This window comes from Bufo gargarizans, chromosome 4, assembly GCF_014858855.1.
Source record: "Bufo gargarizans isolate SCDJY-AF-19 chromosome 4, ASM1485885v1, whole genome shotgun sequence".
NCBI classification, from domain to species: Eukaryota; Metazoa; Chordata; class Amphibia; order Anura; family Bufonidae; genus Bufo; species Bufo gargarizans.
The window spans coordinates 473,180,917-473,253,005 of NC_058083.1; the positions used below are offsets into that span (position 1 = coordinate 473,180,917).

The 72,089-nt window shown below is 41.6% G+C and overlaps 1 protein-coding gene across 1 annotated transcript; it reads left to right on the forward strand.

Annotated features, from left to right (window-relative positions):
* Window positions 1–2,712: 2,712 nt before the first annotated feature.
* Window positions 2,713–32,757, forward strand: LOC122935499. Its single transcript, XM_044291262.1, has 6 exons — window positions 2,713–2,770; window positions 3,441–3,600; window positions 3,703–4,324; window positions 28,066–28,133; window positions 32,228–32,314; window positions 32,610–32,757. Exons 1-6 carry the CDS (start codon window positions 2,713–2,715, stop codon window positions 32,755–32,757), a joined length of 1,143 nt encoding a protein of 380 aa, XP_044147197.1.
* Window positions 32,758–72,089: the final 39,332 nt, after the last annotated feature.

The following is a 72,089-nucleotide window of genomic DNA, read 5'->3' on the forward strand; positions in this document are numbered from 1 at the left end:
TCTGATATCAAGGAGAGTTTTGCTTCCGCTCCCATCTTGGTGCAACCTGATGTTTCTTTACCCTTCATAGTTGAGGTTGATGCTTCTGAGGTGGGTGTGGGGGCGGTCTTGTCTCAGGGTTCCTCTCCTGCCAATTGGCGACCGTGTGCCTTTTTCTCAAGAAAACTCTCCTCCGCAGAGAGAAATTACGATGTGGGAGATAGGGAATTGTTGGCCATCAAGTTGGCTTTTGAGGAATGGCGCCATTGGCTAGAGGGAGCCAGACACCCTATTACCGTATTTACTGACCATAAAAATCTGGCCTACTTGGAGTCAGCCAAGCGTCTGAACCGGAGACAGGCCAGATGGTCTTTGTTCTTTTCTAGGTTTAATTTTGTTGTCACGTTCCGCCCTGGAGTTAAGAATGTGAAGGCAGATGCCCTGTCACGTTGTTTTCCGGGAGGCGGGAATTTTGAAGACCCGGGTCCCATTTTGGCTGAAGGTGTGGTGGTCTCTGCTCTTTTTCCTGAATTGGAGGCAGAGGTGCAGGCAGCCCAGTCAGAGGCTCCTGATCTTTGTCCTCCTGGGAGGTTGTTTGTGCCTCTCGCTTTAAGACACAAGATTTTTAAAGAACACCACGATACGGTCCTTGCTGGGCACCCGGGGGTAAGAGCCACACTGGATCTCATCGCTCGGAGATTCTGGTGGCCTGCGCTTCGTAAGTCGGTTGAGGGTTTTGTGGCAGCCTGCGAGACTTGCGCTCGTGCCAAAGTCCCTCATTCACGGCCATCAGGTCCTCTCCTTCCCTTACCCATTCCTTCCCGTCCTTGGACACATCTGTCCATGGACTTCATAACGGACCTTCATAACGGACCTTCATAACGGGAAGACCGTGATTCTGGTGGTGGTGGACCGTTTTAGCAAAATGGTTCATTTCATCCCTTTTCCTGGTTTGCCCAATGCTAAGACGCTGGCGCAGGCATTTATTGATCACATCGTCAAATTGCACGGTATTCCTTCAGACATAGTCTCTGATAGGGGCACGCAGTTTGTTTCCAGATTCTGGAAGGCTTTCTGTTCTCGCTTGGGGGTTCGGTTGTCATTCTCTTCTGCTTTCCACCCGCAGTCGAATGGCCAGACAGAGCGCGTCAATCAGAATCTGGAGACATATCTGCGCTGTTTTGTGGCGGAGAATCAAGAGGATTGGTGTTCTTTTTTGTCCCTTGCTGAGTTTGCTTTAAATAACCGTCGTCAGGAGTCCTCTGATAAGTCACCATTTTTTGGTGCATATGGGTTTCATCCGCAGTTTGGGACTTTCTCGGGAGAGGGGTCTTCTGGTTTACCTGATGAGGACAGATTCTCCTCCTCTTTGTCATCTATTTGGCAAAAGAGTCAGGATAATCTAAAGAGCATGAGTGAGAGATATAAGCGTGTGGCAGATAAGAGACGTGTGCTTGGTCCGGACCTGAATGTTGGTGATCTGGTGTGGTTGTCTACCAAGAATATCAAATTGAAGGTTCCCTCCTGGAAATTGGGTCTGAGGTTTATTGGGCCTTACAAAATCCTGTCTGTCATCAATCCTGTTGCATACCGTCTTGATCTTCCTCAGACTTGGAAGATCCATAATGTTTTTCATAAGTCCTTATTGAAACCATATGTTCAACCCATTGTACCCTCGCCTTTGCCTCCTCCTCCGATTATGGTTGATGGGAATCTTGAATTTCAGGTCTCTAGGATTGTGGATTCTCGTCTTGTCCGCGCTTCTCTTCAGTACCTTGTTCATTGGGAGGGGTATGGTCCTGAGGAGAGGATGTGGGTCCCAGTGACGGACATTAAGGCCTCTCGTCTCATCAGGGCTTTCCATAGGTCCCATCCTGAGAAGGTGGCTTCTGAGTGTCCGGAGTCCACTCGTAGAGGGAGGGGTACTGTCACAACCAGACAGCTGAGAAGCTCTGACAGAGGCCTTTCAGAACCTCCTCCTTGAGTTTCTGTGTTGTGGTATTCAGTTCCTCCTCTCGTTAGCCTCTCTCAGCTGTCATGTGTTGGACTAATTGCTTCCCTTTAAATTCCTCCCCAGAATGCTTTTCTGGGCGGCTTATACTTCTTCCTGGAGTGTGTGCATGCTGACTTTGTTCTCCTGTCTGCTACAAAGCTAAGTGTTGTACCTTTATCTGTTATTTTCTGTTTGCTGGATCCCAGGTGACCCTGACTCCCTCCGTATCTTGTGTAGGGAGCCGGTGGTCGTGTCCCCTCACTATTGTAGGGTGCTCAGGGCTTTATAGTCAAGGTTCGTGGATATGCAAACCTCCACCATTAGGATCTTTGCATAGGCTGAGCAGCCAGGGAAAGTGCCAGGTCTTCTGCAGGGGTCTCCCTTGGTTCCTTAGCTTTTGGATCCAGCGAGTCATTTATACATGTTGCTTTGCCTTGTTTCCTGTACACCGTCCGTGACACTTTATTACTACAACTACACAATGCACCACAGAACAAAAAGATGGCAAAGTCTTTATTATAATTAATTAAGCTTGTATAGCTTGCAATTGCCATGGCACCTCCCCCTCCGGTAATATGAAATAGGCCGCAAACTTGTCCCTTATGGTGGCTCCATGTGTGGTACCACGGGCGCCGGTGCAATTTGTACTCGTCATGGAATGCACCAATGAAACCGCAAAATTGAATCCATCCCTTTTTCGTACAAAATTGTGAAGGCAACAAACTTCCTTAACCGCAGAGATGGCGTTCTTCAATTTCAGGTTGATTGGAGAGTGCAGAAAGCGCCATTTGTTTGACAGTATGCCAAATGCACACTCCACCACCCTGCGAGCTCTGGTTAGTCTCTAATTAAAGACCCTTTTCTCAAGGCACAGTCCTCGGCTTGAGTAGGGCCTCATAAGATGCTCACCCAGAGCAAATGCCTCGTCACCTACAAATACGAAAGGCATAGCCGGATCAGCGGTGCCAGGCAGCTTGGTGTGGGGAACAGAGCATTGGTATTCAACATTCGTCCAAAATCTGAATGAGCGAATACTGCAGAGTCTGAGCTGCTTCCATATGATCCAACATCTATGTATCTGAAGCAGTAGTTGGCATCAGATACGTAAAAAAGGACAATGGAAAAGTATTTCTTATAATTAAAAAATCTACTGCCACTCGTCTTGGGTTTTATCACACGGATATGCTTTCTGTCTAGCGCCCCCCACACAATTAGGAAAATTGCATGTTTGGTAAAATTTGTGAGCAATTTTCTGCCACTCATCCTTGTTCGGTTTGGACATCACAACCGCATGAAGGATATCCCATATGGCACTGCATGTTTCCCGGATGATGTCGCTTGCTGACGATTTACCAATCATGAAGGCAGAGTGCAGACTGACCAATGACTGTCCAGTTGCTAAATACCTAAGATATGGAAAAGGAAAGATAAATTACATTAGTTGATGTTTATATCTTTTTTTCAACAGTCAATACCCTGAAATCAAAATGGAAGAGCCTCAAGGATGCCTTCATTCGGCACCGACGCAAGGAGCGGGAGTACAGAAGCGGAGCTGCTGCAATGGCCCCATCAAGTTACAGTCACTCTGAGCAATTGGCTTTTCTAGTGCCCTGCACAGAAATGCGTAGGTAGGTTAATTCAATATGAATGTTTGTGAGGGTTATGTGTGACAGTACATTCATTTATAATCATATATTGCACATACTTTTATATACTTTACTTTTTTACAGCACTGACCGTAGCTGGAAGGCTACAGAGAAGCAAGATGAGGAGGCCACCAGGGAAAGTGACGCTTGCATCTCTACTGGGCCCGCAAGTACACCACCACCAAATCCCACCACACCATCATCAACCCCCACACCTACTGCTCCACCTGCCCAGGAACCGACCAGTGGTAGGGCCAATCCCAGATCACGCAGAAAGAGGCCGGAACGAGAAAAGGACCGGCTTATTGATTGCCTGGATGCCATGGCCCATCCGGCCCCCAGGCTTTCGTGCAAGGCCCTTTTCCTCCTCAGCTTGGAGGACAAAATGAAAAGGGTGCCTAGGAGTCGACAGACTGAAGTACGGGACGCAATCACACGCTGTATTGACTCCTTCATTCCACCTGATGGTACCACACATCAGACTACTGCGCCTCTACATGCACCACCCATGCACATACACACGCCTCAAACATACCCACAAACACCCATGCAACACCATCACGACACATGGCAGCCACGAACACATTCGTCCTATGGTTATCCCTCCACCAACCTGGGGCACAGCACCACCACACAAACGCAGATTGGTGCCCGCTCACGTGGAATGAGGGAGGAGATGCAGGAGGACTTAGCGTTCTCACAACTTGTGAGTTATTAGATCTGTCACTCTAGGCACCTTTTTCATTTTGGCCTCCAGGGTGTTTAACCACGTTGAGGAGGCAAAATGCCGTGCACCTTGTCTTTGTTTTTATAGAAATATTGCACTTGTTTCTTTGCAACGTTTGCACTTTTAATTGCACTTTTAATTATTATTATACTTTTATTAATATTTTATTAATATTTTATTAATATTTAACTCTCAAGCGTTGGTGTCTTTTTGGTTATATTTTGGGGGGTCGTTTATTTGAACTAGGTATGGTTGTGCTACACATATTTCGGACAGTCACACATGCCATACCCCCTGCACAAACACACATAGGTCACAACCTGCAGCAGCACAGGATTATTTGTGCAGTGATTTGTCTACTTACTGCAACGTTATGAGCAGCCTTTCCACTGGTGCTATGCTGTCCCTCATGAATGTCTCCTGCCGTTTCAAATGGATGGACATCAATCCCAGGAGCTCATCAAAGCTGTTGTAAAAAAAAATTGTGAGGGTTAACTATACTGACAAAAATAACTAATGTAGCATGCTACCATTATAGACTCCACAACAATAAGTTTTGTATATGTACTAACCTGTTTATGGACATCCGTATGTAGGAAAAAAAATTTCCTCATGTGCACGAAGGCTTTCGTACATCACCCAGAACTGTCCTCTTGCTGTCGGTTCGCAATCACTGGATGGACCCCGAACTGTTGCCTGTTCAGTCTCCTTCTCCTCAAACGCATAATAAGCACTGCTGATACTATTGCTGCTGTTTGCCGTCTTTTGCGGAGATCCATGGTTATTACAGACTGTTCCACACTCTACTCACACAGGAAAACACACAGGAAATAGCTCCGCAGGAAGTCTCTTTCATTGGACACCTCAAGTGTAGACATGGCAGTTTTTCATTGGATACCTCTGTTGTCAATCATAAAAACGCGCGTTTCCAATACAAAAACGCCTCAAAAACACCCAATAAAAACGCTTGTAAAAAGCGCATACGGAATACGCTCAGGTGTGAACCCAGCCTAAGGGCCTGCGAGCTTCTATTGGCTGATAAGGGACATGTGACCGTGTGTATGGCAGTTGGGATATGAAGAGAAAGACTTGCAGGCTTGTATTGGCTAATTCAGGTAATTTTTGGGGAATTTCTCAGGAATGGTACATCCTAGAGAGCTGTGACCCCCACAAGATTTCTTTCCAGGTATCAAGGGATGTGTATACCAAGTTTCGTTAAAATCGATGGTTGCATTTTTTTAGTGATCGCGGAACATATACACATACATACATATGTACGTCCTTCTTTATATATATAGATGTGACAAAGGCTCAATTAAGTTGAGCTGAAACGTTGCAGAAGCATAGGTGAATTAAGACATTTACATTTTTTCACTTTATTTTGGAGTTCTGCCTCTTTTTCCTTTTTGTAATAAGTAATTAATATATAAAATAAATTTATGTAATACGATATATTGTATGAATGCTTAGGAAGCTTCAGTACCATAATGTCAGGGAATTGTTATTTATGCAGTTGCCTGGTACTGTTTAGCTTACTGAAAACTAGATGTAATCGAATCATTCAAAATTCCATTTAGGTTCAATTCCAGTAAAAATCTATTCTACCCGCTCCAGTTGGCCTGACAATTTGTGCATGACGCTCTGATGTGTCAGAGAACATATTTTTTTCATGTTGTCTGTCACCATTTTTTAAAATGATTTTTTTAAATTCTTTTTAACCCCCTCTCTGCCCCAAAATTTACCAAATTGAATCACCAGAAATATGGATTTGGGTGCAACTGTTACAAAACTTTGATTTGTTTAGAATCAATTCGCTCATCTCTTTTGAAGACTAGTGTTGAGCGAACTTCTGTTTTCAAGTTCGGCGTACAAGGTTTGTGTTATCTAAGAATTCCATTATGGATTCCACTACCACAGACCATAACTTATGGTAATGAAATCCGTAACAGAATTCTTGGACAACCCGAACCTTGTACGCCGAACTTGAAAGTACAAGTTCGCTCATCCCTATTGAAGACAAAAAATCCTCGTATGGGCGAAGGGTCGGTGCTGCCGGTATCTTCTCAGTCCTTGTTGGTGGAGTTGCCAGGTCTCCAAAGGAGTGATAAGAAGTGCAATAGGATGCTGTGTACTGAGATCGTACACAATGTGATACCTCTTGGCGCAAGACCACAACCGTGATAGGGTGACTCTTTTTTTAAATGTTTTTTTTTTATTGGATGACAACGCGTTTCGGAGTAAAAATACTCCTTTTTCAAGTCTTTGCAACCGGGCGAAGGCAAGTAGCATGGCCAGTCAAAATAACTTAGGTCTGGGCTGCTGTGTGTGGCATGGCCAAAGACTTGAAAAAGGAGTATTTTTACTCCGAAACGCGTTGTCATCCAATAAAAAACGTTTACAAAAAGAGTCATCCTATCACAGTCATTGTCTTGCGCCAAGAGGTATCACATTGTGTACAATCTCAGTACACAGCATCCTATCAAAACTACAAAGCCGGCATATCATTTGCCTGTGTTGCCAGAACATACATCTAATGTTATTTGTGAGTTTTTATCCCTCTGTCATTGTTACTATGTCATTGTTTTATTATCATTACTAACCTGTTTACTATAAGTCTCCGTTTCTTTTTTACATTCTTTTACTTAGTTGTGAACTCTCAGCACCCTGGGATATATTCTCAGTGTAGTCTTAAGCTATTTAATCAATGTCACAATCTCATTTTTTTCTCCTCCTAGCGATGTTGCTGCAATCTCAGCCGTTCCACCTTCAGCATCCTCCTCTTGTTTCCTTATCTGTAATTACTCTTCATATTTCATCTGTCATTTCTGAGACAGTCAGATGCAACCTGAGACTGTATCATTAAAAGTAAGTCAATTTTCTAACCAATTATAGTTAGCAGTCTATCATGTCGTTGCGCTAACAAATCAGGGAAATAACGTGCATTTGCCTTGCTGTAAATATTTTTGCTAAATCCCAATGGAAAAAAATGTGTTATGACAGTACATAAAAAAAAATGTATAGGTTCACAAAAAAACATAATTTCTTCCTGTTGCTTACGTAGCACCATCATATTCTGCATCTCTGTCCTCAGTGGGGCTCACATTGTGATTTCCCTTTTAGATACAAATACACAGAAACATTTCATAATCCAGGTTTAAGGCTTCATCCACTTTTATGCTGGATACTCCGTTCTGATAAAAAATCTAGAAAAAAAGTAGTGCAACATTGATAACGGAAAGGGAACCCAACAGACCCCGACTGACACAGTGCGTTTCGTTTATGTGCTGAATTGCTTTTATGAGTTACAAGAACCTAACACCATAAAATAACGCCCTTCCTTGCTACCGAATTGCAAAAAAAGGGGAGGGAAATTTATTATACTTGCTATGCCAGATTTTTGCCACATCAAATTTTTTGTGCACACCTTTTTACATCACGTGTGGCGCTTTTCAGAAAATTGTGTGTTAAATGGCCGGAGCTTAAATTTGACTTTCTGGCCCAAAAAGGCACAAAAATGCTCCCAATTTATTTAATACTTGGTTGTGCTGAAACCTTCAAAACTGGAGTATGCGCTTATAGAATGGTGTCCCAGATGGGGGAAACCTGACTGTCAGACTGTGTAGGGATACAATTGTCAATTTATTCATACATTTCTAGGAGAACAGATGTATAGCACAATGGAAATTAGGTTGAAATTATATTATTTATTTAAATTATTATATATAAATTGGGAGGGAAGATTCATCGTCAGGTAAGCCTATTTTTCCTGCCAGAGCTTTGGGGCACAGGCATAGTCAACTGTCCGGAATTTGAAGGGACTGTCCCTGATTTTCAGAAACAGTCACAGCAAATTTCAGTTGTCCCTGGCCGAAAACGTGCAGGATTAATGATATGTGGATGTTTCAGGGCAGAAGTTGGGGCTTTCCCATGGGGTGGGGTTTTGGGTGCCCCAATTTTGCCAACCTAAATGTTGGTAAGTATGCACAGGCAGATATGGCGTGATAGGAGTGATTGGAGTGTCTGGAGTTTTAGTGCCAAAGACATAAGGGGCAGTAGAAGAAGCTTCCAAAGTAACACCAGAGACTGGAGTAAGAGAGCCGGGTACTCACCCTCCACCAGATGGAGAATTGTGCAATTAGGTAGTACCAGTAAAGGGTGTGGGTGCCAGGAGTCAGACAATTGTGCCAATCTGATATTGATGACCTATCCTGAGGATAGACAATTTTATATAACTGCACAACTCCTTTACCCTTTAAGAGCAGACAATGTCCCCTCCCCCATTATTTCTTTCTTACTTTTGCAACCTTCATTTTCTGGACGTCACAGGGTTTACAATAATTTACCCAAACAGAGAGGCCAGAGCTCCAACTCCTCTGCTACCCTTTACACAGCCAAAAAGTAGTCCTAAAATGTATGCCGGCCTACCACCATTAGTGGTGCTTAAGAACTGACCGAAGACGGGTTTATTAAGTTTAATGGGAGTGGTATAAATTTATCTTCAATAAACCCGGAATTACATAATTTAAAGGGCTTGTCTAATGCTTAGATATTGATGATCTATCCTCAGGATCGGTCATCAATATCAGATTGATGGGGGTCCAACACACCACACCCTTTCCAATCAGCTGTTTGAAGAGACCGTGGTGCTTGTGCGAGCGCTGTGTCCTCTTCACTGTTAACTTGTTCACCATCTACATTGTAGCAGCGGGACTCTGTAATTACACCTTCCTCTCCCATTCAATTGAACTGGAGAGGAAGGTATAATTACATTGCGCCGCTGCTATGATCTATTTTGTAAATATGTGATCTGCACTCCAATGTGCCGGTCTGGGTGCTCGTGTGAGAAGAGAATTTTGAGCGTAGGAATATCCACGGCACTCCAGTCAAGAGTCAAGATATGCAATTCTTTTTAATCACCAAAGAAGTGTTAACATCACTTATTATTCCATACAGTATTATTTATATCCAGGAATAGAACAAAAATATTAGCCACATTGTATTCCCCGGACGTTTCGGTCTGAATTAGACCTTTATCAGCGGGATCTGTGAACAACATATCATATCTCAGATTGTAACCTGGAATATAATGTACGGAAGAATGATGTATATGAGAAAAAAATTATAAGTGGAGGTCCAGAAGAAAAGTATGAAAAGAAGTGGGTGGGAAAGTAGAGTAAATAGTGTTCTCAGGTGCATATAATGAGGGGCACCTCGATTAACATGAATGGCAATGAAGTAGTTAATAGTTGAAATATGCTTTAGTGATGCAAGGAAAACATTTAACGTGGTTAAATATTGCAAGAAGATTTCCTCATTGGCAGGAGGGTATACTCTATCCTAGATGTATGTTCATTGGTCTAGAGGTTGGTTTAAATGGCCGCAGGTACGTGGCATCGGTGGGTGATGTCACGGTTAGTGACGTCACCGTGCTGAGGTGAAGAGGGCATGTGCTTGCGCATAGAATCAAGAGCGTCCTATGCAATGTTCGGTCGGAGGCGTGCGCATGGCAAGCAGGGAGGAGCAGTACATATGACAGAGAACTGGCAGTGTGGGCAAAGCAGGAACGGGATGTGTGTGTGTGTATATGTATGTGGGACAGAGAGATGCGTGATCAAGGTAGACATGCTGAAGAAGAGGAATTAGCGTGGGAAAGGAATGAACCAAAATAATAGAGGAAACATGAGATAATGCAGTGAGTCGGAGTGATAATGTAGTGAAGGAGGCATAATAAAAGATGGAAAAAAATAAAAATACATAAAATAAAATAAACCATGTATAGTAGGACAAGGTGATCTTACAACAGTGTAAGGAAAATAATAAAGTAATAATTCTAATCATGGTATATGAAGGAATATCAGACAAGAAGAAAATGATCAATCAAATGAAAAAATTACGATCAACAAAGTGAAAAACATCAAATGAAAAACATGAAAAAAATTGAAGAAAATACCAATACATGAAAAGCATGCAAATAAAAAATCATGAACCAAATATTAATTAGCTGCTAGTAAATAATACAATGAAATAGAATGTTAGTAACTGAAAACTGCAATCATGGAGGTGAGAGGGGATTAAGGGAGAGGGGAGTTGGTTGGTTTAAGGGAAAGGAGGTGGGGGAAGATGGGGGGGGGGGGGGAATTCTCACCCATGGTCACCTAATCCCAATCAGAGTGTCTAGAATAAAGACAAAATAGTCATTATTATTATATAAATAAGAAGTTACATTCCCTATTTTGTCCTCTAGGTGATAGTGTCCAATCTATGGATCCAAAAGGACTCTCGTTTGAACTGACCGACCCCCCCTCTCCCTTAACCCCCCTCACCTCAATGATTGCAGTTTCCCTTACTAACATCCTACTTCATTGTATTATTTACTCCCAGCTAATTAATATTTGGTTCATGATTTTTTTATTTGCATGCTTTTCATGTATTGATATTTTCTTCAAATTTTTTTCACGTTTTTCATTTGATGTTTTTTCATTTGATTGATTATTTTATTCTTGTCTGACTACTCCTTCATATACCATAATTGGAATTATTACTTTATTATTTTTCCTTATACTGTTGTAAGATCACCTTGTCCTACTATACATGGTTTATTTTATTTTATGCATTTTTATTTTTTTGCATCTTTTATTATGCCTCCATCACTACATTATCACTCCTACTCACTGCATTATCTCATGTTTCCTTTATTATTTTGGTTCATTCCTTTCCCACGCTAATTCCCCTTCTTCAGCATGTCTACGTACATTGGGCATTTCTCTGTCCCACATACATATACACACACACACACATCCCGTTCCTGCTTTGCCCACACTGCCAGTTCTCTTTCATACTCCACCTCCCTACTTGCCATGCACATGCCTCTGACCCACACTGCATAGGTCGCTCTTGACTCTATGCGCAAGCTCATGCCCTCTTCACCTCAGCGCGGTGATGTCACTAACCGTGACGTCACCCACCGATGCCACGTACCTGCGGCCATTTAAACCACCCCCTAGACCAATGAACATACATCCAGGATAGCGTATACCCTCCTGTCACCAACGAGGTAATCTTCTTGCAATATTTATCAACGTTAAATGTTTTTCTTGCATCACTAAAGCATATTTCAATTATTAACTACTTCATTGCCATTCATGTTAATCGATGTGCCCCCCATTATATGCACCTGAGAACACCATCCACTCTACTTTCCCACGCACTTCTTTTCATACTTCTCTTCCTGACCTCCACCTATAATTTTTTCTCATATACGTAATTCTTCTGTACATTATGTACCAGGTTATAATCTGAGATATGATATGTTGTTGACAGATCCCGCTAATAAAGGTCTAATTCAGACCGAAACGTCCGGGAATACAATGTGGCTAATATTTTTGTTCTATTCCTGGATATAAATAATACTGTATGGAATAATAAGTGATGTTAACACTTCTTTGATGATTAAAAAGATTTGCTTTTATCTTTACTGGTGTGCCGTGGATGCCACTATGATCTAGACGGCATGTAGGTTAAAAATGAAGAGGAAGCACTATGGCCTCTTCAAATGGCTGGTTGGCAGGGGTTGCCTGGTGTCAGACCCGCCAATCTGATATTGATTACCTATACTGAGTGTAGGCAATCAATATCTAAGCATTGCACAGCCCCTTTAATGCTATGGCTGGAAGCAGGTGGTTTGGAGCTGTATATTAACAAAATGGAGCTTCAAGTCATCTTCAGGATAGGTCATCATTACCTGATTGTGGGGTCCGGCTGCCGGCATCCTCACCAATCAGCTGAAGGGTCAGCAGCACTTGGACAAGTGCTGTGTCCTCTTTACAATATACTAGGCACAGTGCTATACATTGTATAGTGACTGTACTTCGTCTTGTATTTACGTTTTATCCACCTGAATGGGACTGAGCTGCACAAAGACCATGTGACTGATGGACGGGATGAGGCTGCCACATACTCGACTGAGGGGGGTGCCCACCAATCTGAAATTGATGACCTATGTGGAGGAAAAGTCATCTATATTTAACTTTTGGAAAACTTTTCTAATTCGGACAAAATTTAGACCTGTTTAGATTGTAAAATTTAAAACTTATACAAATGTATTAGATACAATTTGTAGATAGTTTGTTCGGTTATTGTGCACAGTTAATTGTAATGTGTTGATATCTGCAGTTTCCCACACGGATACAACTAACCCTATTGAAATATCACAGACATTCAATGACAGTCAGCTTTGCTACATCTGTATATGTAATAATCTTGAAAAGAAAATAAATAAATGACCTCAATGAGAATTGGAAATGAATGCGCTGAGGACGTTGTCCAAGTACATAAACATTTTCAACAGTTATTTTTCTTTACTCCTAGGGGTTATGTGGGTCCCACCGATCATTCATCAATCCTTCCTCTGCAGTAGTACAGTTTTATGTTATTTTGTGGTTTCCAGGTTCAGGCTGATGTTACAAAATGTTCCTCATTATTCCTAAACGAAACCATTTCTGAAAAGTGTGTGGCTTTTGGCTTTTCTTTGACCTTCAGAAAACTGATAACCAAAATCCTCCTTTCAAAATCTTACTTTGGGTTCTCCTGTCCTCACATTTCTTTCTAATCATTGTAAGGTAATTTATGCAGTGCTATATCTCTCTATAGTCTTGATGCTTGGCCCATGTGAAGAATAGTAGCAGGTTTCTGCACAGCCACGGCTTGTAAGCAAATCTCTGTTTGAGCCACTTTGTCTGTCTCGTGCGTATAAATCTGAGTCAAAGTCTATAAATCAGAGAAGTCTGTGGACTACGTACCTTTCCCTTATTTCTGACCGTTGCAGGTTTTCCACTTAGTTGAGTTTTGCTGTTTTATAGCTAAAGCTGATGAGAAAACCTTTGATTATATTGTTTCAGCCAACCACTTACAATGTGGAAGATTTAATGGATGAAATGCAATTTATACATATCTCAGAAAAGAGATATGCAGAGAGCAATCTTTAAAACAACCCGTATTTGTACATGATATTATCTTTACTGTGGCCAAGGATGGTCTTTATAGCGCTGTTAATATGTATTCTTTCCAATGAGGCCGGATTAAGAAACCATTTCAATCTCACACATGCTCTCTTACTGGGAGTAGTGCCGCTTACATGCATATACTTCATCGGGTGTGTTTTTATTGTGACGCACCTCACAAATGATGTATATTCATCCATGCACCACCACTCACGGTAATGGTATATGCATGTGAAAGATGGTCTTGCAAGACCGGGGGCCACTTTAATCTGGCCTCGTCACAATGCTACAAAGACAGTTCCTTGGCCACAGTAAATAATAATAAAAATAATAACATTTATTTATATAGTGCCACCATATTCCCCAGCACTTTACAAATTCATAGAGTTCACTTCTATACATGTACGACGGAAGTTGCCACTTTAAATTAGGTGCCATAGCTGCCAGGTTTCTGCTGTTTCATACAGCAGACAGCTGGGTCAATTGTCTATGATCATCGATAATGCCGATCGCAGACATTTGACCCCTCAGGTGTCATGGTCAAATGTGATCGGGAAAGCTTTTACTTGGTAAGGATAGGCCAGAGCCTGCTGGAGGCTCCATTGCCTATCACAATTTTATTACAATATAGGCCTTTAGCTGCAGACATACTCTGGTATATACTGAATATACTAAATAGAAATAGTAATCTAGTGATTGCTTGTTATAGTTACAAAAATAGTTGATATATCAAATAATTCAGATCATCCCCCTTTCCCCAAAATTAAAATTAAAATAAACAACCCTAAATTTTTTTATATTATAGCCATAATATACAAATATTTCTTTCATAAGGTGAACGTGTAATGAGAAAAAAAAAATTGTCGATTTGTCCATTTTACGTTGCTTTACCTCCCAAAGAAATTAAGAAGTCATGCATATGCCAAAATGGTATCAATAAAAACTACAGATTGACCAGCAAAAAATGAGTCCCACACAGCTCTGTAGACATAACTATAAAATAAGTTATGGGGTCAGAATATAATGATAAAGTTTTTTTTGTTTTTTTTTTGTATTAAAGCACTGACACAGAGATAAAAGAGTTAAGACTCTGATAAGGCTACTTTCACACTTGCGGCAGTGTGATCCGGCGGGCAGTTCCGTCGTCGGAACTGGCCGCCGGATCCGCCGATCTGCCGCTGACTGAAAGCATTTGTGAGACGGATCCGGATGCGGATCCGTCTCACAAATGCATTGCAAGGACGGATCCGTCTCTCCGCTTGTCATGCGGACAGACGGATCCGTCTTGTACATTTTTTCACATTTTTACCGATCTGCGCATGCCGGAACGACGGATCCGGAATTCCGGTATTCTGAATGCCGGATCCGGTGCTAATACATTCCTATGGGAAAAAATGCCGGATCCGGCGTTCAGGCATGTCTTCAGTTTTTTTTCGCCGGAGAGAAAACCGTAGCATGCTGCGGTTTTCTCTTTTGCCTGATCAGTCAAAACGACTGAACTGAAGACATCCTGATGCAAACTGAACAGATTGCTCTCCATTCAGAATGCATGGGGATAAAACTGATCAGTTATTTTCCGGTATAGAGCCCCTGTGACGGAACTCTATGCCGGAAAAGAAAAACGCAAGTGTGAAAGTACCCTAAGGCAGGGAACAAAAATGCAAAAAAGAAAAATCTTCTGGGCCTCAAGGGGCTAAATATATCAAGAAATGGAGCCCTCCATAACCTTAGGTTGTGCATGGAGAAAAAGAAATGGAGCCAAACTGAGCAACGTACCCTCATCTGCCATTGTCTTCAAGGATATTGAAGTTGACTCAATGATATCTACGCTATTGGGTTTGAATCCTTTTATGCTTTTCTGTATCTTATGAATATACTTCAATTTACTGGAAGTGGATGGAGCATTTATGAATAAACATCGATAGGAAGTGAAGACAGAAAATGAGGAGGTATGTGTACCCAATCAGAGACAACTTATAGATATTTTTATAAATGATATCACTCATGGAAGCTAATCTTCATTGTTATAGAAAAACTTGACTTTGGCCAAAACCCATTTTAAGTGAATTTTAAATGTCTGAAAAATGTGAAATGACACTATTACTACCAGTGAGCTGGCACAGATTTCTGGACGAAATGACATTCCTGACGGGAAGTAAGGACATACATTATCTCTAAAATTATGTCGCTGCAAGTAAAATTAGATGAATATGCTGCTGAAATACATACATGGTTTTAAAAATATTTTGTAGAGTTAGAATTATATCAATTAAAAATACTAGATAATTTTCTCCTGTACCCCAAGAAATAAAAACTTTCCCCTCTATAATTAATTTAATTTTAACAAGTATTTCTACATTGATGTTATCAGCATTGGTATGTACAGTAGTAGTGGAAATTAACTTAAAAATAAGGGCCTTAAGGCTACTTTCACACTAGCGTTCGGCTGTCCGCTCGTGAGCTCCGTTTGAAGGAGCTCACGAGCGGACCCGAACGCTTCCGTCCAGCCCTGATGCAGTCTGAATGGATGCGGATCCGCTCAGACTGCATCAGTCTGGCGGCGTTCAGCCTCCGCTCCGCTCGCCTCCGCACGGACAGGCGGACAGCTGAACGCTGCTTGCAGCGTTCGGGTGTCCGCCTGGCCGTGCGGAGGCATGCGAATCCGTCCAGACTTACAATGTAAGTCAATGGGGACGGATCCGTTTGAAGATGCCACAATATGGCTCAATCTTCAAGCGGATCCATCCCCCATTGACTTTACATTGAAAGTCTGGACGGATCCGTCCAAGGCTATTTTCACACCTAGCTTTTATATGCCAATATAATGCAGACGGATCCGTTCTGAACGGAGCCTCCGTCTGCATTATTATGATCGGATCCATTCAGAACGGATCCGATCGAACGCTAGTGTGAAAGTAGCCTAAAAGGGTTCTCCCTGATTGATTTAAAATGGCCTCCTGCAACCTGTCCTAGAATGTGAACAGGACTGGTTCCCTACACTTGCAGAGCTGCCTAGCAGGGTGAGGGGACGAGCCTCACTACACATCCTCTAGCACTTTTATATACTACACATTGGTGAGTTTCCCTGTCAGGCTGCTCAGCCATGATGGCATATCATAGGCAGGATCACATCATTGTCATCTAACTGTAGAGCAGTGTAGTGAGGCCCGCATCCACAGGCAGCTCTGCAAATGGAGACTAGTGATGGCCTTGTGGTTCGCCCGGCGGTTGGTTTGCGTGTTCGCGATCTGCCAAACATGCGAACATATGGCGATGTCCACGTGCGCCATATTCTTATGCATTACGCCGAACTTTGACCCATGACACATCCATCAGGTGGGACAGGACAGCCAATTGAGACATTTCAGCACATAGGCAACCCCTAACCCTATAAGAGATCCCGATCTGGCAGTGATTTTACATTGTGTTTTGCCAGTGTAGGGAGAGGTTGCATTTTGGAGCAGGGGCAGGCTGTTAGAAACTTAGGGACACCTAACGCTAGCTAATAGGGCCACAAAAGTCCTTTTAAGGACTGGTAACGTTGTGCTATCGATAGGTGTGATACACAGAGGGGTGTAATATACTTATAATATACTTTCTAACATATAAAGTATATTATAGTGCATTTGTATGCTTCCAGAAAATACTGATTAAGGGTTGCAATCTATCAGCTTCCACAAAATAGTGATAAAATACAGATTGCGGGTTTTGATATACCTGCTTCAACTAACAACTGATTGAGGCCTGCCATAAATCAGCTTCCACAAAATAATCAGAGGTTTTCCATATACCTGGGTCCACAAAATGACTGCTTGAGGGTGATATACCTGCTTCAACTAACAACTGATTGAGGCCTGCCATAAATCAGCTTCCACAAAATAGTGATATAGATTTTCCATATACCTGCGTCCACAAAATTACTGCTTGAGGGTGATATACCAGCTTCAACTAACAACTGATTGAGGCCTGCCATAAATCAGCTTCCACAAAATAATTATAGAAGTTTTCCATATACCTGCGTCCACAAAATACAGATTGCGGATTTTGATATACCTGCTTCAACTAACAACTAATTGAGGCCTGCCATATATCAGCTTCCACAAAATAGTAATAGAGGTTTTCCATATACCTGCATCCACAAAATTACTGCTTGAGGGTGATATACCAGCTTCAACTAACAACTGATTGAGGCCTACCATAAATCAGCTTCCACAAAATAGTGATAGATGTTTTCCATATACCTTCATCCACAAAATTACTGCTTGAGGGTGATATACCAGCTTCAACTAACAACTGATTGAGGCATGCCATATATCAGCTTCCAAAAAATAGTGATAGAGGTTTTCCATATACCTGCGTCCACAAAATACAGATTGCGGGTTTTGATATACCTGCTTCAACTAACAACTGATTGAGGCCTGCCATATATTAGCTTCCACAAAATATAGATAGAGGATTTCCATATACCTGCGTCCACAAAATTACTGCTTGAGGGTGATATACCAGCTTCAACTAACAACTGATTGAGGCCTGCCATATCAGCTTCCACAAAATAGTAATAGAGGTTTTACATATACCTACATCCACAAAATTACTGCTTGAGGGTGATATACCAGCTTCAACTAACAACTGATTGAGGCCTGCCATATCAGCTTCCACAAAATAGTAATAGAGGTTTTCCATATACTTGCGTCCACAAAATACAGATTGCGGGTTTTGATATACCTTCTTCAACTAACAACTGATTGAGGCCTGCCATATATTAGCTTCCACAAAATAGAGATAGAGGAATTCCATATACCTGCGTCCACAAAATTACTACTTGAGGGTGATATTCCAGCTTCAACTAACAACTGATTAAGGCCTGCCATAAATCAGCTTCCACAAAATAGTAATAGAGGTTTTCCATATACCTGCGTCCACAAAATACAGATTGCGGGTTTTGATATACCTTCTTCAACTAACAACTGATTGAGGCCTGCCATATATTAGCTTCCACAAAATAGAGATAGAGGAATTCCATATACCTGCGTCCACAAAATTACTACTTGAGGGTGATATTCCAGCTTCAACTAACAACTGATTAAGGCCTGCCATAAATCAGCTTCCACAAAATAGTAATAGAGGTTTTCCATATACCTGCGTCCACAAAATACAGATTGCGGGTTTTGATATACCTTCTTCAACTAACAACTGATTGAGGCCTGCCATATATTAGCTTCCACAAAATAGAGATAGAGGAATTCCATATACCTGCGTCCACAAAATTACTACTTGAGGGTGATATTCCAGCTTCAACTAACAACTGATCGAGGCCTGCCATAAATCAGCTTCTATAAAATAGTGATGGAGGTTTTTCATATACCTGCGTCCACAAAATTGCTGCCTGAGGGTGATATACCAGCTTCAACTAACAACTGATTAAGGCCTGCCATATATCAGCTTCCACAAAATAGTGATAGAGGTTTTCCATATACCTGCGTCCACAAAATACAGATTGTGGGTTTTGATATACCTGCTTCAACTAACAACTAATTGAGGCCTGCCATATATCAACGTCCACAAAATAGTGATGGAGGTTTTCCATATACCTGCGTCCACAAAATTACTGCTTGACGGTGATATACCAGTTTCAACTAACAACTTTTTGAGGCCTGCCATATATCAGCTTCCACAAATATTGGTCTTCTCTAGGGTCTTTGGCATAAGGTAATTTTAAAAATGACAGGCAAAGATAGAGGAAGGCCAATTCGCAGGGGTGGTAGGGGTCAGGCAGATGCACCAGGCCGGAGCATAAGTGGGAATTTGGAGAAGGTGCGTGCTATTATGTCAAAGGTCAGAGTTGGTTGAGTGGCTCACTCAGCCTTCCACTTATGCACCCTCCTCATTCTCTGTATCTGCACCCTCCTCGCTCTTTGCTGTGTGCACCCCCAAAGACACCACCACCATAGCCCCTCCACTCGACTCCTAGGAATTATTTTCTCATCGATTCCCATATCTTACCGATGTGCAGCCATTCTTGGCATCGGATGAGGAAGAGTAGGTAGCAACGGCCGCCACCCAGCGGTCTGACGACAGTACCCAGATCAGCCCAAGGAGGGTGGTCCCTGCTGTTGCTGCCTACGCCGAGATCTCTAATTTCAGTGGTGGTGAAGGTGACGATGATGACGTGTCAATGGACATCACGTGGGTGCCCACAAGAGAGGAAGAGGAGGGGAGTAGTTATGGACGAACATCTGCCGGGAAGTTTTGCGAACACGATCAAATGTTTGCGTCAGGTCCCATTCATTTTAATGGCAGGAGAACCTGAAAAACCTTCAGCTCATATTTGCAGCCAAGAAATAATTACTAGAAGTGCACAAATAGTCCCACAACATGGACAGTGACATACCAGATGTATTATTCGAATTTGAGATCTCCATTCATAATTGTTTTCAATGCAAAATATCGGCAATATAATTTTCGCGTAGGCGCATGCGCAAATGCACTATACAGTACCCAAATGCACTATAAAGAAAGTATATTGATTTATAACACCGCGCTCCAATCAGTATTTTGGGGGGGGGGGGGGGTGACTGGTATATCACACCAGTAGAAATTATTTGTTTCAATAACGCTTGTCCCTCTATATACCTGCAGTATCGCAGCAGAACCGCACACAAATGCGCACAATACAAATGCACTATAATATACATTCTAACATAGAAAGTATATTATAACATTGTACAAGGAAGGCAATTCATTAGACTATACATAAAGATAAAATGTAACCTTTAATAATGTTACTATGAGGGTCCATTGGCACACTGCAATAAAAGGTCTCTGGAAGGAAATATTTCTCCCAGAAGGGCATCCCTGAACTATATAGCCGCATTCAGCGGCCAGTTAATATATCTCTGGCACACAGTGTCGGTGCCAAGATACATTTGACCACAGACACGTGGTCTAGCAAACTTGGGCAGGGAAGGTACATAACTTTTACTGCCCATTGGGTGAACCTTCTGAAGGCCATCAAGGATGGAACCCATGGCACCCGTGTGGATTTGGTGTTACCGCCACGGATTGCATGCAGCCCGGCCTCTTGTTCTTCTACTCCATCCTCCGTCTCCTCTACTGCCTCTTCCGCTGCTCCCCCCCAGCTCCCCAGAACCTATTCGATGTGCCAGGTGAGATGTTGCCATGCTGTGCTGCGGCTCTTGTGCATGTTAAGCCATAGGAAGCAGAGACAGCTGTCTGTAATGATTAAGTAGAGATCCGTCCGTCAGCTCCTGCTCCATCATTCCTCTCCCTGTTTGCACTCCACACTGCTGGTGTGGGCAGAGGGCGGGCCGGCTGGCAGCTCAGTGTATAATCCTGCTGCTGGGGAATGAGGTAAGTATGTGATTTTTTTTTGTTTGTTTTTTAACTGCCTGTGAAGGGGGCACAACTGGGCATATTACTGTGAGGGGACAATTACTGTGAGGGGGCATATAGCTGGGCATAACTACTCTAAGGGGGCATAATCCTTGGCATATTACTGTGAGGGGGCACATCTGAGCATAACTACTGTGAGGGCGCACATATCTGGCATAACTACTGTGAGGGGGCACATATCTGGGCATTGCTACTGTGAGGGGGCACATATCTGGGCATAATCTGTGAAGTGGGCACAATGCTGGCATAACTACTCTGTGGTGGCATAAAGGGGGAATAATTACTATGTGGGGGCATTTACGAGACTAGGTGGGATTAGGTGTATAGTTATGTTTTGGGCAGAGTTAGAGGTGTGGCCTAGTGCTCAAAAAAATCTGCCGCGGCACGCTTAGTGTTAGGCTACTTTCACACTCGTGTTTTGGCTTTCTGTTTGTGAGATCCGTCATGGGCTCTCACAAGCGGTCCAAAACAGATCAGTTTTGCGCTAATGCATTTTGAATGGAAAAGACCTGCTCAGAATGCATCAGTTTGCCTCCGATCAATCTCCATTCCGCTTTGGAGGAGGACACCAAAACGCTGCTTGCAGCCTGGCGAAACTGAGCCAAACGAATAGATAACAGATCTGTCCCCCATTGACTTTCAATGGTGTTCAAGACAGATCCGTCATGGTTATAGAAGACATAATACAAACGAATCTGTTCATGACGGATGCATCTGGTTGCATTATGGTAACGGAAGCGTTTTTGCAGATCCATGACGGATCCGCAAAAAAACTAGTGTGTAAAAGTAGCCTTAGGCACATAGTATCCCTCTTCCTTCTATTCTAAAGTTGGGAGGTATGCTAAAGCACTGATGAAATGACACCTAAGGTGCTGTTGTTGCTATGGTATCAGTTGGCCAGGGATGTCATGTTATCACTCCTCTGAAGATGCTTGCTGTGATGCATGCTGGGATTTTTACTTTCACTTTGTGTCACAACCAGACAGCTGAGAAGCTCTGACAGAGGCTTTTCAGAACCTCCTCCTTGACTTCCTTTGTTGTGGTATTCAGTTGCTCATCTCGTTAGCCTCTCTCAGCTGTCATGTGTTAGACTAATTGCTTCCCTTTAAATTCCTCCCCAGAATGCTTTTCTGGGCGGCTTATACTTCTTCCTGGAGTGTGTGTGCATGCTGGTCTTGTTCTCCTGTCTGCTACAAAAGCTAAGTGTTGAACATTTATCTGTTATTTTCTGTTTGCTGGATCCCAGGTGACCCTGACTCCCTCCGTATCTTGTGTAGGGAGCCGGTGGTCGTGTCCCCTCACTATTGTAGGGTGCTCAGGGGTTATATAGTCAAGGTACGTGGATATGCAAACCTCCACCATTCGGATCTTTGCATAGGCTGAGCAGCCAGGGAAAGTGCCAGGTCTTCTGCAGGGGTCTCCCCTTTGTTCCTTAGTTTTTGGATCCAGCGAGTCATTTATGCATGTTGCTTTGCCTTGTTTCCTGTACACCGTCTGTGACACTTTGCAGCTGCTCTGCCCACACAGCCCCTTATTAATGGGAGCATGCTATGCTAAATGCAGTAGAATAATGATATATATATACAGTAGATCTGTCATGATACAAATTCCTCTTGGCTTTAGTTATTGTCTGGAAGATGAAGAAGTTGCAATGCTGAATTAATTCCCAGGGGGCGCTACTCCATCTGAGACAAGTCAGCAGGAGTCTGAAGAGGAGTCAGAGGAGGATGGTGTCTGGGGGGAGAAGGAGGAGGAGGGGCAAAAAGAGCAGGCTTTAAACTTTTTGGGAATCCCTGGTGTTGTCCGTGGCTGGGGGGAGGAGACCGAGGATGACATTCTCCTGGGCGATGAGCAGGAGCCAGGGCTCTCCACCGCTTCCAATTTAATGCAAATGGGAGCCTTAGTGCTCCAGTGTTTGAAGAGGGACCCCCGTATAAAATGCAGCATTTCCAGGCCTTGCTGTGAGAGATGCTGCATTCTGCTGTTGTGGGCACTGGCAGAGGAATTTCCACCCACAGCGAAACAGGTGCGGGTACCAATCCGACTGCACCTCCAAAAAGATAGCGGTTTGAAGATGTGTTGGTCACTTTAGATATGAGATCATTCTTGCAGCCAACCCATCGAGAGCCTCAGGGAACGCCTAGACCGACAGGTGTCCGACCACAGGTGTCCGACTACATTGGGTTAACGGCTCATGTGGACGCTCTGAGAAGCAAGGAACCCCTTGACTACTGGGTGTGCAGGCTTGACCTTTGGCCAGAGCTGGCACAATTTGCCATGGAACTCTTGACTTGCCCCTCGTCGAGTGTCCTGTCCGAAAGGACATTCAGCACAGCCGTGGGGGATCGTGACCGATAAGCGCTCACGACAGTGTGGACTACCTCACATTTTTAAAAATGAATGAGGCATGGATCTCGGAAGAATTCAACACCTGTGATGACTATGTGTAATTCAATTTCCTCATGCCAGCCCACACATATCCGCCAACACCCAGAACAAAGATTGTTCCTTGCCTCATGTATATACAGCGGCATAAAAGACCTTTTATGTCAGGTGAATCCCTAATTTTTGGGGTCTGTACTGGCCGACAGTTACATATTTATCGTGTGACCGCCTAATGTACCTCCAGCCACAGAATCCAAAGTTCTTTGCTGTCCGGTGAATGCCTATTGCCTAATTTTTGGGGTCTGTACTGGCTGACAGTTACATTTTTATCCTGTGACTGCCTAATGTACCTCAAGCCACAGAATCCAAAGTTCTTTGCTGTCAGGTGAATGCTTATTACCTAATTTTTTGGGACCTGTACTGACCGACAGTTACATTTTTTATCTCTAGCCACATAATCACACCCTTGTCTCACTCCTCTTTCTCTCATTATGGTGGCGTATGAACCGCATTCATCATAAAGACCTTCTAATGTTACAGGGTCATGTGACTGTGCCCATCACCCCATACTGTGCCCCCTTATACCCTGCATTGTGCCCTCTTACCACACCCTGTGCAGTACTCCTAGTCATTCCCTGTACTGTGCTCTCTTATACCCTTTTATCCGGTCACGGTATGGCAGTGTTATCCGGTCACTGTTGTTATTATTCGGGGGTAGGGCTAATATCTTTATATTTTATAGATTCTAGTGTATTATGTGCCCTGTATTTCCCAGTAGAAAATGATCCTTGGGAAACACAGTCCTCATCCCTGACCACCAGGACCAGGTAGCGCTCTGTCAGTACATGGCGGCCTCCCCCCTCCACCACACTGCTCCGCTGTGTACTGGTGCTTATTCTGACATTAGGGCTGTGTTCACATCCTATTTTTTCCATCCATTTAATGCATACCAAAAATGTATGCGTTAACAGATGCCTCAGACTGATGCCGTACAGTGGCGTCCGTTCACCATACAGTTCCATGGTAGAGATTTTTTTTTACATGAACGTATGCATTTTTTTAATGGACTCTGCAGGATACAAAAATGCAGAGTGCTGCAAATGTACACATCAAACCGATAGGAAATAAAAGTTTTCTAGGCTCCAGCAGGGCACATTTTTGAGAGTTTCTCTTTAAGACGCATAAAAATGGCCCCTGATTAAAATACATATGTTTTGTGGGAATTTTTGCCAATCATCCCCCTCTGATATATCACTGTCCATGTTGTGGGACTATTTCTGTACTTCTAGTAAGTGTTTGCTGGCTGCAAATAGGACCTGAAGGTTTTTCAGGTTCGCCTGCCATTAAAGTGAACGAGGCCCGCCGCGAACGCGCCATTCGCGAACACTTGTTCGTCCCTGCCGATGTTCGTCCATCACAAATGGGGACAACCAGTCCTGCTCATATTCTAGGACAGGTTGCTGGCAGGCATTTTAAATCATTCCCTGAGAACCCCTTTAAATGTTATTGCTCATGATTTTCTTCATTCAGAGCCTAGGCAGGAACCATTATGCAGTTGAAGTCATGTGTGCTTAGCTCCCTTCATCAATAAACACCTTTCCATATACCCTATTATGGAATTCCGTTCAGGATGCTCATCTCTTGGTTAGAGTGAACTTAAATGAGCACGGTGTAATGATTCATTTCCCCTGTGGTGGCGCTGTAGGGAAATATAAAATGTACTAACAGATTTCCCGAGGATTACAGCTTTTTGGTAGGGTTCCAAGCAGGGACCCTTCCAACAAGTAGGGGCTGTCCAAAGCACGCTACAACACTTTAAGAGGTTTTTTAGTTAATGTTTTGACTTCAGACCTTGATCTGAGACCATGACAGTGCTCCCATCATGCAGGGTTAGATTTCATGTAATACAGTCCCATTCAAGTGAATAGGGTTCAGTTATATTACCAGCACATTTAGGGAATCGTTTAACTTTGGGTGAGGGGTTGTTAACCCCCCCTCTTGGGCAGACCTGCAAAAGGAAGCACACTTAGCTGCTTCCCGGTGCTGGCTCCCCATTTCTTCTCCCCTTGGCCTAGTATGCTCTGCTGTTCTCTCAGGATGTAAACTTCTGTTTTGACGCTGCTGCAGCCAATCGCTGACTGCTACCCTTGCGTCACTTGACCATTTGTCGTGGTGCAGCAATTGGTGAAAATGGAAGCTTACATCCCGGGAGCACAGTGGACCTTCCTAGGCTGGGGAGAGAAGGAGTGGGGAGCCAGCGCCGTACTTCCCTTTGGGGTTACCAAAACCCCCCCAAAGATGGCAGCACCGTACAGTGTGAGTCATTTTTGGAGATTTTTTTGTTAAATGAAAATGTTTCAAATCTTTCTATTATTAAAATCTACTGCTTTTGAAAACTTCTGAAAATTTCTACAACAACCAGTGTATTTTTCCGTTATATTCTTTGGCAAGGTCGGGTAATAATTTGGCAGCTTCAGCGTGTCTTTCAAGCATCGGGTTTTAAATGAAACCTTGCATGCGCTGGCCCTTAGTGATAGGTAACGAAAACCATACCATGGCCCTTATCCACAGCGCACTGCCATCCTGTACAGCCGCCGCACATCAGACTGTCAATTCCAACACGTCATGTCCTTTCTACTCATGGAGTTGCACAAGGATTTTGTTCTTTCCTCCTTTTTCTGATTTCTGACGTGCCTCAGTATGGTAATATTGCAAATAATTGGTTGAGAAAAGAACTGTTCTCCACATTTAAACAACAGCCGGGTTACAGCTTGAAAACGATCAAGATATAGAAGCAAATCTTAATGTGAAACAGGAAAAAAAAAAATAATCCCCTTCGCTGTAGCTGCCCCGTCATATGTCAGGACATGTGGCAGGTTGACTGCTCATTAATTCTATTTATATCAGTATGATAATACACCCCACTGAGTACACATGTGTTAAAATATTCATAGATTATAGCTGGAGATGGCAGATATAGATTTAGTGGCAGCAGAATGCTATTGTCATAATACAAAGTAAACACAATCTTTTTTCTTTATTACAGTTATTATATGCTTATTGTGCCGCATATATATGCTGAATCATATTTTATAGACAGCCTACAGGAGTGTACGGCTGGGTATAATAAAACTGTACGAGTGCGAATGTATGCCGTACGGTTATTTTAAAGAGAATTACCAAAAAGTATATTGGAAAGGTGCTTGTGTTTTAGAAAGCCTAGATCAGATAACACATCAGTCATTAAATAGATCCCAATTCATTTCACTTCATTTTAAAGGGACACTAACCTTAAATGACAGTACTGCTTAGGAAAAGTTATATCGATATCTCATGGGTTTCAAGATTTCTTTGTGTAGTCAGCAAAGTGCGTTTAGCTGTGTCATTACGGAGAGATTGGTTGTAATGGAAGCACATTTTAAGAGCTTCACTGCTTTTTGGGTTACATGGAGTGCCATCTTCTCTGTCAGTCTTCTGCTCACTGCACTCAACTAAGCTAGAAAAAGGCCAAGGAATTACTTGAAGAGGTTATCCATCCTTAAAGGGCATCTGTCAGCAGACTTGTACCTATGACACTGGCTGACCTGTTACATGTGCACTTGGCAGCTGAAGGCATCTGTGTTGGTCCCATGTTCATATGTGCCCACATTACTAAGAAAAATGATGTTTTAATATATGCAAATTAGCTTCTAGTATCAACTGGAGCGTTTCCATTACACCTAGAGGCTCTGCTCTCTCTGCAACTGCTGCATCATCACTTTGATTGATAGGACCAGGAGTGATGACGTGTACACTACCTGGCCCTGTAAAAAGTGGAGCGAGCGTGACAGAGCGCAAAGAGAGCAGAGCCTCTAGGTGTAACGGCAACGCCCCCGTTGCTCCTAGAGACTAATTTGCATATTATAAAACTTATTTTTCTCAGTAATGCAGGCACATATGAACATGGGACCAACACAGATGCCTTCAGCTGCCAGGTGCACGTGTAATAGGTCGGCCAGTGTCATAGGTGCAAATCTGCTTTAAGATAGTCCGATTAGATTGGCCTGTCTTAAAGGTAGGCCAATCATTGTTTAAAATAGTCCATATAGTGTTTGTACTGCAGAACTCCAAACTTTTAGTAGTGGACATCCATTTTAAAAGTACAGTATGGATAATTCCTTTAAACCACTTTTTTTGTTCTGTGGTTTATTCAATTAATATTTTTAAAATTGGTAGTTGTGTCCACCTTTGCAGCTATTTTTTTTTTATATGGCCCATTTTCTACTGTCAGTAGGTTAAGAAGAGGGGACATATTTCACACAGTAACAAATGATTGTAGAATCAGACTACACAAGGTTTGTTTGTAGTCTGTAACCATGGAAGCTGACATGCTTTTTTTTTCTGTAGCCTTTTTTTTAATATTTTTGCTTTATTTTCTTAACATAAAATGCATTGGAGCAATGAAAATATTGATTATAAATGTATAATCATGGTTACACAGTTTTAGACGTCACCTCGCTCTCCCTCTTAGTGATGTCATCACGCATATTGCAGGTCCTTTGGCAGGTCCTGTTCAGTGGAGATAGAGGAAGCTGCTGCAGTGTGATCAAGTGGATAAGGTGAGTTTTTTTTTTTCTTAAGCCCTAAATGGCTATATTGTTTTGCATTCTGTCCTAAGATTTCTATTATTTTCCGATATAACCACGTTATAACAGAAGAAATTAAACTGAAATTCAGGTCCCCATTGACTTCAATGGGGTTCGGGTCAAGTTCGGGTCCCGAACTTCCACAGGTTCACGCATGCCTAATCTCTACAGAGTAACCACGGAGACACATAGATCTGCATAGAACCTGATCTATGTTTATTTGTTTTTTATTCTATTTTTTAAATTAACTTAGACTTTTTCATATGATTGCTTATTTAATTTTTTTTTTTTTTATTAGATGCATTGGAGCACTGGGAACATTGATTCCAAATATGTGGTCATGATTACACAATGGCATTGTACACAGTGAGTGAACCTATACCACACAAATTCTATCTAAAGTCCAGGACCCAATTCAAAATCCACCACTTAATCCACTGCAAAAGCTGCCACAGTTTCTGTAGTTGGTGTTCACTTTGGATCCTGCGGGCTCGCTTGTGGCTTAGGCTCCAATGAATAGAGCTAAACCACGACTGGACACCTGCTTTGGCTATAAGTAGTGGCTGTCCACACACCCTGCCAAGAAAGTACATGTCTCTTCTCGGCTTTAAACCACCTTCTTAAGAACTTTGAAACCCATGGAAGGCAGGCACCACACGGCTGGTGCAATGTCCACACCAAAATTAAGCTGCCAAGTTCTGCTGTGTGAACTGGCTCTAAGGGTTATATGGGAGTGTCATAAATATCAAGGTGGAAATGCACATTTTATAAGGCCTCTTGCACACGAATGTGTAATGCCTGTGACCGTGCTGTGGCCCGCAAATTGCAGTCCGCAATGCACTGGCACCGACCATGGGCCAGCCGCATCCGGATCACGACCCCATTCACTTGAATAGGGTCCGCGATCCGTCCGTTTCGCAAAAAGATAGGACAAGTTCTATCTTTTTCCGGAACGGAAGCACGGAACAGAACCCTACAAAAGCACTCCATAGTGTTTCCATTCCGTGGTTCCATTCCGCACCGTATCTCCGGAATTGAGGACCCATTCAAGTGCACACGGCCGTTGTCCCATGTATTGCGGACCCCCATATGCGGGCCGCAATACGGCCACGGAGGACACACGGTCGTGTGCAAGAGGCCGAACTGTTATTTCTCCTGACTCCCCCAAAAACATGCATACATGGCTTGGTTGAGACTGCATGTCTTTAATTTTATTTTTTTCAATTGGGAGAGGAGAATAAGCAGCAACCAGATTCTTTTGGCAGAGTCTTATCTCCTATAGGAAGAAAAGATTTAGGCCTCATGCACACGACCGTTGTGTGCATCCGTGTCCGTTGTTCCGTTTTCCGTGATTTCCTGCGGACCCATTGACTTTCAATGGGTCCATTGAAAACTCGGAAAATGCACCGTTTGTCATCCGCGTCCCTGATCCGTGTTTCCTGTCCGTCAAAAAAATATGACCTGTCCTATTTTTTTGACGGACAATGGTTCACGGACCCATCAATGGGTCAGGGAAAAAACACAGAGGCACACAAGATTCTCATCCGCGTCCGTGATCCGTGTCCGTAGGCTACTTTCGCACAGACGGATCCGCAGATCCGTCTGCATAACAGCTTTTCAGAGCTGAGTTTTCACATTGTGAAAACTCAGATCCGACAGTATATTCTAACACAGAGGCGTTCCCATGGTGATGGGGACGCTTCAAGTTAGAATATACTAAGAACTGTGGACATAACTGCCCCCTGCTGCCTGGCAGCACCCAATCTCTTACAGGGGGCTGTGATACGCACAATTAACCCCTCAGGTGCTGCACCTGAGGGGTTAATTGTGCGTATCATAGCCCCCTGTAGGAGATCGGGTGCTGCCAGGCAGTAGGGGGCAGTCATGTACACAGTTCTTAGTATATTCTAACTTGAAGCGTCCCCATCACTATGGGAACGCCTCTGTGTTAGAATATACTGTCGGATCTGAGTTTTCACGATCTAACTCAAATACGATGGTATATTCTAACATAGAGGCGTTCCCATGGTGATAGGGACGCTTCAAGTTAAAATATACCATTGGATTGAAGAAAACTCTGATAGGGACTCCTGACTTTACATTGAAAGTCAATAGGGGACGGATCCGTTTGCAATTGCTCCATATTCTGTTAACGTCAAACAGATCCGTCCCCATTGACTTGCATTGTAAGTCAGGACGGATCCGTTTGGCTCCGCACGGCCAGACGGACACCAAAACAACTTTTTTTTTACTTTACTTCATGTCTGGTGATCCTCCAAAAATCAAGGAAGACACACGGAAGAAAAAACAGACTCGGATCACGGAACAACGGAACCCCATTTTGCGGACCGTGAAAAAATACTGCTGTGTGCATGAGGCCTAAGAATGATGAATGGTAACACACTGATCCTTCTTTCCCCCTGATATCTGCCATTTAGAAAGAGTTGGGCTACCTCCATACACATATTGGCCAATGGTGCCAAAATCAGAGGGTTCAGATCATTTTTGTGTAATGTGTATGAGCACCTTAGTACAGATCTTGCAGCGTAAGTTCACAAAGCTAATAATTACATGGGCTGGCGCCACATGATAAATGTACTTGAGTGTACTAATATTAGATGTAGGTGTGATTTGATATAATGCTAAGATATCAGACTACTATACCAGCATAGCCAATTAAGGATAATAGAGATTTAAAGGTAGATAAAGAGATTAGGAAGAAAAGGGATAATTTTATGGAGACTAGCGTGTCATGATATCTGTAGGTAGGCTTATTATTTAATCAAATTCAAGTTACACCATATTATACTTATTCATGTCAAGTATATTATATGTGTATGATAAACTTTGTTGTATAATTAGTGCTTTTGACCCAATGCCGTCCTGTTAAAGTGTAAACACAAAATAGATAATCATGCCTCACACTATTGCACATGCATGCTTTTAAACACCCCAGTTTACACAAATGCACACTCCTATCGACCCCAAATGTTGACCAACCATCAGCTACATTGGTTATTGCATATAGCAGCTCCTTCCTGTATCTCTTCAAAGTATGACCAGATGTTGGTAACTTACTCCACTAGTCCCTGTGGCCAGGTAATGTGCCTTGCCTCTGTGATGGTGGCTACTTACTCTGATATACCTTAAAGGGCATCTGTCAGCAGATTCACACCTATGAAACTGGCTGATCTGTTGCATTTGTGAATATTGAATATATGTTAATGAGCCTCTAGGAACAATGGGGGTGTTGCCATTACACCTAAAGGCTCTGCTTTCTCTGTAACTGACGCGTCCTCTGCACTTTGGTTGACAGGGTGATGCAGTGAAAAAGTCATTGCGCCTGGCCCTGTCAGAGAGCATGTCAGTTGCAGAGAGAGCTGAGCTTCTAGGTGTATTAACAAGGCCCCCATTGCTCCTGGAGGCTAATTTGCATATATTAAAACATCATTTTTCTCATCAATGCAGCACATATGAAAACTGGATCAACACAGAGGCCTTAAGCTGCCATGAGCACGTGCAACAGGTCAGCCAGTTTCATATGTACAAACTGCTGACAGATGCCCTTTAAACTGATTCAGAACCAGCTGGTCTTTTCCAGATCAGTTTTTTTTTTTTTTTGCTCCAGCAAATGAACCTAGAGATGGTACTCAAGAAGTTAAATTATTGTGAATGTCATAACACAGCTGGTGGTTCTGAATCTTTTAAGGTATTTTTCTGAATTTCTAGGCGTTCTTGGCTTTGAAGATCTTGAAATCGAAGGTGGCCTGACTCGCAGTCATTACCCTGATTTATCATGCCTTCATTCCAGAATCCTGGCTTCAAAAATGCTCACTCCAGTTTTGAAAAGTGGGAGAAAAAGTGAGCGCGTTTAGCTTTAATGAGTTTCACACAATATTTACCATTGAGACTTTTTTTTAAAGTTACTAAAAAGTTGCAATCTCAGTCTAGTAGGAGGATGGAGTAGGAACACTGGAGTAGCTTTCCAAGACAGAAGTGTTATGTTTAAGGATAATACCAATGTATCAAACAACATATGACATTTGATAAATGTGGCATAAAGTACGCCACAGACTCAACAAAAACTGACTTCAAATATTCCCCTCATGATGAATCAATCTGCTCCATTTTCTTTTGGGTAGTTTTTGCTTCCAACATATGTTTTCAAAGCTTCAACCTCTTCTTGAAGGCCAGGCTATTGGATCATAGAGGGTTTTAGCCAGTTCCTGTGTCCCATACTGGCAGGCCATGCTCCTGAGTCCATATTTTGAACCAATATGTTAACTCTACATTGGGCACTTCTTTCTTTATCAACAACATTTTGTAAAGTTAACTGATTGTCCACTAGAAGCATCGGAGGTCATACGCTATGTCATGGCTCGTGTTCATGATGCGTTTTTTTTTGTTTGTTTTTTGCTGTAACTCTTCTGAGTATTAATATGGTTCACTTTATCTTGCAGGGAGAAGAAAATGTCACGAAGGTACTTAACTGCATCTTCTAGCGTGTTAGTGTCTGGTGCCACCCTGAAGATGCTGCGTTGTTCCAGGTGAAAACCCTTCTACGATATCACTTGACATATGCTATGGAGATGTAGATACTCATGCAACCCAATACTGATTGCCATTTGGTCTACAGATCAGCTACTTGTATGCAAACCTCAAAAACAGAAGACTAAAAAAAAGCTTATGAGCTTTTTATGTAAGGGGCTAAAAGACCATTCTTCAACTGGTGATACTTCTAACACTGCACAATTTTTTTTTTCTGTATGCAATTTAATCAAGATTAGTACTATCCGGCATTGTATAATATATGTATTATGAGTTTGTTTCTCCATACTCTAGAATTGAACTAAACTGGTTGAGTTCAGAAATTGATGTCATGCAATCCTCTTTTATCATATTGTACTCTGGATTCTGTACATCCTCCAGGTTTACTACCATCTGGATTTCTAATAAGGTTGGAATGACTGATTTTTCTATAAACAACTAAAGCTTTCTGATTCATTAAGTGGAAACTTTTTTCATCAGTCCATTACTCCTTAAAGCTACCAACTGTACTTTGTGCCTTTTTGTCATCTAAATACATCACAATCTGGACTGTGATCCTTAAAAAGACTCTCTTAACTTGTATCCTAAATCACGTTGTGTACCAGAGGACAAAATGTAGAAAACCCCAAATGAAACTTCCAGCCTTTCTGCTTTGAAGTGACTCATTGAATTACCTGGTCAACTCATTCCGGTCCATTCAAACAGTCTCTTATTCTTTTCTGGTGTTTTGGAATATGATGGAAGGAACAGAACAGAATTGAGAATTAATGTACCCTAAACAAGGATAATAGTTGTCAACAAAAATCATAGACCTTAACCAAACCCAGACAATGCTCCAGTACGATGGAATTCATCAGGCTTTGTCTCCTGTTAAATGAGCTACATAATTAATTATTCAGGTGTCTCTTGTTCTGTGCAACTAAGTTAAGCAACATGACGGATCGGAATTGGCTAAATCATATGACTGCGGGAATAAATAAGAAATAGGGGGATTAAGTCCTAGCATAAATGACTCCAGATTCCAGACAAAGGGTTGTAAGATATTCCATTCTCACCAGCAAGCAATATTTTTCAAGATACTTAAAAAGTCACTGTCGTCATCAGAGACGCAACTGGTAAAATGCAAAAAAGACACGAATCAGGCATCTATGTGCCATACATTGATCGAATTCTGCTCAGCATAAAAATGAGGTTCTCTTTTTATCAAAATGCATAAGCCCACTTACCACTTCATGACCTCTTTCAAGTGGGTCCCTACATTACATTAGTGTTGCATCGACGGAGTCTGTCAATGCTCCACTTCTTCTATTAGAAATATTATTAATTGAACTACTACTATGCCTATTTTTGCTTTCACTACCACTCCTCTCCTCTCCTTGCTGTGCACAGCTGCTTCTAATCATTTTCTGCTATATTACTGTGGTACTATCCTAATTTCCTTGTCTGAGCAATTAAGGCTCCTAGAGTGCTAGCTCCTTGCCTGTTTACAATTGTGACCCTCTGCTGTCAGCCCAGACCTTGGACCTGTTTCACTGATTCACAAGAACTCTCCCTGCCCTGATCTCGGCCTGTTACTGACTATGTGTTTTGCCTGTTGCTTTGGTGCCTTGCACTGATGTCTCTAAGCCCAGGGGTCAACTGTCAATTGAGACTACTCCAGGCGGTAGCGGTCTGGTTATTCCCTGCAGCAAAGTCCAGATCTCTGTATAGGACTTAAAGAGTAAATACCAGAGCACCACCAGGATAGCACTGTAAGGTTTAGCCCAACTACGTGGTTGACACAGTGCTTCCACACACACTTCTGTAACAACTTAGCATTGCTTGGTGACCACAGCAACACAGCACCTACAGGAGGCATGACCAAGCAGCCTGACAGTGCCCCTGATGTCAGGCCAAACCTTCTCAGTCCTGTGCACAGTAACACATCACAGTAACAATAGCTGCCATACAATCGCCATATGGTAAAATGTATTTTTCTTCAAATTGGCTTAGATTTGTATGTAAACTTAAAGGGATTCTCTAGGATTTTCATATTGATGGCCTATCCTTAACTGTATAAGAGGCTGTGGCTTTCTGTGAGCTCTTAGGCCTCTTCCTGGGCCACATGACGTCATGTTCATAGGTTACATGGCCTAGGCAGAGCTCAGTCCCTTTCAGATAAATAGGTCTGAGCTTCAATACCAAGCAAAGGAGTTGTATCTCTGCTAATCTCATTGACTTCTCCTGAGGAAAACCCTTTAAAACCTTCTAAAGCCCCATTAATGATGCAAGATTATACAACATGTACGCTTTCTTCCAGAAGCAGTGCCACACTGGTCCACAGGTTCTACGTGGTATTGCAGCTGAACCCTATTCACTTCAGTGGAGCCAAGCTGCAATACCAGACAATCCATGAACAAATAATAAACTATTTTTGAAAGAAAGTCATGTTTTCTTAATACTGGACAATTATTTTAATAAAATGCATAGCTTTTGTGGATGATATGACGAAAAGAAAGATATTAGATCAACCGGATCAGCACCACACCTTATTTTACATTAAAATGTAATGTGCAGACACAGCGATTGATTATATCTGTTGAACAGTTAGTTTTTTTTCTTCCTGAAAAGTGTAATTATAATGATTAATGCGTTGCCCATAGGCTCATGCAAATGGTGGACCCAAGCGCACAAACATATAAGGCTCCATACTACAATGCCATAGGCACTCCATTTGCCACCATATGTTGTTTTTAGAAGAGAATACATCCACAATATGGCAATTTACTCTACCACTAGGGAAATCTGACAGAAAATACTCTGTATGCCTCCATATAAAATCAGAGGCATAAAGAAGGACAGCAAGACCCCATGGACTTCTATGGGTGCCTTTTTACAGCTCTGTACACTGCCATAGTGCATTTGTATGCCTTTATATGAGAAGCATATTTTTCATAACTAATTGTCTTGGCTGCGAGTTATAAGACCTATTAATAAGACAATGCCATTTTAGGCTTTGATAACACATTGAAGACCTTTTTATACCAAGTGAAGATCTATTGTAAAATTTACAGTAAATTAGTAGCTATTACCATACAGATTTACCTGTGAATTTTCCAGTTAGAGATATGTTGGAAACCTCTAATGCATGTCACTGTATAGGCAACAGTGGAATATGTTGATCATTGCCTCCTGTTATAAGAAAAATGTATACTGTGTGGTATATGGTTGGTCTATAGCCTGGAGGTAAGTGTTCTGCCTTCCATACAGAGATCTTAGGTTCAAATTCCAAAAGAGACTTTTTTTTATGTCAGGAAATATTTTTACACTGAAAGTGTGGCTTAGGCTTGGAACAAACTACCAGCAGAGGATCCTGCTGGGAAATCTACAGTAAGTGAATTTAAAAGGGTTATCCTGGATTTTTTTACTGATGACCTATCCTCCGCTGCCCTCTCGCAACTTACCAAGCACAGCACCATACATTGTATAGCGGCTGTGTTTGGTATCGCTTTCAGTGTGACACATTAATGTGTTGTCATCTGGCCTAAGAAAAGCAGTGTGTCCTAAGATAAATAAGAAATTATATGAAGGCAGACTAGATGGACTTTGTGGTCTTATTCTGGTGTCAATCTTCCATGTTACTAATGCTATATGTTTTTTCACAGTGTCCCTTTGCATAGGAAAGTGTAGTAGACTATTTTTACCTTTACAATAAAAAAAAAAAAGGTAAGGTGGCACATAACGTCCCAGTGTGTGCTGACGCACCGTCGAAATATATACCAGAAGGACACACAGCCTCCATAGTGTGAACAGAGCATTACCTGTATCAGCATCAATACCAGTATACAGGGAGTGCAGAATTATTAGGCAAATGAGTATTTTGACCACATCATCCTCTTTATGCATGTTGTCTTACTCCAAGCTGTATAGGCTCGAAAGCCTACTACCAATTAAGCATATTAGGTGATGTGCATCTCTGTAATGAGAAGGGGGTCTAATGACATCAACACCCTATATCAGGTGTGCATAATTATTAGGCAACTTCCTTTCCTTTGGCAAAATGGGTCAAAAGAAGGACTTGACAGGCTCATAAAAGTCAAAAATAGTAAGATATCTTGCAGAGGGATGCAGCACTCTTAAAATTGCAAAGCTTCTGAAGCGTGATCATCGAACAATCAAGCGTTTCATTCAAAATAGTCAACAGGGTCGCAAGAAGCGTGTGGAAAAACCAAGGCGCAAAATAACTTCCCATGAACTGAGAAAAGTCAAGCGTGCAGCTGCCAAGATGCCACTTGCCACCAGTTTGGCCATATTTCAGAGCTGCAACATCACTGGAGTGCCCAAAAGCACAAGGTGTGCAATACTCAGAGACATGGCCAAGGTAAGAAAGGCTGAAAGACGACCACCACTGAACAAGACACACAAGCTGAAACGTCAAGACTGGGCCAAGAAATATCTCAAGACTGATTTTTCTAAGGTTTTATGGACTGATGAAATGAGAGTGAGTCTTGATGGGCCAGATGGATGAGCCCGTGGCTGGATTGGTAAAGGGCAGAGAGCTCCAGTCCGACTCAGACGCCAGCAAGGTGGAGGTGGAGTACTGGTTTGGGCTGGTATCATCAAAGATGAGCTTGTGGGGCCTTTTCGGGTTGAGGATGGAGTCAAGCTGAACTCCCAGTCCTACTGCCAGTTTCTGGAAGACACCTTCTTCAAGCAGTGGTACAGGAAGAAGTCTGCATCCTTCAAGAAAAACATGATTTTCATGCAGGACAATGCTCCATCACACGCATCCAAGTACTCCACAGCGTGGCTGGCAAGAAAGGGTATAAAAGAAGAAAATCTAATGACATGGCCTCCTTGTTCAACTGATCTGAACCCCATTGAGAACCTGTGGTCCATCATCAAATGTGAGATTTACAAGGAGGGAAAACAGTACACCTCTCTGAACAGTGTCTGGGAGGCTGTGGTTGCTGCTGCACGCAATGTTGATGGTGAACAGATCAAAACACTGACAGAATCCATGGATGGCAGGCTTTTGAGTGTCCTTGCAAATAAAGGTGGCTATATTGGTCACTGATTTGTTTTTGTTTTGTTTTTGAATGTCAGAAATGTATATTTGTGAATGTTGAGATGTTATATTGGTTTCACTGGTAAAAATAAATAATTGAAATGGGTGTATATTTGTTTTTTGTTAAGTTGCCTAATAATTATGCACAGTAATAGTCACCTGCACACATAGATATCCCCCTAAAATAGCTAAAACTAAAAACAAACTAAAAACTACTTCCAAAAATATTCAGCTTTGATATTAATGAGTTTTTTGGGTTCATTGAGAACATGGTTGTTGTTCAATAATAAAATTAATCCTCAAAAATACAACTTGCCTAATAATTCTGCACTCCCTGTATGAAAAGTGATGAACTTTCCTATAGGCGCTCTTTATTTTTTCATATATCATCTAATTTAGTTTAATTGTGGTTTTTTTTTTTGCTGACACAGTATTTCACAACATATATTTCTATGTTTGGCCAATAAGCAAGTATTTAAATAGTCTTGCACCTATCAGATCCCATAATTCCAGATTAACAGAATTTGACTGACTATTCGCTTGCATATGGCAGAAATTTTGCAAACATTAACAATTTGTGATTCTTTTTCATAATGTCTGAATTTTACAGAACACTAATTTTTTCATTCTCTAAAAATAATATCCATGCTGTGTAAATAAATAAATTTGAACTCTTTTACACTCGTCACATATTGTTTGTATGATCCATGTTTTATTGTTTGCAAATATTTTCTGATCTAGCTCTCCATGTTGAAAATATTTTCTCAGCACAGTCGACATATTGGAAAGGTTATACGCGTCTTCTCTTTTGTGCTGTCATTCCTGCCCCCTTTGTATCGTGGAACATATGGCAATCACCCTCTCTGGATCCTTAAACAACAGGAGGGACTTGATTTTTATTCTGCATCCTGTCATCAATAAATCCCATGATATTTTTCTTTTCAAGCTCGAGATTTCATTTGCGCATACCATAAGGATCCAGCTTAATATTATGCATTTTTAAGGAGTCCTTTATCGCTTAATTAAAGACAATATAAATCTTGTGATATTAGATAAATATGGGGAACTTGACATAATCAGTAATAGTCACCTTTGTCTAAGTGTGAATCACCATTATAAAGATTATCCTTTTGAAACTTTAGAGCATTGACTTGGCTTTGTTGGTTTAATCCTCCTGTCTCCTTTGTGCAACCTGAGACCCTTTGCTGTCATCTTTATCCAAAATTCAGCCAAAATTTCCTCAGCTTTCACCCAGTCATTAAAATTAGCACTCACGACGTTTGAAGATCAAGCTTTTCAGCGCACCACAAAGATTCATTTCCACCAGAGAGATGGCTTCATGTCTGATAAATATTTCATTTCATTTTAGTATGAATTGTGTGTAAAAAGCTGTCGAGGCAAGTGAATTCCGTCACTGCAATATACAGCCGTAGCCCCACAATATTCTTTATCTTACGCTTTTCTTCTTCTTATTTTTTTATACTTCTAAGGAGTAATTATAGGAATTCCGTCACTGCAATATACAGCCATAGCCAACAATATTCTTTATCTTACGCTTTTCTTTAAAAAAAAAAAAAAAAACTTCTAAGGAGTAATTATAGGAATTCAAGAAAGATCAAAGTTTTATATATATATAAAAAAGAAAAAAAAGAGATGGCAGCACCGTCACAGATAAAAAATGGATGAAGGGTGCAAAAAAGCCCAGTGTGGATATAAGCCAATCCAATAAGATGCAAGCGATGAGAAAAAGGGCAGCACTCCAATAAATAAAAATGAAAAAACTTTATTTACCCATAAGGCTGTAGCGACGTTTCGGCTCTTACACAGGAGCCTTCCTCAAGCAGTGTGTATAAACCAAGCTCTGAACATATATAGTGTTATAGCTAACCATAACCAATTGCATGTCAAGTGAACATAATTAATAAAGAATCAAAAATACATGATACATCATAAATATAGAGACAGATAAAACCAACAATAAAGCATGATCCAATCGTGGTACACCTAATTGAATAAAAATTATTTCCGTGAATATAAGGTATAGTAAAATATCTATACAAATACATAATTAATAATATTATCAGTGCCAACTGTAGACAATTACATAAAGTGATAAGTGCTTACTCGTACAGGTGATGTGTGTAGAGAGTGCAGGATGAAGGACGGCTGTATTCCATGCTGACATGTGCGATCCGGCGTGCCTGGATCACCACTGCGCATGTCCCTATGACGTATACTACGTGTTCCCGGCCAGTACTGATCACATCACATGACGCATGTGCTCTCACGTCACAACACTGAAACGGCCATTTTGGATAAGGGCAAACGGCCCATTATGTTACGCTGACACACATATTGACAATTGCGTCCGGTGTAGTGTAGAATCAGGATGATAATGGCATAAGGAAATGCCAGAGTGTCATAGTGGCCAAGTGGGCTCGGGTGAGGGCTACACCTACCAACGGAAGTGAAGCCGCCAGCCGTGACCAAAGCGCGGCTGCGCATCTGCATGTAAATACAGGGTCGCACCGCCACAATGATCAAAAACCCACCTATCACCACCCCACTCAGAGGGTTCTCCTCATCACACCCCGCCGCACATATAACGGAAATAAAAAGAACAAAAGCAATTTATGGAAAAAAGACACAAAAGTACATAGGCCGTATTCTGCATGGAAAATGGTATCCAGATACCGCGATCACACAGCCCACATGGATACCACACCGTTTATCCTCACCCCAGACTCGGCAGCACATCATCTGTAAGAACAATAGAATGTGAACATAAATACACAAAAGTGAATCCAAAACAGACATTTTTTTTAAAAAAAAGGACTTTTGGAATAAACGGAGATTTATGTTTTATACACACAAGTCACATAATTTACACTGGGGCAATCGACATTAAAATGCATGAAACGAGGGCAAGCCGCGCGACTAACCAACCCCAACCTTGTAATCCACATTTAGACCGTGCGGTTGAACGGAGTCTAGCATGTAAATCCATTTTAGCTCTCTCTTTTATAGAAGGCCAATCCTGTTACCACCTCTCCTGGGCATTGGTTCATAATCAATAATGCAACACCTCAGATCTTTCTCAGTGTGCTTCTGGTTGGCAAAATGTTTAGAGACTGGTAAATCCAGTCGTTTTTTCCTGACACTGAGTCGATGGTTGTTAAATCGTGTCTTGAAATCGGTTGTTGTTTCTCCAACGTACAACAGATTACATGGACAAACAATCACATACACGACATAACTGGAATCACAAGTCAGATAATGCCTTAACTGATATGAAACCCCAGTTTGTGGGTGTGTGAAAGACCTACCCTTAAGAATGTATTTGCAGTTTACGCAGGATAAACAAGGAAAACAGCCGACACTGGCACCTGTCAATGTCAGTTGTATTGCCGTCTTCAGAGTTCCCACGTCAGCCCTTACCAGTTGGTCCTTAAGGCTCTTGGACCTACGGTAGGACATGATTGGAGGAGAATGGAATTCCTTAACTGTATTGAGGCAACCACCCAGTATGCTCCAGTGACGTCGAATAATGTTACTTATGTCAACGCTTTGTTCACAATGAGTGGAGACGAAGGGGATCCTAGTCATCTGTGTTTGTTTTACTTTTCTTTTTAGAGTATCGTCCCTATTAAGCTGACTAACCAATTTCTTTTGTTCTTGTAGCAATTTGGTTGGATACCCCCGTTTCTCAAATTTGTGTAGCAATGTGTCTAGCGTATTGTTAGATACCACTGGATCTGAAACGATACGTTTAACCCTCAAAAACTGGGAGTATGGAAGGGATTTTACCATGGACCTAGGGTGGTTACTACTGTATGTCAGTAGCGTGTTCCTGTCGGTTGGCTTAGTAAACAGTTCTGTCTGTAATTTACCAGCCGACAGGACCACGCGAGTGTCCAAAAATTGCATTTCGACACAGGAGTGCACCAAAGTGAACTGCAATGCCCTATCGATGCCATTGAGGAATCCATGGAAATCAAAAAGTTGTTGGGCATCACCTGTCCAGATGAGGAAGACGTCGTCTATGTACCGCCACCACGCCCTGACATGTTGGAAGTGGTGGCTTCCATAGACAACGTCCTCCTCAAATCGACGCATGTAGATATTGGCGTAAGTTGGGGCCACGTTGGACCCCATCGCCACACCCTGTTCCTGTACGTAGTATGAATCTTGGAATAAGAAATAATTGTGCCTGAGCACAATTTCCAACAAAGATAATATAAAATGTTGGGAGCCATCAGTGAGTGTGGATTTCTCCAACATAGAACCGACCGCAGCCAGTCCCTTTTGATGATCTATTGATGTATAAAGTGAGGTTACATCAAATGATGCCAGTATCACACCAGGTACATCAACAAGATCGACCCCCTGCAGTTTGAGCAAGAAATCACTGGTGTCACGGATATATGAGCTGCCCACTTGGCCACTATGACACTCTGGCATTTCCTTATGCCATTATCATCCTGATTCTACACTACACCGGACGCAATTGTCAATATGTGTGTCAGCGTAACATAATGGGCCGTTTGCCCTTATCCAAAATGGCCGTTTCAGTGTTGTGACGTGAGAGCACATGCGTCATGTGATGTGATCAGTACTGGCCGGGAACACGTAGTATACGTCATAGGGACATGCGCAGTGGTGATCCAGGCACGCCGGATCGCACATGTCAGCATGGAATACAGCCGCCCTTCATCCTGCATTCTCTACACACATCACCTGTACGAGTAAGCACTTATCACTTTATGTAATTGTCTACAGTTGGCACTGATAATATTATTAATTATGTATTTGTATAGATATTTTACTATACCTTATATTCACGGAAATAATTTTTATTCAATTAGGTGTACCACGATTGGATCATGCTTTATTGTTGGTTTTATCTGTCTCTATATTTATGATGTATCATGTATTTTTGATTCTTTATTAATTATGTTCACTTGACATGCAATTGGTTATGGTTAGCTATAACACTATATATGTTCAGAGCTTGGTTTATACACACTGCTTGAGGAAGGCTCCTGTGTAAGAGCCGAAACGTCGCTACAGCCTTATGGGTAAATAAAGTTTTTTCATTTTTATTTATTGGAGTGCTGCCCTTTTTCTCATCGCTTATATATATATATATATATATATATATATATATATTATATATATACACTCACCTAAAGAATTATTAGGAACACCTGTTCTATTTCTCATTAATGCGATTATCTAGTCAACCAATCACATGGCAGTTGCTTCAATGCATGTAGGGTTGTGGTCCTGGTCAAGACAATCTCCTTAACTCCAAACTGCATGTCAGAATGGGAAAGAAAGGTGATTTAAGCAATTTTGAGCGTGGCATGGTTGTTGGTGCCAGACGGGCCGGTCTGAGTATTTCACAATTTGCTCAGTTTCTTGGATTTTCACGCACAACCATTTCTAGGGTTTAAAAAGAATGGTGTGAAAAAGGAAAAACATCCAGTATGTGGCAGTCCTGTGGGCGAAAATGCCTTGTTGATGCTAGAGGTCAGAGGAGAATGGGCTGACTGATTCAAGCTGATAGAAGAGCAACGTTGACTGAAATAACCACTCGTTACAACCGAGGTATGCAGAAAAGCATTTGTGAAGCCACAACACGCACAAACTTGAGGCGGATGAGCTACAACAGCAGAAGACCCCACCGGGTACCACTCATCTCTACTACAAATAGGAAAAAGAGGCTACAATTTGCACGAGCTCACCAAAATTGGACTGTTGAAGACTGGAAAAATGTTGCCTGGTCTGATGAGTTTCGATTTCTGTTGAGACATTCAAATGGTAGAGTCCGAATTTGGCGTAAACAGAATGAGAACATATATCCATCATGCCTTGTTACCACTGTGCAGGCTGGTGGTGGTGGTGTAATGGTGTGGGGGATGTTTTCTGGGCACACTTTAGGCCCCTTAGTGCCAATTGGCCATCGTTTAAATGCCACGGGCTACCTGAGCATTGTTTCTGACCATGTCCATCCCTTCATGACCACCATGTACCCATCCTCTGATGGCTACTTCCAGCAGAATAATGCACCATGTCACAAAGCTCGAATCATTTCAAATTGGTTTCTTGAACATGACAATGAGTTCACTGTACTAAAATGGCCCCCACAGTTACCAGATCTCAACCCAATAGAGCATCTTTGGGATGTGGTGGAACGGGAGCTTCGTGCCCTGGATGTGCATCCCTAAAATCTCCATCAACTGCAAGATGCTATTCTATCAATATGGGCCAACATTTCTAAAGAATGCTATCAACACTGACCCCACCCCCACACACGCAGTTCCCTGTGCTGTCTTAGTGTGAGCTGCAGGGAGAAAGTCACCCTCCCTCCCACCCCTGCAGCTGACAGAAGTAGATTTTAACCTTCATTTTTTCAATCACTGTCGGCTGAGGAGTGAGAGGGGGTCAGGCTTAACCGGATTGGGAACATGTCCTTTTGAACAGCTCACTCTAAGACAGCAGCATTGTTCTGTCTGAGTGTGAGCTGCAGGGAGAAAGTCACCCTCCCTCCCATCCATGCAGCTAAGAGAAGTTGATTTTTACCTTAATTTTTTTAATCCCCGTTGGCTGAGGAGTGAGAGGGGGCATGACAAAAAGTTTCTTTTTGTGAGGGTGAACACATTGTGGCAGGGGGCATGTCTGGGCTCCTTCCTGCAAGAGTGACGCCTCTCTGTGCACCTTACTGACTTATTTGCATACCAAATAAACTGGATTTTCATAGAATGTGTCGGCAGATAAGAACCGTTTGGCCCATCTAGTCTGCCCAATATACTGAATACTATTAATAGCCCCTGGCCCTATCTTATATGAAGGATGGCCTTATGCCTATCCCATGCATGCTTAAACTCCTTCACTGTATTTTCAGCTACCACTTCTGCAGAAAGACTATTCCATGCATCCACTACTCTCTCAGTAAAGTAATACTTCCTGATATTACTTTTAAACCTTTGCCCCTCTAATTTAAAACAATGTCCTCTTGTAGCAGTTTTTCTTCTTTTAAATATTCTCTCCTCTTTTACCTTGTTGATTCCCTTTATGTATTTAAAAGTTTCTATCATATCCCCTCTGTCTCGTCTTTCTTCCAAGCTACACATGTTAAGGTCCTTTAATCTTTCCTGGTAAGTTTTATCCTGCAATCCATGTACCAGTTTAGTAGCTCTTCTCTGAACTCTCTCCAAAGTATCAATATCCTTCTGGAGATATGGTCTCCAGTACTGAGCACAATACTCCAAATGAGGTCTCACTAGTGCTCTGTAGAGCGGCATGAGCGCCTCCCTCTTTCTACTGTTAATGCCTCTCCCTATACACCCAAGCATTCTGCTAGCATTTCCTGCTGCTCTATGACATTATTTGCCTACCTTTAAGTCTTCTGAAATAATGACCCCTAAGCCCCTAAGTCCCTTTCCTCAGATACTGAGGTTAGGACTGTATCACTGATTTTATATTCTGCTCTTGGGTTTTTAAGCCCCAGGTGCATTATCTTACACTTATCAACATTAAATTTTAGTTGCCAGATTTTTGACCATTCCTCTAGTTTTCCTAAATCCTTTTCCATTTGGTGTATCCCTCCAGGAACATCAACCCTGTTACAAATCTTTGTGTCATCAGCAAAAATACACACCTTACCATCGAGGCCTTCTGCAATTTCGCTGATAAAGATATTAAACAATATGGGTCCCAGAACAGATCCCTTGGGTACCTTACTGGTAACAAGACCATGGTCTGAATATACTTCATTGACTACAACCCTATGTTGTCTGTCCCTCAGCCACTGCCTGATCCATTCAACAATATGGGAGTCCAAGCTCACAGACTGCCGTATATTGATAAGCCTTCTTTGTGGGACAGTATCAAAAGCCTTACTAAAGTCTAGATAAACTATGTCTACTGCACCTCCGCCATCTATTATTTTAGTCACCCAATCTAAAAAATCTGTAAGATTAGATTGACATGATCTCCCTGAAGTAAACCCATGCTATTTTTCATCTTTCAATCCATGGGATTTTAGATGTTCCACAATCCTCTCCTTAAGTATGGTTTCCATTAATTTTCCCACTTTTGATGTCAGGCTTACTGGCCTATAGTTGCCCGATTACTCTCTACTACCTTTCTTGTGAATGGGCACAACATTTGCTAATTTCCAATCTTCTGGGACAACTCCTGTTACCAGTGAGTGGTTAAATAAATCTGTTAATGGTTTAGCTAGTTCACCGCTAAGCTCTTTTAATAGCTTTGGGTGTATCCCATCATGCCCCTGTGACTTATTTGTATTAATTTTTAGAGGATAAAATAATAATTTTAAGAGGATAAAAAAATCTATTGCTGGAACAAAGGCACATCTTGAAATAAGGTGCTAAGTGCTATTAGGCCATGGCTTTACTCAATAGCTATTATCCTGGAGACATATTTCCTTTAAAGCTCACCTATAGCAGTGAAGAAAAATGGCTGGTTTGTTATAGAAACCTGAAGTAAAACTGTGTATGTGGAGGCTAATGGCCTGCAAGCTTTTAATGCCTGATAAGGGTCATGTGACCAAGCTTCTATTGGCTAATGCATTTTTTGTGAATATCTCAGGGACCGTACGTCCTAGAGAGCTGAGACCTGGTCTAAAACCTGCCAAATATCGTGATTGTAAATGTGACGGTGCGGATTCCTTTAGCGGACATACATATACACACACATACAGTCAGCTTTATATATCTGGCACCAGGATCTGAAAACTTTTGCAATGGCATGTAATGAAAAATTTTGTATAGCGCCACCTGCTGTTTTTTGTCCATTTCGCTGAGCTGGTTGAGCATGCTCAGCTTAACAGTCCATAAAGATGTCCGTAGTTCGGGGTCTACATCCGTTTCGCAATTTTGCAGAATGGTTGCGGACCTATTCATTTCAATGGGGCTGCAAAAGATGCGGACGGCACACCGGACAACAATAGGCATATCACAACGTAGGGCGAGGGGAGGTACATAGAATGACAACAGAAGGAAAATTACCAGTAACTAGGCCTCATGGCTAGGGAAAGGGAAACTGTCACCACCTAGGAAACCCTAAACCTAGCCCTGACTCCTGTCAGTATGAATAGACCCTGAAGGTGGGACTATTCGTACACCGTAAACCTAGGCCCTAGTGACCCTGAATATCCCTAGGAGTAGTGACAGAGTCTGAGACCATTGGTTCCTTCCCAGATGAACGAACACACACCAGCTTTTCCAACTCCAGACAGATAATATCAACCGCATGTTATGAAGTGTGAGTCCAGACTAAATAGAGGAGCAGTAATGACCACAAGCTACACCTGAGACAAGAGGTGTGGTCATTACCAACAACAACACTGCAACAAGTTAAAACAGATAGGCTGTCAGATAACCTAACATGCTTCTTGTAATGTAGCTGGGATGACCCGAATATATTGTCGCATGCAGCAATTAAGAAGTTGGCTAAACTCTGCAATATTGGGCAACTGTAGTGACATAAGGGTATAACAAATGGCAACTATGCTACCATCTAGGTAATAAAGACGGCGGTCCTAATTTGCTATTTGTTTGATTGTCGCCTCAGCATTAAGGGTTATAGGTTCAATCGCTATAGAAAACTTGATACTTTTATACCGTTATTTGCTTATTTATATTTTTGTGGTAGCATATGTCATGACATTAATGATATGTTCACCATTCTGATTTACGTATACGATAGTGATTTTCACTATCATTTTATTGTAATATTAATTTGTTCTTTGAACCTGAAAATTCGAATAAAAAAAGAATTTAAACATGCAGCCAATCTCTCAGATCTTCTAGCCTCTGTCACAGGAGGGACCGTGACAAGGCATTTCTATAACAGGACCGACCATGTGCGGTCTGCAAAATGTGGAACGTACATGGCCGGTATACCTGTTTTGCGGATCCACAATTTGCAGACCACAAAACACTTGCGGACTTCTGAATATACCCTAAATCTTTAACTGTTACTAGCCATATGTTCTGTGGCAGTTACAGGGAGAGAACTACAGCAGAAAGGACATGCCCCATGATCTGCCAGGCTGAAGATAATCTAGCAGAGCAATTGGAGCAATGAACTGAAGCCAAGTTTGGTTTGAAGTTTTAAAGTGATTTTCCACTTTAAAAATCATCTACTGAAGTTAGGGCTCTTTCACACTTGCGTTCTTGTCTTCCGGCATAGAGTTCTGTCGCCGGGGCTCTATGCCGGAAGAATCCTGATCAGTTTTATCCTAATGTATTCTGAATGGAGTGAAATCCATTCAGGATGCATCAGGATGTCTTCAGTTCCGGAACGGAACGTTTTTTGGCCGGAGAAAATACCGCAGCATGCTGCGCTTTTTGCTCCGGCCAAAAATCCTGAACACTTGCCGCAAGGCCGGATCTGGAATTAATGCCCATTGAAAGGCATTGATCCGGATCCGGCCTTAAGCTAAACGGCATTTCGGCGCATTGCTGGATACAACGTTTAGCTTTTTCTGAATGGTTACCATGGCTGCCGGGACGCTAATGTCCTGGCAGCCATGGTAAAGTGTAGTGGGGAGCGGGGGAGCAGCATACTTACCGTCCGTGCGGCTCCAGAGTGACGTCAGGGCGCCCCAGGCGCATGGATGACGTGTTCGCATGGCACGTCATCCATGCGCATGGGGCGCTCTGACGTCATTCTGGAGCGCCCCGGGAGCCGCGCGGACTGTAAGTATACTGCTCTCCCGCTCCCCCGCTCCCCGCTCCTACTATGGCAACCAGGACTTTAATAGCGTCCTGGCTGCCATAGTAACACTGAAAGCATTTTGAAGACGGATCAGTCTTCAAATGCTTTCAGTACACTTGCGTTTTTCCGGATCCGGCGTGTACCTCCGGCAAGTGGAGTACACGCCGGATCCGGACAACGCAAGTGTGAAAGAGGCCTTATTCAACAAAGTCACGCGCGACTTTTACGAACTACTCATCGGAGCCCATACATTCTAATACTGTACGGAGACGGATCTCCGTACAGTATTATTCCGGCGTTCGCGCAACACTAAATAGGACCTGCACCTCTCCTACCATTTCTGTTTTAGTATCTTCTTGCGTTCCCCATATAATTACAATTCTGGAGCATCTATTCACATGGACTCTGTGTTGTGCCGTTCTTTTATTATTCCTGCTAGTAACACCCATCTGGATATGCATTGCAAACTGTTGGCAATTTATTTATAACATCTAGCAGGAATAATAAAGGAGAGGTACATCATAGAGTCATAAGAATAGATGTTCCAGAGAGGTGAAAGGTCCTCTTTAATGCCAACATTTTACAGTGGCCATCCGCCACTGTAAAATGTTGTGTACCCTTCTCCAAGGCAAAAGGGGGTCCGTGTTTTTGACCAATTCCTTTTAAAGAGGTTGTCTAGTTAGAAATCCCATTTTCATAGACCCTATTATGGATTTTTGAGTTAACAGAGGATATCGTTATCTTTTGGAGTGAAGAATATCTCTTGCTCTGGACCTGTCCTGTATTAAACAGTTGACTTACTAATCTGAATTAGGACATTACTGCTGATGCAGCCATTTTCATTTTTTTCATTTTTGTTTTTTACTCTCTGCTTTCCGAGAGCCAGAACATTTTTTACTTCACAGTTGTACTTTCCAAGCATCATTTATTATTTCATAGGATGTAGCAGAATCTGGAAAAAAAAAATCTAAATCAGGCATGCACCCTGGCATAAGATTGATTTCTGTGGGGCACATTTTTTAAGACCAGCGTTTTAGGCGCCGCTCTTAATGCAGCCCTGCACTGACGGTGGATCTGACACAGTTATGTAGAGGCGCCTGGGCTTCTAAATGTAAGACAGCTTCCTAAAACAGTCATAGAAATGGTGAATGAGACAGTCGTGCCGGCCCATCCCCTTCCCCACCCACTTCACGGGGAGTAAGTGGGGAGAAGTAGACCTTTGCGCCGCAACCTAATTTAGGTGTATTTCTGTTTCTTAAATGACCCCTTATTTCTTTATGTTGTATAAAACCCCCAATGTTTTGTCCTATATTTGACCCATAGAAACCTATTCTATATTATTTATACATCAGATATATGTCCCAAATGTGAGCATAGCCATAGTAATGTCTTAGCTGACAAGTGTTATCTCCTACAAATACATATAAAAGAGGAAGTAAAACATGTAAATCTGTCACTGCATATAACTTTTTGTATGACTAATGACGGATCAAGATACAGAAAACTGCATAAGTCTGTCTATCTGTCAACATCTTAACACTACAAGGATTTCTTTTAAATCATTTTATTAGGCCAAACATGTCTTTGCAAAAATTGATGACAGACTAACAATAAGATATGTCATCTGTAGTAAAAAAAATAATTGCCTCATTTATATGCAAATGAGTCTAGTATATAAATGCACATGTTCATTTGGTGTCTGGTAAATATGGAAATAGATATGAACTTGTGACATCACCATTTATCATCATGGTAAGAATACCTGTTGTACATGGTCTTGCCAATGGACATAAAAGGATGCTTCCCCAGTTCTACAATTGCTAAGAAAATAGTAATGATAGGAGCACATTTATTAGGACCGGCGTTTTAGATGCCGGGCTTAATAAAGCCCTATAGCTGGCGGAGGATCCATTGAAGTTATGAAGAGGCGCTGGCCTTTCCATAATTTCGGCGCATCGAGCGCCAGTCTAAATGTAAGACATCTTCTTAGCTGTCTTACATTTAGACAATTTTTCTGTGTAGAAAATGATGAACGAGACTGGCCTGTCGGCCCCTCCCCACCCACGCCACCCCACCCCACCCCACCCCACCCCACAATTATAGAACTGTCATGTGCAGGGGAAAGTCTCAGATAACGGCGTATTTTAGATTAATAAATGACCCCCATAATCCTGAAAGCCTACTTTTGGTCAGAGCTCCAGTTTCCTAATACAGGGCTCCAAATGCATTTTTGTGATTTTTTTTTATGCTGCATTACAGTATTGCACTGTCCACTTGTGTTGTCCCTGCCTACTTGTGTTGTCCCTGCTTACTTGTGTTGTCCCTGCCTACTTGTGTTGTCCCTGCTTACTTGTGTTGTCCCTGCCTACTTGTGTTGTCCCAACTTCTGTCAATTTGGACCCGCCTGAAACAACTCTTTGAATGTCCTTGAGTGGCCCAGCCAAAGCCCTGATTTGAAACCAATTGAAAATCTCTGCATCTCTGAAAATACCTGAAAATGACTATCCACTGACAGTCCGCATCCATCCTGACAGAGCTTGAGAGGATCTGCAGAGAAAAATAGCTGAAAATCCCCAAATCCAGATGTCCAAACCTTGGACATTATACTAAAGAAGACTGGAAGATGTAATCGCTGACAAAGGTGGTTCAACTAAGTCATGAGTAAAGGGTCTGAATACTTATGTCAATGAAAGATTTTAGTTTTAACTTTTCAATAAATTACCAAATATTTTGAATAATGATGGGGGGGGGGGGACAACTTTTTTAAATTATAGAACTAGACAGCAACATAACAAAATGTGTAAAAAGTAAAATGGTCTGAAAACTTTCTGAGTGCACTGTGTATAATAGTAGTTTTGTATGGACCTGTCACAATTTTTGTATAATTTGAGAATATTTTCTTCTCATGTAAAATGTTTCTATTTCTCATTATTCACAGCTTCTTTTTAAACAAAGATAAGGACTAAGAATCAGTTGAAGTAAATAGCAATTACTGTATTTTTCACCCTATAAGACATAATTTTTTCCCCCCAAAGTGGGGAAAAATGTCAGTGTGTCTTATGGGATGAATGCTAATGAGCGCTTTCATTATGGAAGAGCTCATTAGTACAGGAGGACGGGGAGAGGTGAATACACCATTCCTTGAGCTGGCTCTGTACTCACCGCTTCCTGGTCTTCATCTGCCAGTGGGAGACACTGTGCTGTGACCTGCTGTTACCTGGTCTTCGTCTGCCAGTGGGAGACACGGTGCTGTGACCTGCACCAGCACAGCGTGAGGGAGTCGGCATGCTCTGTGACCTTACTCTGTGTAATGTTAAGTCCCAGCACAGGAGTGGCTGCAGCGTTCAAAATAGGATTGGTGAGTTGATTAACTTGGTGGTCTATTAACATTGGGAGTCTGATCTGAGATCTGAATGGGGATCATATTAACATTGGGGGTCCGATTGAGGGTCTTATAAACATTGGAGCTCTAATCATGTCTGATTGGGGTTTTTATTAACACTGGGGCTCTGATCTCAGGTCTAATTGGGGGCATAAACATTGGGGGTCTGAGCTGAGGTCTGATTGGAGGTCATTAACATTGGGCTTCTGATCTGAGGACTGAATAGAGGTCTTATTAACATTGAGGGTCTGAGCTAAGGTCTAATTAACATTGGGGTCTGTTTGGGGGCCTGATCTGAGGTTTAATGGAAAAAAAATATTCTTATTTTTTTTCCTCGAAAACCGAGGTGCATCTTATGGGCAGGTGTATCTTATAGAGCAAAAAATATTCATTTTCTGTTGCAAGTCCTTAGACATATCAATAAAGGAGTTGTCTACTTTGGATAATCCCTTTTTGTTAGGAGATTCCCCTGAAAATAAGCTGATTACAGGTTTACAGGTAACACACCTGAGGAAGGGACTAGTCCAGTCCCGAAATGCGTTGCTTTTTCACAAATAATAAATATCACTGAAGTGAAGCCATTCATCTGAGATCCTCAATGGGACAGCAGCACTGGTACAAAGTTTTTTCTCCTCACTTGAAATGTGGATTACAGTTGCAGAGCTTATCTCCTGTGGAACGACCAGGCAGCTGCTTCATCCAATTCCAGTTTAGATCTTGGGATGTTCTGCCGCAATCACAACATTTTAAGGTGAGTGGGGCTAATACATAACCCCTCCGTTGATGTATCCAGTGGTACCGCTGTGTGTACGCTGATTGTGTATTTTTCAATAGATTATCACTAAGTTTGGCCAAACTTGCTCCAGTCTCGAACATTGGTATATTTTCATAACTCCCAAAAAAGCTATTCTAGAAAGCTGCACTTTTGCACGCACCTCACCATTTGCAGTGGCCAGTCAAGATAAGATCAGGTCCCATAGGTGGGACCCATACCTCATGGTCATCTATATCTTGTGGAAATGCCATAAATGCTTTGGATGATAAAAAAAGAGAATCCAGCACTGCCGACTTCTTAAAAACCGGGTTCTTTATTTGCAGGATGCAAGCAGGTAAAACTTTTGACAAGTTTCAGGCTACACTTGCCCTTTGTCAAATATGTTCCAGATGGGAATACTCCATAAATGGTGTTCACTAGTGATGAGCGAATCGAAGTCCAGGAAGTGGACTTCAATCTGGATTTCAGAATAAATTTGATCCACTGCAAAGCAGAATTTCTTCATGCTTCGCAGTAGCGAATTGATTTAACCTGAAAAAGTGTAAAAAAAACAAAAAAAGAATACATACCTGATCCATTTGCTCGCGTCGGGCCGCCCTCCACCATCTTGATTGAAGATCTTAGCCGAAATCCCGCACTAGGAACGTCATCTCGGGCTGTGCGAGATTTCGTGCCAGACCTTCAATCAAGATGACGGCGGGCAACCTGTCACAAGCAAATAGATCAGGTAAGTGTTATTTTTATTTTTTTTATATTTTACACTTTGTAATTTATATCAGATGCCGCAAACATGTATGAACGTGACATGTAAGGGGACATTGACGTGGGGTGACATAATCGACACTCCCTGTCATTACACCCACTATTTACAAAGAAATGTGCTTTGTGACGAAGTAATTCAGCACAAAGTGAATTTCTTGTAAAATTCGGCGAAACAGCCGAATCGAATTTTGCAAAACTTCGCTCATCTCCAGTGTTCACATACTTTGGCTGTGTAGTATATCTGTTTTTTTTTTTCTTATTTTCTTGCACTTGAACCTGAAAATGTGGAAGTAGACAGTAATCATATAATTTTATTTTATCAAGGGACATTGATTCTAATTAGTTGCTGAAACACAATTAAAACAGAATGTTAGGTGTAATTATGATGAACCGATTTTCAGGGAAAAAGGACCATTAAGAATGAAAAGGAAATGATCCGCTATTAATTGAAAGAATTAAATTGCATTTTCTTAGTCTATGGATACCATTAAAGATTGTGCTTTGCTCTGCTGATTAATAGCTGGTATTTATTAGTCAACAAGTAAATGACTTCATTAGAGACATGCCTGTCTTCCACTTATCTGTAATTTATTAGGTTACAACTAGAAATCCAAAAAAACTCTACATCTTATGTACTGTATGAACAGTGCAACTTAGGATAAAGCATATTAAAGCTACATTCCCATGCCGGGGTTTTGCAACTGATATACGGTATTTTAGTTCATGGACCAGAGGTACAATATAGATAGCTGTATGAACACACTTTTCATTGTGTTGTGGCACAAAGCTACTCCAAGAGCAGTTCCATAAAAGAGCAGCATAACCATTAGTAACTGAGGCTTAGCAGGCCTGTTTTCTTTGGAAATAAGGTTTTCTTCTATGAAAAACTGATGTATCTAAGTATCAGGGATTCCAAATTGTATCAAAGTGGATCATGATTAAGACTTACAGTCGAAATGTGTAGATCTTGCCTGTCTAGTCAGCCTATGGATTTTATAATGAAGAAATAAAGAAATTGGATTTTATCCTGAGACTGCTGCTGGATTTTTTCTACTGTTCTGATAGGTAAACATGGTGTTTTATGACTTTTTTCCTTGACAATTGAATAGTCTCTATAACTGTCCACCTTTGTTTTGAATTCCGCTTAATATGGATGTTCAACATTTAATATTTTTTTTTACTCAAATGCTAATGCATTTCTTGATAAATTCACTGGTGAAGATGGAAGACTTATTTCTTCCAAGTTCTTGACAGTTTTTGTGCTCTTGGCTCTCAACCATGGGTCATTAAGCTTGCCTCAGTTGCCCTATTGTTGTATGCCATTTGTTAAACTAAAGAAATGAATTCTGGCATTGACATGCAAATAAGCAGCCAGTGGGCATCTTGCTTTTAACTACATATCTAGTAGATTATCAGAGTATAATTCCAGTATCAAATTGCCTAAACAGGTAAAGATTGAATAAGAAGGTTAAAAGATTCCAACCAGTTGACTTTAGAAAGCAGCTCGGTCCTCGAAAGAAATCAACATTAGATATTCAGTTACCAGTAGTCTACATTCAGCTCATAGCATTATAATGCTGCACATTGTAATGTTATCTGGCAGCAGTCACATCCCAAAGAACTATATTCTATTGTTGGAAGCTCTCACCTTTCTTGTTCTTCTTCTTGAGAAGATCAATGCCTGCTACCAAAGTAGTTTCCCCCACTGAAAAAAATTGGCCAAAGACTAGACAGTGTTGTGGTATATGTTATAAAATGAAAGTGTTTGTAAAGGTTTGCAGCACAGCTACTGTGACAGTTTTTATTAACATTGTATTTATGGCCATCTTGGTTTTTGCTCAGCTTTTCCAAAATGTCTGAATCTAAGCTTTAATACTTGAATGGAATAATCTTTTGGCATGTCCACGAAAAGTTGACCTCCATTTTAGCAGACTGTCATGATCAGTTCTTATAAATATGGGCACCTTGGGTGGAATACACCTTTCCTGCTCCTCCTAACAGACCTTTGCTGGCTATTTAAGAATCTACCTATACATGCTGGTGAGTGCCTACCTTGAGTCTGACACCCCGCGGGAGATCCCTTTCCTCTTCCTTCTCCCTGTGGCTTGTCTGGCAACACCCCAATATGATTAAATAGTGGTAATGACAGGATACTGGCCTATAAATAATGCTTTATACCCACATTCATTTTTACTACTTCAATACTGTTTTGCTATTATTTCATTGGCTGAGACATATAATGGAACATTGCAAATGTACAGGGAGTGCAGAATTATTAGGCAAAAGAGTATTTTGACCACATCATCCTCTTTATGCATGTTGTCTTACTCCAAGCTGTATAGGCTCGAAAGCCTACTACCAATTAAGCATATTAGGTGATGTGCATCTCTGTAATGAGAAGGGGTGTGGTCTAATGACATCAACACCCTATATCAGGTGTGCATAATTATTAGGCAACTTCCTTTCCTTTGGCAAAATGGGTCAAAAGAAGGACTTGACAGGCTCAGAAAAGTCAAAAATAGTGAGATATCTTGCAGAGGGATGCAGCACTCTTAAAATTGCAAAGCTTCCGAAGCGTGATCATCGAACAATCAAGCGTTTCATTCAAAATAGTCAACAGGGTCGCAAGAAGCATGTGGAAAAACCAAGGCGCAAAATAACTGCCCATGAACTGAGAAAAGTCAAGCGTGCAGCTGCCAAGATGCCACTTGCCACCAGTTTGGCCATATTTCAGAGCTGCAACATCACTGGAGTGCCCAAAAGCACAAGGTGTGCAATACTCAGAGACATGGCCAAGGTAAGAAAGGCTGAAAGACGACCACCACTGAACAAGACACACAAGCTGAAACGTCAAGACTGGGCCAAGAAATATCTCAAGACTGATTTTTCTAAGGTTTTATGGACTGATGAAATGAGAGTGAGTCTTGATGGGCCAGATGGATGGGCCCGTGGCTGGATTGGTAAAGGGCAGAGAGCTCCAGTCCGACTCAGACGCCAGCAAGCTGGAGGTGGAGTACTGGTTTGGGCTGGTATCATCAAAGATGAGCTTGTGGGGCCTTTTCGGGTTGAGGATGGAGTCAAGCTGAACTCCCAGTCCTACTGCCAGTTTCTGGAAGACACCTTCTTCAAGCAGTGGTACAGGAAGAAGTCTGCATCCTTCAAGAAAAACATGATTTTCATGCAGGACAATGCTCCATCACACGCATCCAAGTACTCCACAGCGTGGCTGGCAAGAAAGGGTATAAAAGAAGAAAATCTAATGACATGGCCTCCTTGTTCACCTGATCTGTACCCCATTGAGAACCTGTGGTCCATCATCAAATGTGAGATTTACAAGGAGGGAAAACAGTACACCTCTCTGAACAGTGTCTGGAAGGCTGTGGTTGCTGCTGCACGCAATGTTGATGGTGAACAGATCAAAACACTGACAGAATCCATGGATGGCAGGCTTTTGAGTGTCCTTGCAAAGAAAGGTGGCTATATTGGTCACTGATTTGTTTTTGTTTTGTTTTTGAATGTCAGAAATGTATATTTGTGAATGTTGAGATGTTATATTGGTTTCACTGGTAAAAATAAATAATTGAAATGGGTATATATTTGTTTTTTGTTAAGTTGCCTAATAATTATGAACAGTAATAGTCACCTGCACACACAGATATCCCCCTAAAATAGCTAAAACTAAAAACAAACTAAAAACTACTTCCAAAAATATTCAGCTTTGATATTAATGAGTTTTTTTGGGTTCATTGAGAACATGGTTGTTGTTCAATAATAAAATTAATCCTCAAAAATACAACTTGCCTAATAATTCTGCACTCCCTGTAAAATCGACCAAATACCACTCATGGTGCCTGCCATCCAAATCCCGCTTCCTCCCGCTCAGTTTGTCTTTTGTCTACTTCCACTATTCGTCACGTTTGTCAGTTATGCTTGTTTCTTTTCATTATTCTTCCTTAGTTGGTCATAATGATCATTTTTTCGATTGGCCCTATAGTGTAAAGGGACATTATGCACTGTTGCTGCCCACAAGTTTTCTCTCATCATAGTTATACTTTGATGGACATAATTGTTATTATCATACATTACTAGTTTACTTTGTGAAGAAAGGGATGTAAATGAGCTCTTAGTAAGCTCTGCCTCTAATGCCACCAGATGTAAGGCAGCTATCCTATAAGTACATTTTTGACGCTTTAAACAGACCTTGAGACAAGAGCAGAGAGTACAGAAGAAAGGGATGCAAATAAGCTCTTAGCAAGGTCTGCCCCTAATGCCACCATATGTAAGGCAGCTGTCCTATAAGTCAATGTTCGACCCTTTAGGCTACTTTCACATTCATGGACGGATCCGTTCAGATAATACAACCGTCTGCACTCATTCAGAACTGATCCATTTGTATTATCTTTGACATAGCCAAGACGGATCCGTCTTGAACACCATTGAAAGTCAATGGAGGACGGATGCAATTTCTATTGTGCCAAATTGTGTCAGTGAAAACAGATCCGTCCCCATTGACTTACATCCGTTTGGCTCAGTATCATCAGACGGACATGGAAACAGCGGTTTGGTGTCCGTATCCAAAGCAGAATGGAGACTGAACTGATGCAAACTAATGCATTCTGAGCAGATCCTTTTCCATTCAGAATGCATTAGAATGCAAACTGATCCATTTTGGACCGCTTGTGAGAGCCCTGAACGGATCTCACAAACGGAAAGCCAAAACGCGAGTGTGAAAGTAGACTTAAATAGGCCTTGGGACATGACTTGGACAATACTGAAGCCAGCACCTCATCTGCAGACAGCTGTTTCAGGTCATATTCTCTGTTGGCTCTTACTTATATAAAATGTTTAAAATCTTTAATAAAGATGTTTGTAAAAAAAAGAAATTGTTGATAGGTGGGGGTCCTTTGATCCCCCAACAAGGAGGCCACACTCCAGCTGTATGTTTCATGTTGCCAACAATCTCTCTTGGTGGAACATGGACCCGCATTCTCCCGACTGAGGTGGGATCTCCATTTGTATGTTCTTCCGTCTTTGTGTTCTACGGTTGGCAACACAATAGAATATATTGAAAATGTAAGCTGGTAGGCCATTTTTTAGTCTATACTAGTACACAAACTCCATTTTTTTTCAAGTTAAGCTTCATTTACTGGTTCTCTTATTTTACTATTCGACATTCATGAGGACCAAGATAATCCCCACCTACAAATTTTTTTTCTTTCTGTTTGGGAGTAACAAACTTCTCTCAGCTTGATTTTTTATAATCAGTATAATGGTGTATTTTCAAGGGGCCATAAAAATAAATTCCAGTCACAGAAATGTTTTGGGTTTTGTTTACAAGTCAGAAGATTGTATTACTATTGAGAATTGTAATTTACAGGGATGGGCAGCCTCTCACTGAAAGATGGTGGCTTAACCATTAAATTTAATATCTACTACAAAGGAATGACGTGTAAATATCGTAAGCACCAGATTAAATTGCGAAACACCTGCATAGATAAGGCAAGAATAACAAAGTATACTAGAAGGATAATTAAGTATTATGGGTGTTACCAACTAAAGCATAATTCCTTCATAAACGTTTTCTATTACAGTAGCTTTCCTTTTACATATATTGGTTTTGGCCAGCAGTTGGACCAGTTTGTCCGGGCTGCCAATTTACACAAATAGATGTCTTGTTAGGGTGAAAATTGTTTTAGGATCTGGACATATGCCACACTATTCACCAGCTGAGAATCATCACCCTGATATTGAGTGGTGCATACATGTTTGCCAGCAGCAGGTAGAAGGCTCCTTTAGTTGGCGCAAGTGTTGGAGCACATGTGATGACACTTTCCAGATCCATCTGCCTATGTCTTCATGCTACCCTCATGTGACTAGCCATGGTCCATCCTATTGGCCGTGTGGTTCTTTAAATATGCTACTTTTAATCCATGGCCTCATCGTCCCAGTGATGTAGAGCAAAATATACATAGGGGTGCAGGGTCACACAAACATGCTGGTAAGCAGTTCCTTGATTTAGTTATCTGCCCCTCGTCTTTGGTCCTAATTCCTTTTCCCTCATAAGATTCTCTACTGTCAGTGTATACTTGTTAGAATCTGGGAGTATCAGCATTTCCTTACGTATGCCCCTGCTTTTATGACTGTTTTTCATATCCATCTTCTAATCCGCAACTTATTTACCTCCACCCTGGCATGAGCATGGTTACTTGCTCTGCTACAGCCAACCACTGGCTTCAGTAGTGACGTGTCTACTAGAGACAAGATACTGCTGAAGCCAGTCATTGGCTGCAGCAGAGCAAGTGACCATGCCCATGTTGAGGAGGAAGTAAATAAGCCATGGACCGGAAAATGGACATGTAAGAGCCAGGACTGGAGCAGTGGACCAGAGTAGTAGGGAGCAGGTAAGTATGAATCATTGAATAGTGAAGGCAGGCTGAGGGCATCAGTTAAAAGTTAGTTATTCTTGCACAACCCCTTTAAAATAAAAGATTTTGTATAACTTATCATTTATGCATTTAAATCCCTGCTTTTTCTATGCTTAGGAGTCCAGTAGGCTGTCCTACTCAGGGACTATTAGTGATGAGGGTGGACTCTCTAGGGGATAAATCCCTCTAGAGAGAAGTGAGGAAGGGGAAAAAGGAGGAATAGAGTTGAGCGCCAGGTCACACTGGGTTAAATCAAGTAATATAAGAACCAAAGGTGCATATGGACTTATAAACTATAGGTGTACATAGTATGTACTGATCTTCCAATGGCGAATGATAGGATCGGTGATTAGTACATGTGACACCTACTGAATTCTCATGATAAAATAGTAATTTACGCTACTGTGATAATAAAATAATTAAGAATAAAAATGTAATCCATACAATATATGTCATAGGTAAGTATTGGACTTACTTCACTAGGGAGGGGCCTGAAGGATAAACTCAAGACACCAACAGGTCCACCTCCCTTGCCGAGATCACTTGTAGAATATTAAAAATTGATGTCAGCTTCAAGAGGCATTGTCTTCATCAATAATCTTTAATGGTAAGCACAACACAATTCAGGGGTTAACGCACAAATCCCCCTTCTTCAGGAGACATAAAACAATCATAAAACAAAGTATAGGACAGACTGTCCTGTACTTTGTTTTATGATTGCTTTATTGCTCCTGGTAACTTAAAGAGGCCCTGGAAAAAATACTAAAACTAGCCACGCTTTGTTTTCCGGGTCCATATTGATAGAAGGCAGGGTCAGCAATACAATATTGTGGCACATTATACCACCCCAACAGAGCCAAATACCACAGTTCATCACAAAATACATCCCCAAAAACTTCCACTGGCCGGCCATGAGGAGGACTCAGGCGGCCCACTGGGCATTGGCCCATCGGGAAATTTCCCTGTAAGGTCTATCGCCAATCCGCCCCTGGCTGTCAGTCACTGAGCATAGAAATTTAAAGACTGATCATTCTATTCACTTGGATAGGATGGAGTAGTTGTAATTACATTGTGCCGATCATGGTGACAGGTTCCCTTTAACAATTTTACTATAAAAGTACCGTAATATAATTTTTTTTAGATTAAATGGATGGAAATTATTTGTTCAAACTCTTCATAAGACATAGACACCTGTAGATTCATATTTTACCAATGTCAATGTTGGGCCTAATGTGCTACAGTATGATATGATTTGGTCTTATGGCCATAGTTTTTACTAAGGCCTCATGCACACGACCGTATTTGTTTTGCGGTCTGCAAACAGCGGATCCGCAAAACATGGATACTGCCCATGTGCATGCAGCAATTTTTTTTCACACTTCTGTAGAAATTTCAAAATGGACAAGTATAGGACATGGTCTATCTTTTTTGTGGGCTGGAGTAACAGACATACAGATGTGACCCTGTTAAAATGAATGTCCGTATCTGAACCTTTAAAAAATGCAGATAGTATGCAGAAAATAAATTATGGTCAGGTGTATGGAGCCTAATAGTGTTATAGAATGCCAATACAATATGGTAGTTTTACACAATCTAGGAACACTGTGCCAGTATAGTAAAATATTAGCCTTTCGAAGCTGGTTTCCATTGTCAGACAGTTTTGAAGAATGATGATTGGAGACGGAGGTTAGTCTCGATTTTGCTATAGATTATAACGAGGATGTTCAATTAAAATATTTTTTTTTCCCATAAAATCCCTTTAGAATTACAATACAGCATGTGCAGGCTTTGAATTTTGGGTCATTGCAGCCTCATCCCAGAGGCTTTTTTTCTCTGAACTGTTAAAATATTGCCTAATGAAAATAAAGGATTTGTGGATCTTGCTTTTCACAAGAAACACATCATAACATGCATTCATCATGCTGCAAGTCACTGTGCCCATAAATCACATTTCCCTTTATTTATTTTCTCCACTCTGTAAAAAGAGTGCATGCCACTTCCAAAGTATCAGATCTGCAAACTCTTGGCTATTAGGGTTTCTCCGTGAACTTTGATAGTGAACGATTGCTTCCTTGTACGAAGGAAGGCTTTGAGATCATTGCAGAAGGTATGTTAAACCGAAGCTGTGGCGCATTTCCACATTTTTTTCTATTAGTCACAATAGACAATTTAATAACCCGGATTAAGTCATCAGATGTTGACAGTGCATGTATTACCTAAGGGGGAAAACATTCAGACATGACAAGATTAGACCTGGCTTTTGTTAAGAAATATTTAAGTGAGGTTTACACTGCTGCGTCTGGATAGACATTTTATAAGCTCTTGTATTACGCAACAAAACAACATTAAGAATGACTTGCTGTAGTACAGCTGCACTATGATGGTAGTACTGGGAGCTACTGGAATTTATCCCCATATATTCTATCTCTTTCATTAGATACTTCATTGTCTTTAGGATGCTTGAGAATATATTTGACAAATAAAATGTTAACAGGGAAACTCAGTTTCATAATTTTCCTCTGCAGTTATTTATTGGTAAGAGGAAAAATTTCTGTTACACCGGTGGTCCATACCAGCTGCCATGTCCCTCTCCATGGTAGGTATGGCCACTGGAGCTCTCACATGTACCCCTGCTCACAGGGCGTGGCTAAAGGTTCCTGGGCCCTGGTGCAAGAGCTCAGTTTGGGCCTCTCTTCCCTCAGTCCTTTGTGGCCAGGGGCAGGGAAACACATAGACTTTGTGCTGCATGAGGCAAATACAATACCGGTGTACAATACTTATGCGGCGCAAGGGTCTTTGGGTCCCCTCAGGCTCCTGGGCCTGGTAGCGACTGCTGCCTCTACACTCCCTATAGCTACGCCCCGTCTACTCAGGTTCTCCAGCACTCCGTGCTCCCAGACATCCCTCTGCTTGTTCTGAGTGGGCACAACTACCAGATAGTGCTGCTTTGTCCAGTTCACGGAAATTGAACCCTGCTTTTTGCCTCCCTTTGCCTCTTCCGACCTCTTGGCGGCACATATTCTCTCTTGTCGGCTCTTAAATTACCAGGGTGTGAACATCTAAATCTTCCTCAGCCTATGGCTGTCCACCAATGGGTGTTTAAGGCACCTTCCCCTGTGGGAAGATACCTGAATATTAGGTTCTAGTACTGTCTGAAAACGTGCAACATTTGTCTTGTCCACTCTCCTGTGTACTGACTCCCATCCATCTCTGGATTTGACCCTGCCCAATCTCCGTTCTGACCCTGAGATGCTTGCCCTGTGTTCTTCTGGTAAAATAGTTGGTATATAGTTAATAAAAAAATAATACCCAATATCCCTTTTTTTTATTTATTTTTTACAAATGAGAGTCTGAGTTAAATATCTTTAGGAGTAAATGTTGGGAGCCAATGTATCTGACGAAACAGAAGCTATGAATATGATGCGTTGGGGCCCTAAGTTGGGGTCAATGGTGTAAGGTTACCAAGACCTCTGTCACTTAAAAATTATGTCATAAGGCATGGATGCGGTCTTGAACCTCTCCTGATTATAGGCATTACTAATGTATAGTATTTATCTCTGTTTCTGACCTCGGACTGCCTAATGACTTCCTATTTCTGTTAAGTGGCCACTGATGAAAGGGTGTAGACCCTGAAACGCGCTTGGTGTTGGACAATAGACTTGACATATCTCATACAGAGAACTCCAAGTACGGATATTCATGATATAATTCCGTACTTACATTTTCCAAGGCGGCTGTTCCAGAGGCTGAGGTGAATCTAGGACGCAGCGAACAACAAGGAAGCTGCTGGAGTCGGATGCAGGGTCACGTGGAACGCTACGTTTGAACCCAGAGACCGCGCGGGACGCCGCGCTGGTCCTGCCAGAACTGAAAACCGGAGGGTGCATGAACCGGACACCTCGGGAGTGGTAAAGTAATACAATTGCAGTGAAACTAACCAACTCTCTCCACCCGAATTATATCTACAAACACAGTTATACTGCCATTGAGTCGGACATATACAGCCATACTGCTAATGAATCGGAATGTGCACATTGAAACTGCCAGTGATTTTAGCACTAGTCCGGACTTATTTATTAATTGAAATAGACACTACTTGATCCAGGGGACATATCTACTACAGTGCCCTTGGGACCATCCCATCATTTGTGCCTATTTTTGGAGTTTTTTAACCGCATGAGTTTTTTTTATAAACAGTATGTATTTAATATATGTATTTTAGTCAAGTTTAATTGGAGCGAATGCATTAAGCAATACTGTTGAGTCCAGGAGGTGTGCACCCATTTTGTTGTAGTCAATAGGTGAGTCACCGATATATATATATATATATAATTTTAACACATGATTCTTGACTATTCTTCAGTTATTTCTACGCTACCACCACCTTTCCATGACTGCTCCAGGAACTGTAACCTGTGGATTCCCTGCAGCGAAGACCAGGTCCCTATGTAGGGGTTAAAGGGTGAAAACCTTTGAATCCCTTAGACTCTATGTCCTAGTTTTGCCAGCAGAAATCAGATTGTGGCTTAAAAGGTCCTCCGGTATTAGCATTAGCATAATAGGACGCAGTGGTGCCTTATTCCGTTGCCTTTTCCCGGCAGCAATAATTAAGAGAAAAGCAGGTTTTAGGGCATCAAGATTCTCTTCCCAAATGCTTGCTTTTTTCTATACAATGGCTATATAGTGTAGTTATTTACTGTAGTCTTGTTACATCAATACTAAGTCAATATGATAGTGCTAAACATTACAAGAACGTTTGCATGCATTGATGAATATAAGTGTTCCATCTATTGTGAATCTAGGGTTGCTCTATAGTTTGAATATAGTGATGCCATACAAAATCAAGGAAAGGGTGGCAATATTATTATCAGATACAATGCAATTTTGCTATACCACTTCAATATAATAGTACCATTCATTGTCAAAGTAGTATCGCTATTGCTAAATCATAATACAATTGACTAAATAACTATCACATACTTGTCTACGCTCCCTCACAGTGCTGACTGTGCCTGGTCACCAGGACTACCAGGCCAAGTTCCAGGGCGGTCCAGTCTACTGATGTGCAAGCTGACGTCACTTCCAGGTCAGGTGGGACGTTGGAACAATCAGCATCCAGGCTGATGTCCCATGTTCATCAAGGGTGGGCTATTTAAACAAGCAAGCTGCTTGCCTGTGATTGGTCTTCCGTGCAACATTGACCTATGATTGTTATGATTGTAGTTGGTTGTGACTTTATTCTTCTGCTTGGTGTTTTTGGAGTTTGATGTGACCTCTTGGTATTGGACTATTGGCTTGGTATTTTGACTTTGTCTCTCCTCTCTGATTTTGCCTCTGTTGTGTTCTGCTTGTCTGATCTGAGCATTGTTAATATTGATTTTCCTAGACTCTGTCCGTTAGGTTTCTCACTTAGGTCCTGTGCATTAAGGAAGGGACTGTTGTCCAGTTTGGAGCCGTCTTTTAAGGTGGATCATCCAAGTAGGCAGAGACAGAAGTGCAAGATTCTTATCAAGGTTGTACTTCCCTTTACTGATGTGACAATAACAATGTCACTTGGTTTCATTAGCGACATCCAGTAATAAGTCAACTGTGCCTTCAATAGTAAAAAAATAAATGTTTTATTTATCTTCTGCTGATCTGCCTGCTTTGCAATCCGGGATGCTAGATGCAGCAACCTATGATTAACTTCTGCATGTACTTTCCTGTTCCTGCACTGATGTATGCTATCAGAGAGATTGATGCAGAAACAAGAGAACGCAGTCACTGTCATGTGTGATAATTGTAGGGTTCTCTTATCTCTTCCTGGCAGGAGTGGTCTATGCACGCTTCAAGTATATCTGGGATCCTGGAATATGCATACAGGTGAGGCCCCTGAGCCACAAAGTCACATTTTATCTTTACCTTCTCAGGCAGTGTGTCTACAGTAGATGTCACACACGTCTATTGCACCTCTTGCCTAAACTGCAAAAAAGCTAAACAGAAGATCAGTGCTACCCAAAATTCAAACACACCCCATCATATAACCTTTGCTTTTTTCACCTGTTAGCTTTGGCACAGCTTTGGCACAGCTTTGGCACATAGCTCCAGCCATAGTGCAGTGGATGGAGTTGGTATCTGCAGCACTGCTTCCACTCAAGTGAAGCAACTATGGAACAAGTGATCAATGGGACTGATGGTCTATCTTTAGGAATGGCCATCAGTATTATAATTCTGCAATGCCCCTTTAAGCCTATGTTCCCTTTTTTTTTGTCCAGAAGGTACAATAGAAGCATTATGGTAGTGCCATACTATTTAGGCCCCATTCACACAACCATATGGACCAGAATAGGACATGTTCTATATTTTTTGCAGGCCCATGGAATAGAAAAAGGGAAGCAGACATATCACAGTGTGTTGTCCGCAATCTTTGTAGCCCCATTGAAATGAATGGGTCCACATCCAATCTTTAAAAAATGCAGACCAAAAATACAGGTGTGTGTGAATACCTCCTGGACATGACTGTATCTGTTTTGTGGTCCATTATTTGAGGATATGCAAAAACCGATGTAACCCATGTGCATCCTGCAATTTTCAAAGGACCCATTGTAAAAAAGCCTATTGGTTTGAAATCCAATAGTCATCCCTTTTGAAACTGCCCCTTTTACCCATTAAAGCAATATATGTGCACACCTTATATACCCACCAAGCCAGCTCATTACATGTGACTTCCTCCATTAGCTACACACCATGGCACTTGAGGGGTTAAGTGTTTATCTGGACCTCAATTGTTTTATACACAATATTGTGCAAAATGCTTAGGTAGTTTTGGAACAAAATGCTGCAAAAGCTTTCAAAAATAGAAGTGTTAATAGTTTAAATTTAAATTTGTTATGCAGCAGGACAATGATCCCAAACATACAGCCAATGTCATTAAAAAGTATCTGTGTATCAGAGTAACTATCAGAGTAAAGAAGAACAAAGAGTCCTGGAAGTGATTATATGGTCCCCATAGATCCCTGATCTCTTCCTCATTGAGTATGTCTGGGATTACATGAAGAGACAGAAGGATCTGAGTAAGCCTACATCCACAGAAAATCTATAGTTAGTTCTATTTAAGATGTTTGTAAGAACCTCCTTTCAAAAACTGTGTGCAAGTGTACCTTAAAGAATTAATTTGGTTTTGAAGGCAAAGGTTGGTCACGCTAAATATTGTTTTGATTTAGATTTCTCTCTTGTTCATTCACTTAGCATTTTCTCAATTGATAAAAATAAACTTAACATTTCTATTTTCGAAATGATTATTACTTTGCAGGATTTTGCCACATCTGCCTAAAATGTTTGCAAAAGTACTTTAGGTTTGGACTTTGTTCACATGTGCAATTCTGATGTGGATTTTCTTTTGATTCTGGTGGGGGCTTGTATGTATCCTATCATATAATCCTGTCAGGGTTCCCCTGGCTGCTGCTGCCTCAGTAAGGCAGCAGTGTCCAATTACTGGGGGAACCAGGAGTGTGGCCCTGCCCTCACTGATGTTGGAGCCCCAGGCCAATGAGGAAGTGCTTACAGGCGGCATCTCTACCTGGTGCAATAGCATGCCGGCGTGAGCTGCTGTTCCTGGAGTATAAAGGTCGCCACCTACGGCTTGCAGGTGCCGGTGAATTTCTTATCTGGCCTACCTAGATCCCTAGACAAAATTGCTTTCAACTGTATACACATCTTCACAATGCAGATCCAGTTGAAACATATGGTGGAGCAGAAAGCCTTTGACTTCTGCCCTGCCACTTACTCAGATAAGCCACAGGCTGCTTTAGGCCAGTGGCTTACCAGCTATTGTAGGATGGGCTCCCAGAACGTCGGGAGCAACCAGAGAATGTCATGTGGCACTATGACGTTACTGCTTTGAGCGATCCGGGTCAGAGAGTTCACAGCGAGTGGAAAGAAGTGTCCTCTCATTATTATTCTTATGGAGAAGAGTGGGGGACCTTACTACTCCAATGGGGCACAGGGGTGGACATTACTATTCCAATGGGGCACAGTAGGGGACATTATTACTCTAGTGAAGCACAGTGCTAGTAAAGTGAGGTGCCAAAGAAGTCTTTGCATTAAACTCTGAAGTCAAAAGGCATGGCTGGAGGCAGTTGTTATGGGGGTCTGGGATGTATAGTTAGGAAAAAGGAGAGTGAATTACAATAAGAGAGAACATCATCTGTAAGTTGCCAGATATAACTATTGTATTTACTGATATAGGCTGCAGAGTGCCTGTGTGGAACTGGTATTTACCATTATATGGTCCCTGGTGTTAATTTTGGTCATAGTACAGTAGTTTCTATTCACTACTAAGATGATGGTATTCAGTCATTGAGGTGGCAAATTGTGTCCATGGTCTGGCGGTATAAATTGGCCAGTGTTATTATTAATAATATTGGACATTTAAAACAGTAGAAAAAGTCCAGCAGCAGACTCAGGATAAAATCCAATGTCTTTATTACTTCATTATAAAATATAGGCTGACCAGACAGGCAAGGTCTACGCGTTTCGACTGTACGTCTTAATGAAGTAATAAAGACATTGGATTTTATCCTGAGCCTGCTGCTGCATTTTTTCTACTGTTTTGATTGGTTCCTGGTCCGGGATCCGTGCACGGCGAAGGAGGACGGTGGGTGAGCTGAAATTCCTTTTTTTTCTTAATATTGGACATTGTATACTTTGTTTTGTTCAGTAATCATATTTGTTACTTGTATATTGGCATTATTTGTTAACTGTATGACTGTATTATTTAGAGGTGTATTACCATATACAGAATACTGTATTTTTGTGTGTGTGGTGTGTGTGGTGTGTGGTGTGTGTGGTGTGTGTGGGGGGGTAGTAATATCACTAAGTCTCACTCATCCGAGCAGCGTAGTGGTGGTCGTGGGCTCATTGTTAGGAAGCTGATATCAAAATTTGTCCTGGGGCCCTTAGGATTCTAGTTGGTCTTGGATAACTTTTCTTTAAACAAATAAAATTGCTTTAAACTATTTAAATGTAAAAATATGCAAAAATAGATTAAAATAAATCTGGATAAAGGCAGTTTCTTATCTATCTATCTATCTATCTATCTATTAACTATCTATTCATAAAATGCATTGATGCATTTGTCAACTTGCTGCTTTCTGCACATGTTATGAGGATTCCCAATTGAGTATATATTGCATAGTTCGTCAATCTCTTCTTGGGTGAAAATCCCATGGGACTTTTTCCGCTTCTGTGTTCCTTTCCTACAATTACCTTACTGTGAGGCCATAACATTCACTTTCTGATGTACCATATTGTTAAAAAAAACAATGTTCTGTATCTAATGGATACCATCACTTCTCTGCTGTCATTGTGCACACTTTAAAGAACGAAGCTGTTATTACTTACATGGAACTGGAAAGTAACAGCAGGAGTCATGTACAAAGACTTCCCTTTGCCCTTCATCTGTCATTTGGAGTCATACTTAAAGGACGGTCTTTCTGATCATCAGAATGTGTGGTCTTATTCTCAAAAAAACCTCCACGGTGATATTGATTGTGATGGTAGAATCTGTACCCACTGTACAGTAAAGCACAGGATTTGACTGTAAACCCCCAGTATAATGTACTAAATATCAACCTCCCTGGACAGTAGAAGTGTCTCTTAAACAAATCGATTTTCAAAGTCAAAATGCATATTTGCAAAAGCAACATTATTCCTAACATTATTCTAGTGATGGAAATGGCATGGGTAGTGTCGTGATGGAGACTTGTTGGTCATCTACTGGCTGTCACTCAACTCACTGTCACTTGTCTCATCTTTCCTTCATTGATTTTGATATTAAAAAATAATTAAAAAAAACAGAGTTAAAAAAACACCATGAACTGCTGCACGGACTATATCAAGCTCATCAGAATTTCCGTTACCCAGCTCTGCGAACCGAGCCTCCTCCGCCTTGTACTGAAGCACCAGAACACCTAGATGCCGTCGCCACACAGAGCACGGCTATTAGAGAGATAAACTGCCATATGGCATTCATCTACCTTGGGGTGAGTGCTGCCTCAGTATGGCAAACAAATCCTCCCCATTCCTCTCCATTTCTTCCATTCTAAAGACTGCTTCACACAGTTGCTACTCTTCAAGCTCCCCAGAACTAGCTATCTGTCATAGCAGAGAGGCTGTAAAGGACCAGAGTAAATCAGGCCATTTATGGTTGCTTAAGTTAGTCTTAACTCTCCAAAAATCACCTGCAACCTTTCATGCCACAGGTTCTGTGGCGCACTTTAAGCTCATAGTACCACCTTAAACAGGACCTGAACTCAGAAAACTCTTACTATCCAGATATTAGCTGTATATATAGGAAGCAACAGTTTTGCAACAGACCCTAGACCTGACCTTCTTTACTCAAGCTAAACCACAGGTGCAACCACTATATTCTTCTGGAACTGCATTCCTCAGTACAGGTGATCTATATAATACCCCTACTCTTTTGTTCCATGTGATGTGATCATCAGTAGTTATGTTGTGACTCCCAAACAAGCAATCAACATGTTGTAGCTAATCATGATTTAATACAGAGGTGGTCATCTGAAAGAAGCTCATAGTTCTTCCAAAATTACTCACTATATACAAGTTTGTCAAGTTTGTCTTCCCAAATGTCTCAAGGCACAAAGAACAAACCACTTTGCCTAAAACACTGATGTAGATATGAGTGACTCAGCTATTACTCAAGACTTAAATACCCTGCCTATATCTCACTCATTCCTACAAGACATTAAACTGGACCTCAAGCAGATTTGGCACAGAGTTAAGGCTCTGGAGACAGCACAGACAGTTTTGCAGGGCCATGCCACAACCAGCAATTATCAGGTCTGTAAGAGACACCTCAATGCCATATTTGATGACTTAGAGGATCAAGACAACCGAGGAAGGAGGACCAACTTCCATATAGTAGAGATGATGGAAGATATTGCACTAGAATCTTCTCTTGTATTATCTGCGTATACCTGTCGTGTGATCCCATATACGTTCATGCCTTTCTGTGATTATACGTGTCTCTCCGTCTGGGTCTGCAGGTGGAAATCATTTCGTCTGAATGTAAAAAAACTAGTCCTTTGCAAGTGGTAATTAATGATGAGCAGCATAGGCAATATTCGTTTTTGCAATATTTCGCAGATTTTTGGCCCAATATAAACCATAAATTCGCAAATTCTAGAATTCGTGATCTTCAGTAATTATTTTCTTGATTGGGAAAATCGGCAATGTAATATGCGCGTATTGCGCGCGCAATACAGGCGTGGCTCACTTTTGCTAGAGGAGTGGGCCGCTCATGATCAACTAAAATTTTATTTACAGCCAAAAAAACTATACAAAGAAACTAAAGAGGGACTTTGGGATGACTTTATTGGATTTGGGACAAAGGGGCAAAAATAAAATAAAATAGGGATTCAGATAAACAGACAGCAAATTACTTTTTTTTTTTCAAAGACTAAAGACAAAGACACTAATCCCTATCACAGCACAGTAATTCCTATCAGCTACACTGTATCACTATCTAACCTACACTGACTATCTCCCATTAACTATCTGTATTATATACTGTATATATGAGCTAACTAACTATCTAATGTAATTGAATAAGGATCCTGATGACTCAGCAAAGTACAGAGCACAGCAATGACACTGCTCTCTCTCTCTTTCTCAGAACTGCTAAAAACAGCAGAAAATGGTTCCTGGGGAATTTCCTATATAGTAAGGGTAGGCACCCTTCCTATTGGTTGCTTGGGATGTTGCTAAGCTCAGACAAAGATATTGCAGCCTTCTCATTGTCCCACAAGCAAGAAGCAGTGAGGGTACTGATGAAAAAAAAAAGTTGAATATTCGCGATTACGAAGATATAGCACTATATTCTAGATCTTTGCGAATTCTCGAAGTGCCGATATTTGCAATAAAAATTGGCGATTAGAATATTTGTGATCAACACTAGCGGTAATTAATATGGTTCCTGGAAATGCAGACCCTCAGACAGCATGGAACCTCGCCTAACAGGGGTCTAGAAGCTTTTCAAATACAGTGCCAGAGGACGAAGAAAATATCTCATAAGCAATAACTCATCTCTGGTACAACTCATGTATTAATAATTGTGATCATTGCACTCCGCGTGATGTGTGCATCGTAGGGGGTCTAAACATTCTATCCCTGACAGCCAGCATTCCCACACAACCAGTATGTCACCTTCTGGGACAACCACACCGGTCATGTGTGGTATCAAAATGATCAGCCGGATATAATATGCATTATTGAAACCATGTTGGGTCCTGAATATCCATTAGTGTGGATGGGAAGCCATGTTTTATTAATATTTCATGTCTGCCAGCTGAGTAAGAGAGGTGGAGCATGCACAGGTAATGAGGGCCATCCTAGAAGGCTGGGACAGAATAGGATGTAGACTCCTCTCAGATCCACCCTATGCCGAATGGGGATAAAAATGAACTATTGGGAACATTTCTGGAACACAATTTGGGGATCGATCAACATTAGGTTGTGTTCCACTTTCCTCCTGTCCCCGGAAAAAACAGAATGGACTCTGACCACACAAATTGTTGAGTGAGAACCTTTCTGCTTTTTATCCTTTTATTTTTATACTGTTTTGTGCACATTT

What these genes read in the sequence shown, in the direction of transcription:
- LOC122935499 (XM_044291262.1), top strand. Translation starts at nt 2,713, where the DNA reads ATGGCGTTCTTCAATTTCAGGTTGATTGGAGAGTGCAGAAAGCGCCAT. An exon ending in AAAGCGCCATTTGTTTGACA is followed by an intron (nt 2,771 to 3,440) that starts GTATGCCAAATG and finishes TTTTTTCAACAG; the next exon opens with TCAATACCCTGAAATCAAAA. An exon ending in AAGATGCTGCGTTGTTCCAG is followed by an intron (nt 32,315 to 32,609) that starts GTGAAAACCCTT and finishes TCCATACTCTAG; the next exon opens with AATTGAACTAAACTGGTTGA.